Here is a 72,089-nt window from a genome sequence, read left to right on the forward strand (position 1 = left end):
GTTGAATAAGGTGACAATGAAAAATGTGTATCCTATTCCTAGGATTGATAACCTATTTGATCAGCTTCAGGGTGATAAGTACTTTTCTAAGATTGAACTTTGGTCGGGTTATTATCAGTTGAAGATTAGGCAAGTGGATAACCCTAAGACTACTTTTTGAACTCGGTATGGTCATTTTGAGTTATTCGTGATGTTCTTTGGTTTGACAAATGTGCCACAACAATGATAGATCTTATGAACTGGTATTCTATTTGTTTCTAGCCTAGTTTGCCATTGTGTTCATTGATTATATTCTAGTACACTTGAAGAGTGAGGCAGATCATGCAAATCATCTCTGTATGGTATTGCAAGCCCTTAAGGATCAATGGTTGGATGCTAAGTTTTCGAAGTGTGGGATCTGTTTGAATATTGTTAATTTTTTAGGTCATGTTGTTTCTAGTGATGGGATCATAGTGGATCCACAAAAAGTTGAGGTCGTTAAAAAGTGGCCTAGACCCAAAACTCCAACTAATATTCAGAGTTTCTTTTGTTTAGCCGATTATTATATGATTTTTCTGGAAAGCTTCTCTTATTTTGCTGCCCCATTGACTAAGTTGACTCAAGAAAAGGTGAAGTTCTTATGGACTGATGCTTGTGAGGGTAGTTTTAAAAAGTTGAATAATAAGTTGACTTTGGCATCAGTTTTGACTCTACTTGAGGTTACTAATGGCTTTGTCATTTACTATCATGCATCCCATGTGGAACTGGGCTATATATTGATGTATCTTGGTAGGGTTGTGTCCTATGCTTCTGGACAGTTAAAAGTTTATGAGAAGAAGTGCCTTATGCATGACTTAGAACTGTTTACTGTAGTATTTGCTTTGAAGATTTGGCATCACTATTTGTATGGATTTAATATTAACATTTATTCTCATCATAAGAGCTAGCACTATATGTTCACCTGGAAGGAGTTGAATCTTAGGTAAAGGAAATGTCCTGAGTTGCTCAAGGACTATGATATGAGTCTTCACTATCATCAAGGTAAAGTTAACGTGGTTACTAATGCTCTTAGCAGATTATAAGTAAATGTAATTTCTCAACGTTATCAGAATAATAGAACTGCATATTGTATGTAATGACTCACGTGGATAGAATAACAGAAAACTGAAAATCACCGATCATGAATAATAAAACATACTGTATAAAACTAGTGAGCCATCACATTTTATTTCTAAAATATGAGTTGTTATCTGTCATTCTTTCCTATAAGACTGTAGGAAAATACTTTTAAAACTATTACGAAGATCTTTACTGTTAGGTAAATTTACTCAAAAGCTGTTTATTTACTTTTACTAGCAGGGAAGTTCTCTTTATCGACATAAACCATGTTATCTATCATGGATTCCAACTTCTCGTTCCCCGAAGGGGAAAACCTTATGTTGGGGAGAGGTTTCATACACTTGCCAGGGAGTATAACCTGAGGTAAGTGATCACATATGTAGCTGTCATCCATATAGAAATGGGAATACTAAATCTGTAGCTACGTTAGCTCTTGTTCTAGGAAAGTAGGATGCTACCCATATTTCCTGCTCGATCCTAAACACTACTCTCATAATTATATGCTCATTCTGTAGGAAATCCACTTGTAAAAATCAAAATATTTCATACTGAAAGCTAACAGTGCATCTGTTCATTTAAAATTGAAATTATGTTGTAACATAGATTCCTATCTTAGCTAAAGATCAAAAGATCAAATCTTGTTCAAAATATGAAAATAGCTAATAGTGGGATACTTAAAAACATAGCCATTCTTGAAAAACATACAAACTAGGGCTTAGTAACCCATGATTTAAATTCATGCCAAAACATCATAATGTTCATGTTTGATATTGTAAATATCGATATTTCAACCTAAAATCTTGAAATTTCAATAATACAAATAAATATACTAAAGAAAACATGCATTTCAACACTAAAAACACCTAAAACATCATAACCCTCAAATGGTAATAAATGGGTATGAACCCAAAATTAAAATCCATGTAAAGTCATGTAAATTTGTAATTTAAAACTAGTTTTGGGCACAAGGATGAAATATTTTTCCTTGTTGAAAATCCCACATACCTTAGTTAATGAACTATATGAAGAATCTTGGTTTTGAGATTCTATTTGTGCTCTTGAAGGTTGATTCTTGTAATTCTTGAATTGGGAACATTGAGTTTTGAACTATTTTGGGAAAAGAATGGTGGAATTTTGGGGATTCTTGAAGTTGAAGGTTGAAGCCTAGGGTTTTAATTGAGAGGAATTTGATGAACAATGAGCTTATTTTTCTTAATAACACACTTAATCATCTGTTTTCGCAGTTTGGGGATGTGGGTAAAAGATTAAATTGCCCTTGGAATTTAAAATCCGTAACTAGGTTGCCAATTAAGGCCTCACTGCAATACGGTGAGTGGGTCATCGCGATACCCACCATAATGCGGTGGAATCGCTGTGACTCAATGAATTTTGACAATTATTGTTTTAGGGTTCACCACAACGTGGTGACCCTCTGGAAATTAACAAATGTCAAAATGGCCTTCATCACGATGTGATGGCATGCTCATCACGATACACACTGCAACGCGGTGCAATCGCGATGAACTACTATTTTTCCAATTCAAATGTGATCCAATCCTCATCCGAAAATTCAGAAACATACCCAAGACACGCTATTTACCCCCTTGAATATAATTCCATCAAAAATTCGTTGTCTCGGGGCCCAGAAGGTCAACTTAAAAATCTTCGAAGTTGAAAGGGAGTCAAAATGACTAAGTCCCTTAACTCTTAGATTTATTTTCAGGTTCTAAGTGCTTCAAGTACGTACTAACTAAGAGCGAGACTGAGTTGGAAATATTTGTGGTATTACAGTTAGATTGCTTATCTTTGTTATTGATTCATTGGTTTTATTGCATGATCATGGTCTCCCGATCTCTAATCCTTTACCTTATTTGGACATTACAACTACATAGTTGAGCGGGGATGTAATAATCTAATTAACTTCATTAAAGCTATCATCCTACATTTGAATCAAGTAAGGCATCTAAGTACATCCCTGTCCTAAACACTAAGTGTAATTCTTTATTTTATAAAAGAATAAAAATCCAAACTTTATTTATTACCATGTTCTATCTCTCTATTTCCTCTCCCAGGATCAAAACTTCAAAAATATACATATTTTATGGGTGATCAATCCATAAAATAATTAAAATAAGAATAAACAAACAACCAGATATGATAAGCAAAATTAATCAAATTTAATCGAAAATAATAATACCTATATTATTGGCTTTAACCCCGAAAAGAGGGTATTTAAGCGATAATATTCAAAATCACTATTTAATTAATTTAATACATGTTATGAAAAAATAAAATCTAAATAAAAAATTATAAATCTAATAAATCGTGTAGCAGCCTCTTCCGAATTGTCTCAAACTGTTCCAGGTGTTGTCCAATTAATTCAATATTGTCCAATTCTCTCCAGTTCTCTCCAGGTGTGTATACATATTATATTATATTCCTAATCCAAGTTGGTTAAGGAAATGTCACCAATTTTAAGAGATTCCCAAAAACTCCTCTCAAAAGGTGTGCCAATTGTGTTTCAACTAAATTTAGGACAAAGTCTTGTGTCGGAAGAAAATCTATTTGGCAGTGCTTATGCAACCATTTCTATATGAGTCTCACTTGGTCAAATGGGGGTCACGATGCGACCCAAATCGTGAAAGCTCTCTGAAATTTTCTTGTAAACAATTAGTTAAGTATTGGACGTTCCTCCATTCATTCATTACATAGTAGTGTATTTCCAATGAATTTCAAGTCTTTTTATCATCAATATATCACTTTATTAAGATCGCATAGCCTCCTAAAATATCACACACCACAAATTAGAGATGAAAACAATATAATATTCTCAACGATGAATCAAAACAAAATATAAGATAATGCAAATTCACAATGATTTTCACTTTTTTGTTCCTACTCTTGACTTAATAAAATTGAAATTTGTACATTACAAACAAGTAATTCCACTCATAATTACATATTTAATTTATTTGTAACAAATTAAACACATTATAATCCAATGAGACAAACTAGACACATAAGTGGCTCAAGCTAGTAAAACTAGTTTCCTAGGTTGAACTCTAAATGACTCAATTAAGTACAAACTTGTTTGAAAAACACGTTGAATAATGTAATCACATACTTGGACACTTAAATGTTTATTTATATAAATATTAACACATTAAGAACATGAATTTCTCTCAAAACAAGGAGATATAAGCTAGAATAATGATATCGAAGTGTATAAAACAACCTCAGATCAGACACCATTTTTTTATAACACCCGACTTACACATCAAATTATGTGCAATGTGAACATTGTCAATATATACCCTACAAGAGTTGGGGTCAAATTCCAAAGGAGTTCAAACAAGCTTTCAAAGCTTATGTGTGTTCAGAGTTAACATATATTAGCCCGTAATGCAATATATAAATAAGACATGAAAGTAACTTCGGGGGGTTAACTTGGAATTTTGTTGAACACAATCAAAAAACAACACTAATAATATATTGAACAATTGATGGGTATACTAAGTTGAGAGTAATATTGGGGTTATGTTCTCCTAGGTGATATTCATGCATGGGTAATCAATAGTTAGTACAAGGTTTAGCTAATGGTTTTTGGTAGGATAGATTTAGGATATTAGTGTTAACATTTAATAAATCACTAAACTTCACTCATGGATTCTTTAAAATACCTCATGATCATGACAAGTTTACCAATCTATTTACCTCAAACTAGCATCCTTATTTCTAAGATGATGCTTATGAATATAGCCACTTCAACTAAAACCCTTATTTCTAAGATAATGCTATGAAAATAAGTAAATTCAACTTCTTGTTCACAATTAGTCTTCACCCACACCCCTCTTTCAAGGATGATATTGGATCCAAGACAATTAGAGTTTGTACCCATAATTCTTAATTCAACTAAGGAGGATAGCAAAACCCATAACAATTAGCTAATTAATTGAACTAACAATCAACACTTACACATTAATTAATACCTAATGAAACAAAACCCCAAGATAGTATTTTAGCTACTCATGAACTTAAAGAGAAGAAGTGCACCGAAATTGGAATGCAATTTATTCATCATAAGAAAAATAAATATTAACCTATGCTTCAATTTTAATCTATAACAAAAATCTCTCTTGGAATACAACTAACAATTGTTTTTCTCACTCAAAATCTGGAAAATTAACTCAAAGTTGCTGAAAAATTTATGGACTTTGCCTTTTGTATTTTCGGAATGAGCAAAGTGAACTTCCAATTATGCCTCTCAAATTTCACAACAAGTTACGATTGCCATAACCTGGTCATGATCGTAACTCCTATGAGACCTCCACAATTACCACCAACTTACTTTTTGACCTATCAAGATTGCGAACCTCGAAGTGTGATAACAGAATCTGAAGGTCCTCTCCCGGGCCTGATCTTTAGCTTTTGCTCATATTTCTCATTTTCTTTCCCTTCCAGGTATGTCTGAACTCATTTTAATCAAATTTCTTACAAATTAAAAAAAACTAGAATCAATGCATTTCAATAAAGAATTAACCATATATACACAATCAATTGATCATAATGTGCAAGAATTGGGATATAAATAAGTGGCAAAATTAGCACTCATCAATTTTTTTACTTAAGTTCTTACCTGGTGGCTATTTGGAACCAGCGAAGACTTCTAAATAGAAAATTATCTCAAAAAAATCCAAATAAACTGCTCGATAATTAAATGTCAATCCCAACAAGTCATTAATGACTTGGGCAGCTATGAAAAAGCTCTAACAACCAAAATATGTGAAAAAATTGAGAAGGACCTGAAGGGTCATTTCATGAAGTGATGACTCAATTGGATCTTTACACCAAACATTTAATGGGGACTCTTCAAAAAAGGGTCAATGTCGTTGCTTGTAAGAGTGTTAAAGATTATTATAATGAGGAAGTAGAATCTCTTGATTAGGAAATTTGGTTTTTGTCTAACTAAATGTTGTGTTCCCCCTACCTATCAAAGTTAAGGTGGGAATTAGGGATGGAAGAAAAGGGATCATGAATAGAAGGACCATGAATGGAAAGATCGTGAACTTGAAAGGGAATAGCATAATAAATATCATGATAGATAGTGTGATTGGAGAGATAAGGATAGAGATCATGACCCGTACATTTCTCCACTTGATAGGGCAAGTATAAAGAGTCAAGATCCACTGATCTAAAAAAGTTCAAGAGGGAAAATGTCCATGCTCGTATATTAATTGATGTTGAAAAAAGTTATCAGATATTGAGAGAGTTGAAAGGTGATCTCTGACTACTCAGTGAAATGATAACCACTCATTCATCCTCTATCAAACAACTTGAAACTTAATTATGACAAATCTCTGCTCATTTCAATGTAAGGCTAAGAAAGGATTACCAAGTGACATAATTGCTAGTTCTAAAAATGATGCTCAGATCATGACTATTGTCACTAGGAGTGGTCGATCTCTTGCTAAATATGTTATTGATATTGATAAATATCCCAATGAAAAGGAAAGTGATGAACAAGCAAATAGAAAGAGAAGGTGGCTAAAAATGTCAAATAATGATGTTCCAAATCTTAATGAACCAATTGTTTAAAAGAAGGCGATAGTTAAAGAAATGGTTGAGGAATCCTGCAAGCGGTGGATGGTATTTCTCAAAAATTTCATGAAACAAATCAAAATTCCTCCCATTCCCACAATGGATAAAGAAGAAGGAAGGAGATACCATGTTCATGACATTTCTTGAAAAATTTAGCAATCTATCAATTAATATACCAATGTTGGAGGCTTTATAAGAGATGTTCGGGTATGATAAATTCATGAAGAACTTGGTCACTACAAAAGAGTTATGGATTTCAAAACTATTGAGGGGACCCATGATTGAAGTGCTATAAAGTCTAGCACATTTTTGATGAAAAAGGAAGACCAGAGTGTATTAGTTATTCCTTGCACTATTAGAGTGCACAAATTGAGAAAAACATTGTGTGATCTTGGGAAAAGTTTTAATGTGATTCCATTAGTCATATTTTGGAAGTTAGGTTTAGGTACACCCAAGACTACTATTATAAGGATTTTTAAGAATGAACATTCTATCAAAAGCCTATAGGTGTATTGTATGAGGTTCCTGTGAAGGTATACCACTTTATCTTGCCGATAATGTCATTCTTGATTTTGAAATTGGTCATGAGGTCCTATTCATTGTTGGTAGACCATTCTTGGCTTGTGGATGGGCCTTAGTTGATGTTGAATATGGTGAAATAAAGTTTCAGGTGAACAATTAAGAGGTGTACTTCAATGTTTTTAACTCTATAAAATATCCTATGGATTTGCAAGTTCTTTTAGTGATGGATATGATAAATGATGAGGTGACTAACTCCATGGTGGTGGACCTTGTGAATGACCCCTTGGTAAGTGTATTATGGATATTAGGAAGTGAGTTTGTTAAAGAATATGATGAGATGGTTGCTTTGTTGATGGGTCTTTGATTTTATCCTAAAAAATCGTGTAAATAAAATTTTGATTTGAAAAAATATTAATGTCCACATGCCAAACCTTTTAAAATTGAACCACCTCAGCTTAAACTTATGTTGTTACCTTTATATCTTCAGAATATTTTCTTAGGTGAGAAAAATAATTTGCCAATCCTTTTTTTATGAACTATTGCCTTGGAAAGTGGTGGGCTTGAAATCTACTGTAAAAAGTTTTTTCATGCTATTGCCATAGAAGATTTCATTGGATTTCCCAAGTGTTTTCTCTTATAAAATCAAATTGAAAGTTGATCATGTTCCTAGTGTGGAACCCAAAATAAGACTTAATCCACCAATGCAAAAGGTAGTCAACAAATATATTATCAAATGTCTTGATTTTGGTGTTATCTACCCAATTTAAAATAATATTTGGTCCAATGAATTGAAAAGAAGGGTGGGTGTAATGACCTTATTATCGATGTTTTGTGTGAAGTGTGTGATTTTATATGATTTGACCATCTTACCACTCCCCATGGATGCATTATGATACTTCTAGTGTTTGGGGATATTTGACATGGTTCCCAATGTATTTCGTCTCAACATATGTGGAATTGTGGTTTTTATAGCTTCAAAAATCTTATAGTTGACTTTTATTATGATTTGTACGTTGAATGGCAAAATAAACTATGTGAACAGGTTCAAATCGTCGATTTGAGGTTGGTAACATAGTATGTTAGGTTTATGACTTTTATATCTCATTTGGACCCTTGTTTTTAAATGATGTAAAATAGGGTTTAGGGGTCAACTCTTTGAAAATGACGTCTTTTAAAAAATCTGATATTGCCATTGATTCTAGAGAGCCAAATTTGATAGGTATCATATTTTGTTTACGTTCTAGGGATTTTAGATGAATTCTAAGGTGTCTATTGAGACATGGAATTTTCCAAGTTTACAACTGGTGCAGCTGCTAAAGTGCCATTTTGGTTGTATTAATGGCAGGCACTAAAGCGCCAATTGGTTGCTTTAGTGGCTAGCTTCCAAATAAGTAAGAAAACTTTAACGGCTATTGTCTTCTTTAGTGGAGGGTGCTAAAGCAGCTCTGCCCACTTTAGTAGTGACTGCTAAAGCTGCTACTTGCTCGTTTTAGCGACACCTGTAGCCTTTGAGTATAATTAATTCTTTCATCTTTTCTTTACCATTTTTGAGACTTAGAGGTTGGGGTTTTAAGTTTTTGAGAAATTCTATCATTCCTAAGCTTGGGTAAGCTCCAAATCCCTATTTTAATTACTTTTCTTTAATTGTTATCATATGAAATTCGTAAAAACTTTAATTCATAAATGGATTTTGGGAATTTTATCCTAAAAGGCCTAAAAATTATATTTCTTAAATTTTATCCCCTATATCAAGCCATTTTCACTTGGGTTCCTTCGAAGAGTTCCTTTAATCTATGAAATATATTTTTGAAAAATAATTATAGTTTTACCTCTTTTTTTTTTTCAAAAAACCATTTCAGGGATCCATTTTGACCCCAATCTAAAAGTAGTCAATATGGGTATTTTTGTGTTTCTTTTGATGTATGAATTCTATATTTATATGTTTTAGTTGATTTTGTATTGTTTGTAAGAGAATAGCTCTGGGTTAAAGGCTTTTGGGACATGTTTTTACAATTCGAGGTAGGTTATGGCTTAAATTTCTTTAGACTGGTTTGGGTAGTTAATAATAATGTAAAAACATATTATGGGGAAGGGATTGTAACATTGATATATAATAGGTGATTTATGTGCCTCTGTGGGCCCCATGTGGATTATATTTGGTAGTTTTGAGACATTGTTTACTATGTGTGATATGTGGGGTCTTGTAGTGTTGTTGGCCTGGTATTGAGATATATATATATATAGATAGATAGATAGATATATATTTGGTTGGAAAAGCCTAAATTTTGGAAAGTATGTGGTACCAATGACATTTTCTTGTATGTTGCACTTAATGGTTCCTAGATTATAGTGGATCATGTATGGCTGGTTGTTTTAAGTAGATTTTGTGCACACATGGCTGGCACATTATTAGGATTTTTAATATTCTCATTTTTTTTGGTTGTAAGAACTACATCCTTATATCATATTCATGCACTAAACATTGGTACCACCAAAGAAATACTGGAAATACTGGCTCTTTTCAAACAAACAATATGACATCTTCAACAACCCTATACCATTGATATGTCAAAAATAGGTTATGGATATAAGTGTTTCTATTGGTTTTATATGGCTTGAAAAACCCTCCATAAGTCATGTGTCTATAGGTAAGTCTGGTAGGTGTAGGTTGACAAAGCACGCATGGGTCCTACTTTGAATTAGAGATCAATAAGTATACATTGAGGTTGTGTGATGACCTCGTGCATCACTCATCATCATCATCATCATCTTCATTAAACTTCATGTATATTATGCTTATTTTATGATTGTAAATATATCTTTGACATGATATCTATTCATCCGTTCTATCTTTCTATGCTTGTATTTGATGTATGTGTATATTTGTTCTTTCTTTATCTACATAAATTTATTATATATGTGTATATTAGAATTACTAGTAGAGATGGTGTGGATTACTATTTGGGATAGTTTTTGGTTGCAGCTGACTTGCCCATTATTTGTGTTTATATGCTTTGTTTTTTACTTTACTCGGTCGACTTATGATACATAATAAGTACAAGTGGAATTTAATCACCCCTACTATGTACTTTTGGTGTAGATCTAGGTATAAGTGCACCACACAAATAGCTGATCCGAGCATCTGTAAGGAGTATTAAAGGTAGTGGATGTCCTATGCTTCCGAAGTTGGCCTACTACCTCTTCTTATTATTACATGTCTTATTTTGTATTTTAGAGAAAGAGTTTTGATCCTTTTTGGACTATTTTTCATATATTTCGACATTTGAGATGTATGTAATAGTTCTTACACTATGACCCCAGGTTTTGGGATTTGGTTGATATCCTTAATATATTTCCACTTTTATTATATCTATGTGGTCGACTATATTAGGGATCTTTCTTTGGTGTAAGTATAAATTTCTTATTTTATATCAGTTTGTATGATAGGCTTACTTTTTAAGGCTTTTCTTAATAAGTTCAATCATTATCCTTGGGTTTTCTTTCATGAAAAATTGATATCAAAGAAACTAGGTTTCATTGGTTTCAACTGTTTAAGAATAGGTTGTCTAATAGATTCTTGTGAAACAATATGCAGACATTCGTATCTATCTTTGAGAGGTTATATGATGTCTTTAGGAAATTTCCCTTATATTATTCCATATCATATGGATCTTTTATAACATTCATTGTAAGTTATATTTCACTTTTTTGTGTACATGGAGAGGACTCGATCTAGTGAGGCTAGAGATTTAAATCCATTATTTGAGGAGAGAACCCAGTCTAGAGGGTGAGATATGAGTCCTAGTCGGGATCGATGTAGAGGAAGAGCTTAGTGATCTTTATTATTAGAGACAACACTTAGGGACACTCCCCTAAACCTCCAAATAAGTATGTTGGAGATATTGTTCCTACTCTGATTCCATGAAGTCCTTGTACCCCAGTCTTGGAGGGTTTACTCATTTGTAAACTTACTTGGTTGGAGGGTGTTCCTTTCAGTGCACCTGGTTTTCCTCTATCTCCTAATATTATACCCCATTTATGCCCGAGTCTACTTATGGTGTTCCTCTAATTTTGAGGATGGATTCTCCTATTGTATTGACATCTTCTTATTGTTTGATTACATACTAACCCGGTTGGAGTATTGATTCTCTTCCAGATAGATTTGTGTCTTTTAGTTTTAGGGGTCGGATGAAATGGGTTTGATTGCTTGGAGCAAGGATCCATGACTGTTTTAAAGTATGAGGCATGGTTTTTAGCCATGTATAGATATTCTTATGCCAGTATTGCAAATGTGTTTCTCTTCATATTGCTACAACTCAGATGGTAATGTATAGAACATAATTTAAGAGTATTGTAGATCATGCTAATATGACTCAGTTCATTCTATAAGAATCTAACGAGGCGCCATGAAGTGCGCCATTTGGCTTTGTTTAGAGGTCACTTCCCTTGATGTAGAGATTATAGAGGGTTCTGTGGGTATCATGGTAGACTGGTTTAGGTAGCCTTATAGAGTTCAGGTAGTAGGTCTTCTGGTGTGGCGGTTGTAGGTAGTTATTCTAGTTCAGTGATATCTTCTTCTATTGGATTTGGCTGGGGGTTGCTTTGTATGTAGTGAGACTATCCATAGGTCCAGGGACTATTCTCGTTGTGTCTTTAGAGCTACTCTAATATAAAATATAAGAGGTAGAGGTTCTACTAGAGGTGTGAGAAGTAGAGGGAGTTATACTTATAGTGGTGGTCATAGGGCTATGCGCCCAGGTGTTGGATGTGGTTAGTGTTATGTTATACCTACTAAGCCAGAGGTAGAGGCCTCTAACATAATCATCACTGGTATCATCCCAGTTTAATTTAGATCTGCATCTATGTTATTTAATCTGAGTTAACTTTCTCCTATGTGTTTTCATATTTTTCTTTGTTGTTTTATTCGACTTGTGAGCCTCTTCATGTGACTATTTGTGTATCTATCCCTGTAGGAGACTTTTTAGTGGCAGATTAGGTGTACCGATCTTTTGTTATGACTTTTGCTAGGTGTGAGACTTGGATAGATATGATTGTATTAGATATGGTAGATTTTGATGTCATCTTAGGTATGGACCGGTTTCCTTCCTTATCATAATGTCCTAGATTATTATGCTAAGACCATGACTTTTTCTTCATTGGGTGTGCTAAGGTTATCTTGAAAAAGTGCACTTTATTCGGGGCCCAAAATATTTATATCATTTCTTTAGGCTCGTCACTTAGTTTAGTTGGAGTGTTTGTCTTATTTGTCATATTCACGATACAAGTGATGTTTCACTTCCATCATTGGATTCTATTTGTATAGTTTATGAATTTACGAATATGTTCTCTATAGATTTACCTGGTATGTCTCCGGATCGTGATATTGGTTTTTCCATTGATGTTAAGCTAGACACCATGCCATTTCTATTCATACTTGTAGGATGTCCCCAACCAAGTTGAAGAAACTAAAGGACTAGTTGCAAAAATTATTGGATAAGGGATTTATTTGACGTAGTGTATCACATTAGGCTGCACATATCAAGTTTGTGAAAACTAAGGATTTGCCAATGCCTATGTGTATTGATTATCGTTAGTTCAACAAAGTGATATTCAATAATAAGTATCATCTTCCTTGTATTGATGATTTGTTTGACTAGCTTTAGGGCACGTCGGTGTTTTCAAAGCTTTTTATAAGGTTCTAGTATCACTAGTTGAGGATTATAGCTTGGGATCATTATGAGTTATTGGTCATGTACTTTAGATTTACCAATGCCCTTGATGCATTCATAGAGTTGATGAACTAGGTATTTCAGTCTTATCTTAACTGCTTTTTCATTGAATTAATAAATGATATTTTAGTTTATTCAAAGAGTGAGGCTGATCAGGAGGAGCATTTGCAAACTGTACTTTAAGGATTAAGGGATAAGAAGTTGAATGCTATGTTCTCCAAGTGTGAGTTTTTCTCTTTTTTGGGTCATGGTATTTTCCTGGTATTTTGCTTCAGAGTTAACCCATTCTTGAGTGGAAATAGAAATGGATCACTATGGACTTGTGATTAGGTTACCTCGTACTTCTCATTGTTTTGATAGTATTTGGGTTATCACGGATCGATTGGCAAAATATTCTTATTTAATTATTTTTTAGGTTTTCTTCATTGCTAACAAGTTGGCCCTATCTATCTCCATGAGATAGGCTATCTTTATGGGGTACTAGTGTCTATAATATTTGATTGAGGTTTAGTGTTCACATCTTATTTTTGAAAGAATTTTCAGGAGAAGTTGGGTACTTAAGTTTATCTTAGCATGAAATTTCATTCCAGACCAACAGCCAATTGGAGCGAACTATTCAGAATTTGGAGGATATTCTCTAAACTTGTGTGATAGACTTTGGAGGCCACTGGGAGCAACATCTAGCCTTAGTTGAGTTTGCATTTAATAACAATTATCATTCCAGTATTGAGATGGTTCTTTTCAAGGCTTTGTATGGCAGGCATTGTCGCTCTCCTATTTTTTGGTTCGAGGTTTTTGAGATTAAACTTTGAGGTACGAACTTACGTCATGAGACTTTGGATAGAGTTTAGACAATTTAGGATAGACTTCGAGTGACTTAGATTAGGAAGAACTACTATGAGGATTGTAGGCTTCATTCCTTGAGGTTTAGTGTTGTGATAGCATCTTTCCACTTTTGACTTCTAGAGTTATTACGGTGGTTAATGTCAAGTGGAGGCAACAAAATTTAGATGAGCCTACGTGGGGTGTTGATTCAGATATGCATAGTGCTTATCCTTAACTTTTTATTGATTCAGGTATTTTCTATTTCCCTTAGTTAAAGGAAGAACTAGATTCTTGGTGGTAGAAATGTAATGACTTTATTTTCTGTCTTTGGTGTAAAGTGTATGATTTGACCGTCTTACGCCTCTTTGTGGTTGCATTGTGGTATTTTAGGGGTCTGATAATATTTGACATGATTCCCAATACATATCTGTGTGACATAAGTGGAATTGTGATTTTATTAGCATTAAAAGACTTATAGTTGACTTCAGCTAACATTTATTGATCTATGCATCGGATAGCAAAACAAACAGCGCCAACAAATCTGGAATGTCTATTTTAGGTGGGTAACAGGTTGGGTTTGAGTTTGTGACATTTATATATCATTTTGACCCTTTGTTCGTTAAGTTGTAAAATTTTTTTAAGAAATAAACTATGGGAAAATGATATTGTTTCAAAAATTTGATATCGTCAATCAGTTCGGAGCATCGAATTTCATAAGGTAGCATAGTTCATTTGTGTTGTTGGGAGTTTTGAGAATACTAAGGGGCCCGCAGATTCTCCAAGTCTCCAACTAGTGCACCTCAGCTAGTGTAGCCGCTAAAGAGCCATTTTGACTGCTTTAGCGGCAAGCTAACCCATGACCAGTACATGCTGCAATAACAGGATAATAATATGATAAATATGCAAAAAATTGGCAAAAAACTGGCCATAATATTCAATACTATAAATAATACTGAATATGGTATCACAGTATCAAAATTGAACATCAATACTAAAAATTGAACAACTGTCTGAAAATACTCTAGTCTGAAAAGCCACTAAACTGTCCGAACTGTCTAAGATGTGGAGTTGATAGGACAAGCCCCCCAAATAACTCGAATACTAAAAATGAACTGAAATGCTGATATAAATAATCACATCCTCGAACTATGAGGACTCACTACTTACTCTGTATGCTGAGAATCTGAACTGCTAAGGGTGCTCTGGAGACCGTGCGTTTGAACCTATGGTATAAGATATCGTAGTGCAAAAGAAAAACATGCATCAGTACTTTGAATGTATTGGTATGATCAGTAAGGTAGGATGAAATGCATGGGTTCATATGCATGAACAATACTAACTGAATATCATGAGTATGACTGAATGAGAGTACACAGATGAATATGTAAACTGTATTAAGATCGTAATAATACTAAATACTGAATCTAAATATTGATTAACTGATATCTGAGTATACTGATACTGAATTACTTGTAATTGAATGACTATATCTGACAGTCTTGATTCTATGGAACTATACTGAGCCCCATACTGAGCTGAGTGATAGTATCTGACAGTTCTAAATCTGTGGAACTGAACTGAGTTCTATACTGAGACTGAATCTGAAATTGAGACTGTGGGAAGTAATTATGTAACCGACATGCCCCTTCTCTAACTGATTTTGGGTCGAACCTGTAACCCAGTTTGAAGGGTGTTAATATCGTGCCACGGGTAAGGACAAGCTATGAGTTAGCCTTCTCTGATAGGAACCTCTTCCGTTAACCCTCGCTGGTAGGAAAGCTCAAATGAGATATATCAGCCCTAGTGTTGCAGGGAGATATCTTAACCTACGCTGGCTATGTAGTTCTGGAATGCAAGGATTTATTCTAAGGACCACACCCTCTAGTGGTAGGTGAGCAACCATCCTTGGATTTACTCGATGCTGAATCCTACTCCTAACTGAATGGACACTGAACTGATTTCCTAGTTCATACTAGGCTTGACTGAACTGTTACTGATTGTACTATTTAACTAAACTGAACTAATTGCATAGAACTAAGCTGGACTGATTCTGAGTTCACTGAGTTTTCCTAAGTTCTGTAGCTGACTAAATTCTACCAATCGTGACATGACTAATACTACTCTGTGACTAACCATGGCTCTAGACAAGTAACTAAATTGTCGGGTATTAAATACCCCCAGGACTCGATAGCATGAACTTAAAAGACATGGCATAATTCTTGAGACATGGTAACTAACTACTTAGTCATCATTCACTCATTTGGGCATTCAAGCAAACACTTGCATGACAAACTTGCATACTTTCTAACATGATATAATTTCACTATTCGAAGCACACAGACAATTCATCAAACACTTGTGGGGCATAATATATGCACATAATACTAAAACAATATGTAGACATCGTGATTCAACTTTAATTTCACAATTCCAAGAGCTTCAACATGAATTCACATGGTAAAGCACACATATAAATTAAATCTTCATGAATCTTGAAATAAATCATGAAATAGAAACCTAATTAAGTAATAATCATGAATACACTTTAATTCAAATAATGAATAGCATAAAATCACTCTACATGTGCTTTAAAAGAGTTTCTTGGACTCTGGAATAAGTGGCTTACGACTGAGATTGGAACTTGAGGGTCAACTTATGAGTACCCACTAATCTAAACTGGATTCATTACATAAAGAGAACTGGGAGGTTTAGGACATAAAATCTCAGGGTTATAGTGCATCTCCCCCTTGGGACATTATGTCCCTCGAAGAATACTGACTTGGCTAAGATACTGAGGAACCCTGGAGTGATGAACAAAGCACCTACGAACTAAATCTTGACTGAATATCTGGGGCCTAAAACTAAGACATGATACATGGAATGAGCTAAACACGCAACTAACTAGTTGGTCCATCTTAGAATAGTTACATTCATGAGACTTCAGATAGTGCGACTAGATGGAAATATGGAAAACCACACCACATGTATTTGTTCGTCTGACTTCTAAAATGAATTGTTGGCTTTACGAACTAAATCATATTAAAAACTTATTCTTAACTGGAGCTTTTCTCTAACACTCTTTTTATTGAGTTGTTAGAAACATTAGGCAGTAAGGAAATCTTGGCATTGTCTGAATAAGACACCATGCGTGGCTAGAATTCTATAATATAATGTGAGTCCTACGAATCATTATCTAAGATAGAGTCACTAAGACTTATGCAATGCAACTACAAATTTTCAAGCTTAGACATATCCCTTAAATACTCTCTCAAATATAATCTCCACCTTATTACGAAACTTCACTTGGGACTACTGAAAAATATTCGCATGGGCGTTGTGTAGGAATGCATAAGCATATTAAATTTTTTGATTAACTGAATGACTGATAATTGAACACTGGGTATACATGACTGAACTGTACTCAGTCTAAATAACTGCACTAAAACTATAGAATATCATGTATGTGAGGTAAGGACTGACTGGGTAATTTGAGATAACTGAGTATGAATTCGTGAAAACTGTATTATTTAAGAATGCAACACAAAGCATATAACAAGGTTCTGAAATATTCTGTAAACTGAGGTATTGAAATACTAATAACTGAGTAAATGATAACTTTATGCTAAGGTCGAGAAAACCTAAAACTAAATTGAGTTTTAGATCTAATCACTATAACTAAGATTGTAACTGAGACAAGGATTTAGATGGTAACTGGTACCAAACACACTGTAAGGAATGAGTGCACAAGTCATGAGCTGCATGACCTGAGTTTGGAGTTTCAGTGTTCATGGAACATGATTCGTACTACCAGTGAACTTGAAGTCCTCATACTAAGAATTAAAAACGCACATAATTCTATGGAAAGTACATGAATAAGCTATGTTCATGGAGCTGAGACATAAAGCATGCGTATGTATTGTGATGAATGAAGTACAAAACTTTTAACTGACATAAAGACGGGTTAGGAATCACTCCCACCCATTTCTTTTCTACACATACTAATATTACTACTGAAATTTAGAAGCCTGACTTCCTGAGATATCATAACTATACAGTTACTGTATACCCGTCGGGCTATGATAGACTGACTCACTAGGGTGGAGGCTGAGAAAGGTTTTGTTAATAGTTGGTCTGACTTTAAAGTTAATTTTTATGCAAAGAGTTACAAAAGATAGATAAGCTCTTGGATCTAATGAGATATAAACATATAAATGGGAGGTCCATAACGTACCAGTGACCACATCAGGGGAACTTTCTCAATATTTCCTGGGCTGAAGTGCATAAAGCTTGTTTGGGCACTGCCTATTGAAGACACTGAAAGTGGCTCCCTATTGATTCGGGTGACTGGACTGAGCTGAAAGATGACTGTGCTAACTTTGTAAACCAACCTTTGGATAGTCTCAGACTCTGTGACCAGACTCGCCACATCTAAAATACACATCACTTCTAGCTCTACACATACTCTTTTGATTCTTACCATATTTTTCACAGAGCGGATTAGTACAAACACCGCTTGCACTACTCTAGGTTTTGGAGCCTAGCGCCCCATCATGACTGTTATTCCTGAAGATTGGTATTGGCGTACTAGCTGAAGATGGAACTGGGGCTAAAAACTTCTGAGTAAATCGAGAACGGTTAACACCCTTTGACCTTGGTTGGGCAAAACTAAAGCTACCTGTTATGGCTCTCTTATTTTCTCTCTCCTTCTTCCTAAGTTTTTATTCCTCAATTTATTGAGCATGGACCATAAGAATAGATATGCCCATCTCCCTAATCAACATCACTATCCTGCACTCCTTAACTACTCTACCTGATACCTAGACACAAACTTGCTCATTCTGGATCTATTGTCTGCTACTACATGGGGAGCATACTTGGCTAACTGAGTAAACTTAAGGGAATACTCCTTCGCACTCATACTGTCTTGCCTGAGATTAATGAACTCTAACACCTTAGCTTCTTTTAACTCCAAGGGAAAGAATCTATCTAAGAAGGTCATAGCAAAGTCATCCCATTCTATGGGCTCTACATCTGTACCCTTATCTACCTTCCACTGCTTAAACCACGTATGGTGTATATCTTGTAGCTGATAGGCAGCTAACTCAACACTCTCACTGAAAGTCACTCCTATGATATCCATGACTTTTTGAACCTGATCGAGGAACTCTTGTGGATCCTCTTCAGGCTTAGAACCTCAGTATAAGGGAGGATTCATTCAAGTAAAGTCCAAAATCATGGCTGCAACAGTATTGGCCACTGTGTTAGATGGAATAGCAATTGGCCATTTATTCAAGTTGCGACTGAATTGGCTAGAGTAGTGAATACAACCTTGAATTCTGCATGAGAACATGCTCCTCCAGGGGATTTGTCTGTACGGGCTAATGTTCTGATTGGTCTCCTGCTCCTCTTCCCTTAGTCCTCTTTGTAGGCATATTCTATAAATATAAAAGAAAGGATTAGACTGAGAATTTAATAGGAGCTCATGCTCACTTGCACGACATGAATACTTAAAGAAGAAAAGTTTTTCCTAAAATATCTCATAGCCTCCTATCCATAAGTGTGGCGCACAACACACCCATGTATAAGACTATACTAGATACGACTTTCATACTTCCTAGGACTCTGTTGAACCTTATCTCTGATACTAAAGTTTGTAACGCTTCGAGTCTATACCCAAGATGCTACAGGTGCTTATAATCACGAAGGACAGCAAGCTAACTCATGACTGGTACCTGCTGCAATAATTGGATAATAATATGATAAATATATAGAAAAAATATGGAAAACAGGAAATAAGGTACAATACTGTAAATAATGCTGAATATGGTTTCACAATACTAAAACTGAACATCAATACTAAAAACTAAACAACTATCTGAAAATACTCTAGTATTAAAAACCTCTAAACTGTCTAATCTGTCTTAGCTATGGAGTTGATGGTACAAGCCCCCCCAACTAACTCCGACTACTGAAAATGAACTAAAATGCTAAAATAAGTAATCACATCCTCAAACTATGAGGACTCACCTCTAACTCTGTATGTTGAGAATCTGAACAACTATGAGTGCTTTGGAGCCCGTACGTTTGAACCTATGACATAAGACATCATAGTGCAAAACAAAAGCATACATTAGTACTTTGAATGTATTGGTATGCTCAATGAGGTAGGGTGAAATGCATGGGTTCATATGCATGAACAATACTAACTGAATAACATTAGTATGACTGAATGAGAATACATGCATGATTATGTAAACAGTACTGATATCTTAATAACACTGAATACTAAATCTAAATACTGATTAACTAATATTTAAGTATATTGATACTGAATTACTAGAAACTGAATAACTATATTTGACAGTCTTGATTCTATGGAATAATACTGAGTCCCATACTGAGCTGAGCGACTGTGTCTGACAGTCCTGAATTTGTAGAACTGAACTGAGTTTTATACTGAGACTGAATCTTTAACTGAGACTGTTGGAAGTGATCATCTAACTGGAATGCCCTTTCTCTAACTAATTTGGAGTCCAACCTTTAATCGTAGTTGGAATTATGTCAATACCGTGCCACGGCTAAGGACCAACTGTGAGTTAGCGCTCTCTGATAGGAAGCTCTTCCATCAACCCTCACTGGTAGGAAAACTCAAATAAGATATATCAACCCTAGTCTTACAGGGAGATATCTCAACCTACGCTAGCTATGCAAAGATTGCTTCTAAGGACCACACCCTCTACTAGCAGGTGAGCCCCCATCCTTGGGTTCATTCGATGTTGAATCCTACTCCCAAATGAATGGACACTGAACTGATTTTCTAGTTTATACTAGGCTTGACTAAACTATTACTGATCGTACTTTTAACTAAACTAAACTAATTTTATTGAACTGAGCCTGACTGATTCTGAGTTCACTGAGATTTCCTAAGATCTGTAGCTGACTGAATTCTACCAATCGTAGCATGACTAATACTACTCTATGACTGACTATGGCTCTAGAAAAGAAGATAAATTATCGGGTATTAAATACCCCCAGAAGTTTATTGCATGTACTTAAAAGACAGGGCATAGTTCTTGAAACATAGTAACTAACTACTTAGTCATCATTCACTCATTTGGGCATTCAAGCACACACTTGCATGACATGAACTTACATACATGCTAATAAGATATAATTTCACTATTCAACTCACACGGATAATTCATCAAACACTTATGGGGCATAATATATGCACATAATACTAAAACTATACGTAAGCATCATGATTCAACATAAATTTCACAATTCCAAGAGTTTCAACATGAATCAACATACTAAAGCACACATATCAATTAAATCTACATATATCTTGAAATAAATCATGAAATAGTAACCTAATTAAATAATATCATGAATACACTTTAATTCAAATTATGGAAATCATGAAATCACTCTACATGAGCTTTAAAAGAGTTTATTGGACTCCAAGGGTAGAAGAAACCCTTGGACAAACACTTCACATACCTTAGTTGGTGTATTTTGGAAAATTAACGGTGGAATCTTGAGCCTTAAATTTGAATTTAATTCACCTAGGGTTTTTGTTCTTGAGCAATTTGCGAAAAAATGATTATAAATCACTAAAAGAGGGCTAAATTTCATTTTATGAGGGCTGAAGGGCGTGGGAAAAAGACTTAATTAACTTTGAGGATGCAGCTTTTTTAATGGCTACAAACTGAATCATCGACGCACAAGCCGACACAATAGCCAATGTGCTATGTCGAGTCCATGTTGGTTCACTAGAATTGGACGATAGGAGATGAGGAACACATTTATCAATACGATAGTCGACCCGACGCATACTGTTCGGGGATTCAAAAGGTACTTCAAACAAAGTCCAAAAAATCCAAAACTTGTTCGGGGACACATAGACATTCCTTATCATAAATTAACTCAAATATCAATATTAAATGAATGTAAAGGTCGAAAAATAAGATTGCCAACTTTTGAAGGCTAAAATAACACTAAGTCTAAATACTTAGCTAGAATTTTTTAAGTCCGTTACCCCTTAACAAGCTTAAATAACTGAATTAGGATAAGAATTTTGCGGGGTCTTACAGTAAGTTCCAAATCCCTATTTTAATTTCTTTTCATCAATTTTTATCATCTAAACTTTATTAAAATATTGTTCCAAAAGTGGAATTTTGAGACTTTGGCCCAGAAGGCCTAAAAATTATATTTCATTGAATTAAACCCCAATTTCAACCCATTTTTACTAGGTGTTTTCTTCTATGAGTTCTTTGAATCATGGGAATATATTTTTGAATAAAAATTTTGGTTTTACCCTTCTTTTTGGAAAATGCTTTTTGGGGTTCTGTTTTGAACCCAATTTGAAAATAGTCAATATGGATGTTGTTACCTTTCTTTTGATGCATAGATTATGCGTTTGTATGTTTCACTTGATTTCAGTCCCTTCATGAGGGGCTAGCTCTAGGTTGTAGGTGTTTGAGATTAATTTTTAGTATTTGTGGTAGGTTATGGCTTAAATTTTTTCATACTAGGTTAGTTAGTTAATATATATATAAAATCATGCTATTGGGATACGATTCTATCATTGAAAAGGTATTAGGTGATTCACATGCCCATATGGTGGCCTATATGGATAATATTTGGTGGTTTTGTGACATTATTTTCATTGTGTGGCAATGTGGAGTCTTGTATGTTGTTTTGGGCTTGGAATTGATATATGTCTGTTTGATTTCACTCTTTTTGGTTGGAAAATCCTTGAATTTTGAAATAATGTGGTATTAATGAAATTTTCTTACATGTTTCACTTATTGGTTTCTAGATTATATTGGATCAAGGATGGTTGTTTTTTTAGTTGATTTATGGCTCACATGGTTGCCACACTGGTTGGATATTGGATTATCTCATTTTGGTTGGTTGTGAGCACTACCTCCTTATATCATATTCATACATGGAACATTGGTACCATCATTTAAATACTAGAAATATTTGAAATACTCACTTTTTAAGATAGAAAATGTAACATCTTCAAAAAACCTCTACCTATGATATCCTAGAGAGGAGTTATTGATGTTGGTATTGGTTGTTCGTTGTATATGAGATGAATACCCCCCTATAAGAACAACATCTATAGCTGTGTCTCGTAGATATGGGTTGATGAAACCTTCATGGGTCCTACTTTGAAGAAGAGCTCAGTAGGTGCATACAGAGGTTGTTCGCCTCATGCATCACTAATCATCATCATCTTCATTTCACTTCATATATATTATGCTTATGTTGTGATTGTATTTTTGTCTTTGACTTGATATCTATCCATCTGTTTGATATTTCTATACTTGTATTTGATGTACGTGGAAATTTGTTCTTCTTTTCTTTATATGTATTTCTGATATGTGTGTATATTAGAACAATTAAGGCGGACGGTGTAGGCTACCATTTGAGACATTTTCTGATTATAGGTGGCTTACCCATAGTTTTTATTTATATGATTTTTTTTAATTTACTAGATCGGCCTATGATACACACCGAGTACAAATGGACAACACTCATCTCTACTACACCCTTTCTGTGTAGATCAAGGTACAAATGAGCCACATGGATAGCTGATTCTGGAAAATTTTGGGAGTATCCAAGTTAGTAGATGTCCTATGCTTCCAGAGTTTGCCTACTACCTCTTTCTATCTATTACATGTCTTATTTTGTATTTCAGAGACAGAGTTTTGATCCTCTTTATACTGTTAGCATATCTTTCGACATTCAAGATCTTACATTGTGACACCAACTTTTGAGATTTGGTTGGTATCTTGATTATATTTTTATTTTTTACTAAATGTATCTGGCTCTACTCCATTCTAGGGGTCTTCCCTTGGTTTTGTTACTAATTTCTTATTTAATATCAGTTTGAGTAATAGGCTTAATTATCAAGGCTTGCCGTAGAAAGTGCCATCATGACCATTGGGTTTTGGGTCACAGCAGTTTTATGATGGTAGTCCTAAATGAAAACAATGATCTTCTTCCCATCCGCTCAATCACAGGTTAGAGGATATGTATGCATTATCATAAACTGGATTTTTGGATCAAGAATGATCAATTTCCTATGCATTTAATGGATGAAATATTTGATCAGTTAGTCGAAAGTGGATGGTCTTGTTTCCTTGATTGATATTTGAGTTGTAATGAAATTTGTATTTCACTAGAAGATCAAGATAGAACCACATTTACATGTCCCTATGGGACCTTTTCTTTAAAAGGCATGACCTATGGGCTATGCAATGAACCTGCTACCCTTCAACGGTGTGTGTTATCTATATTCTCCAAAATAGTACAAGAAAAAATGGAATTTTTCATGGATGATTTCACTCTGGTTGGTGACTCACTTGAATCTTTCCTTGATCATTTGAGTAAGGTCCTTGAGTGAGGTGTGGAGACCAATCTTGTATTGAATTGAGAGAAATGCCATTTTATGATCAAAGAAGGTATCGTGCTAGGACATAAGATTTTGCATAATGGCATCCCATTTGATCACGAAAAAGTTAACATGATTCCTATATAACCTCCACCCATCTATATTAGAAGTGTTAGAAGTTTCTTGGTCACGTCGAGTTCTATAGCCATTTCATTAAGGATTTCTCCATGATTGCATACTTTTTGTACAAACTCCTTTAAAAGGAGTTGAAGTTTGAATTTGACATTGTTGCTTAAAAGATGTACACTATCTCAAGGAGCTTTTTATGTCAGCTCATATCATAGTATCCCGGATTGGTCCATTCCTTTTGAAGTAATGCGTGATATGAGTGGTGTTTCTTTAGGTTAAATGTTGGACAAAAGAAAAAAAAACTATTCCATACAATCTACAATACAAGAAAATCATTGAATGATTCCTAACGCAATTACATGGTTATGGAACAAGATTTTTTCATGATGGTATATGCTTTGAAAAATTCCAGGACTAATTGTTGTGTATGAAAGTGGTCGTCCACACGGACCATGCAACCCATAGATATCTCTTGTTGAAGAAGATGATAGAACCTCAATTTATTAGGTAGATATTTCTCCTGCAATAATTTTATTTTGAAGTGAATGATCAAAAAGGTTGTGAAAATAAAGTAGTCAACCACCTCTCTTTCCTTGAATCCAATAATGAGAAGTTGGGTGAGATTAATTGATGTTCGTGGTGAAGCTGTAATTGATGTTCCAATTACTAATTTTATTTTCTAAGGGGAAATTAACTCTTTTATCCTTATCCCAATTCATAAAAACACGATACTAAATGTTTGTTAGGGCATTATTTGCCTACTTTTATCACATTTGTCTCAAGAACAAACCCTAAAATCCCCAAGATCATCAAATTCTTTTCCTTTCCCTCCAAGAAAACCAAGAAATCAACTTCCGCAATCAATGAATCTTCAAGAAGCTCAAAGATTTATATTCTACTCTCAAGCTTAAGGATTTCTACGTATGTGTGATGTTCATCCATGGTTTTTCTTCATTAATGGATCCCAAAAACCCTCTTTTAATGATTAGATTATGATATTTTTCATGTTTATCTTGAATTACCTTCATAAAGCACATATGAATTTTGATTATGTATTATGTTTACAAGTTTTTTGATGGAATATGACCTTTACATATTTAATTATGGTATTTTTATGTTAAATCCATAACTCATTGTTTAGTACTGTAATTGTGTTATTATCACAGGATTTATCCATTTCCATTTTTAAGTTCATGACTTCCATGTGTTTGATGAAAGGCCAAAGTGATGGATTTTTAAAAATAATTCCCCATTATGGTTTCAAAGCTTTCATGTGTCCTTATTGTTATTCCAATATAGTGCTAGGGGTTATGAATACCCAACATTTTGTTGTTTACATAGTTTTTGTATTTTCAGAACGGTTTCAGATAAACCATAAGCATTATCATTTAGTCAGTTATTAAGATCAGCTGTTTGGTTCAGTGAAGATTAGTTCAGTCCAGTAATTAGTGTCTTCTAGTTAAGGGTAAGATTTAGCACCCAGTGAACATAGGGATGGCGTCTCCCCCGTCAATTAGGCATGAGGCACTTGTCTCCCCCGTCATTTAGGCATGAGACGTTAGTAGCAGTCCCTAAGTTCCAGACCTGTACCACCACTGTGCACTTTGAGGAGTACTCCGACAGTTAGGCATGACAACCTAATCTATTTAGACATCAAATTAGTGTATCCACATAGAAAATGTAGGTACCCATGGTATGATACTGACACCCCTCTAACTAAAGTTACAGGTTGGACACCAACAATATATTAGGGGCATATCGGTTATAGCTAGCTCCTACAGTCACATTTCAGTATTCAGTACAGAATTTAGTTAAGGTTTTCTTGACAATATAATATAGTTTATTAGTCATTCGGTTACCAGATTTATTATTTCAGTTTACAGACCACTTCTGTATCTGGTTATATGTTTGTTCCTGCATTCTCAGATTTTAGAACTTTCACGTATGTTATGTATCAGTCATTATCTAATGTTATTTAGTCAGTCAGTATTTCATGCACATGAACCTATAGATTTCAAACTAACCTATTCTCATATACAGGTACATTTAATGTATTGACTGAATACTATCTCCGCGCCATGATATTTTTATCATAGGTTTGGATACACAGTTTCTTGATCGTGCTTTGATATGTTTAGTACTTCAGCAGCATCAGCAGTGGTGAGTCCTTATCTTTCGAGGACCAGTTTTTTTCATTTAGTATTTCAATATTTCTCTATTTTTATTGGTTTGGAGTTAGTTGGGCATTTGTCCTACTAACTCCCTAGTCAGTCAGATAGAGGCTTTTTAGACATTCAGACAGTTAGTTAGTTTATCTGTTGTTTTATCTGTCTTTTTAGGATATTTTTAGAGTCTTAGATTTAGAATTTATCAGTATTTTAGTATTTTGAAACCTTATAGCTTTACTTAGTTGTTTCTATATATGTTCATTGTCAGTTCACTTACTGTTCCCAGTAGGTACTAGCTCATGGGTTAGCTTGTCATCACTTATGACTGTAAGCATCATTGTCATAAATAGGGGGTAGACTCAGATCATAACAGAACATGGTATCAGATCCTAACATTTTATAGTGTCCTAGAGAGTCAAAAAAGGCATGTTGTGTATAGTCTTGTGCATAGGTGTGAAGCACACCACACTTATGGAGAAGAGGCTATAAGAAATTTTTTGAATAGTTTCCCTTATTTCAGTATTCATGTCTTCTGACTGAGCATAAGATCTAGTTAAACTCTTTATTCTATGACAGAAAATGCCTCCCAGAAAGAATAATGGATGAAGAAATGGAAATGAACCTCCGCCTATTCAGGAAGATCCCCTGAATGAGCATGTCTCTCATTTTGTATTGAGAATTGCATTCACTACCTTATCTCCCTTAGTAGAATGTCAAAATAATCAGCAGGCTACCACCCCAACCAATTATGTCACCAACACAGCTGCAACTAGGATTTGGGATATTAAACAAAAAACACCCTCCTTTGTTGTCTGGATCTAAGTTTGAGGAGGATCCATAGGAATTTCTTGGTATAGGGTAGAAAGTGACTAATATTATGGGTGTCACCTCAAGTTAGAGTGCAAATTTGGCTACTTAACAGCTGTAGGATGTAGCCCATATATGGTATAAGTAGTGAAAGGATGATAGGTATGCTGAGGTAGGGGTTGTAGTGTGGGAGGAGATTATGACAACCTTCTTAGATAGGTTCTTTCCCTTAGAGTTGAGGGAAGCTAAGGTGCTGGAGTTTATTAATTTGAAGTATGGTAATATAAATGTGAAGGAGTATTCGCTTAAATTTACTTAGTTGGCGAGGTATGCTCCTTCAGTGGTGGCTGATAATAGATCTAGAATGAGTAAGTTTGTCTCTGGTGTAGCTGATAGTGTGGTCAAAGAGTGTAGGAGTACTATGTTATTTAGAAGATAGATATATCTAGGCTTATGGTCCATGCTCAACAGATTGTGGAGTAGAAGCTTAAGGAGAAAGAGAAAGAAAATAAAAGGGCCAGAATTGGTAGCTTTAATTTTTTCTAAGCCTAGGTCAGAAGGGGGTAGTAGTTCTCAGTTCCATTAAAATTTTACATCCCTAGCTCTATCTTCTTCTTCTGCTCCAATGCTAAAGTTTTGGAATGATAATTAAGATAGAGTCCAGGCTCTAAGTACTAAGGTAGTGTGATAACGATCGTACTAATATGGTTTGCAAGAATTGTGGTAGGAATCATCAAGATGTGTGTAGAGCTGGTAGTGATGTGTGTTTTGGGTATGGCAGACCAGACCACAAGATAAGAGAGTGTCCTATAAGAATATGGAAGGGTAGGAATAATCGCCAATAGGGTCAGACTAACTCTTCAGAGGCACCAGCAGGTCATTTGACTCAGTAGGGCGCTACTTCCTGTTCCACCATTAAACAGCGTCATAATGGGCTTCATGCACTTTAGTCCCGACAGGATTAGGAAAGTTCTCTTGATGTTGTTACTGGTACATTACAGGGTTTTAACCTTCATCTTAATGCTTTGTTAGACCCAGGAGCTTCACTCTTCTTTGTAACCCCCTATATAGCTGTCAATTTCAGTGTCAGTACCAAATCTTTAGTAGAACCCTTTTAAGTATCTACCCCAGTAGGTGTCTCTATTCTAACCAGGCAGGTATGTATGAATTATCCAGTCACAATTTCTAAGAAATTCACCTTCATTGATCTTGTAGAGTAAGAGATAACTAATTTTGATGTCATTCTTAGCATGGATTTGCTCCACTCATGCTATGCCTCAGTCGATTGCAGATATAGAGTCATTCAGTTTTATTTTCCCAATGAACTAGTTATTCAATGAAAGGGTAGTACTTTAGTGCTTAGGGGTCAGATTATTTCATACCTTAAGGCAAGAAAAATGATTTATAAGGGTTGTTTTTACCATCTTGTTCAAGTAAAAGAATCTACTTTTTTGTAATACCCCGGAAAATTTTTCATCAAAATTTTGTGCGTAAACATATTGGGTCCTATCTTTTAGAATGATTTATAATTTTTTGTGTGGAATATCCTAGAGTTAGACCCTCCATTGAGAATAGCATCGAATAAGCTTTCCAACGATATTTGGATCATCCAAAACGGACACCCGAGCCATGAGTTACTAACATTCCAATCGAACGGTGAATAGTGATGAACAGTAAAACGTGCAGGAAAAAGTACTGAGGCCAGACGTATTTTTTCTCCAACTTTAAATGATGATAACTCTTTGTACATAATGATCTGGGTGAGCTACCATATATCAATGGAAAACTCTGCGAGTCCTCTTTCCAATAAAATTTGTTTCATCCAATTTGGATATTGGAGAAAAAAATATGGTCGATCTACTGCATTCTACCAAAATAGTTCCCCATGGATAGATTTGGGTTTTATTTATTTCTTAGGGGCATTTTCGTCTTTCACCACACTTTTAAACCTCTATAAATACCCAATTCAGCTGAGAACGTGTATTATTTTTCTCTCATTTCTCTTATATGTATATATATATATATCAAGTTCGGGTTAGGGTTTTGAATTGGGGGAAATTAATTGGAGGCTTTGATTCGAGAATTCTATCCGTCAATCTCTTCTGGCTACGGAGTCTAAGGTATGCAAATGTTTATCTATGGACTCCTTTTGTCCATAAAGTCCACGAATCCCTTTTTGAAAGTTCAAGTTATGTATATATATATATATATACATATATTATCTAGACCTTGATGATGTATATATATATATATATATATGTTTATTGATATTTTATGGTTAAGATATATATATGAGGATTATGTATGTTACTTGATATATATATATATGATGATTATGCATGTTGGTTGATATCTATATATATGTGTGGTGATGGTGTATGGTTGATACATGCATGTGATGATTATGTGTGTTGGATGCGATATATGGGGTGGCGGAAAACATGAGAACTGGACGAATTCACCAATGCCTAAAAGTACATGTAAGGTGTTTGTGGAATTTTCTAAGAGGCTATAAATTTACATTCTTAGGATATAATAAGTTCTAAAGACTAGACTACTTTCTATTTATACGTTCAACATGAACTCCATGTTATTGTCTAAAATTGAGGATGTTGTGTGGAAGGCTTATGATATGATTGTAAGTGCGGACGAGGGATCTAGTTGGTGGAATTAAGATGAATGATGGTGTTGTAGCACATGTAATTGTTCATACTGGCCTATGCCCTAAATGGTGCAAGCAAGGTAAATGATGGATCGTATGACCCCTTGTGATCGAAGTGATGAGTTCATACCATACTTGAATGCTACGTGTTTACTATGGAGCTTAAGGGAAATTATAAGGCCATTAGGCCACGCTAAGTGTGAAATGTCTAATTATTGGTCGAATTACATATATCAAGATCTTAAAGGAAAGAACCTTGAGAAGTAAACCATGATGTGTTGAATGTATGTTATTTATGTGTATCCTAATTGGATGAACTATATTATGTTGTATTCTTCATTAGCCATATGCATCCTTGTTGAATGATCAATGATGTAATGGCATGAGATCCCAATAGTTGTATATGAATATGAATGCATGGTGAATGATAGCCTGTGGGCATATGAGTATGCGTTGTTGTATACTACGTATTACTTATGTTATTAATGGTTGGGGATACGTATGCCTGAAATAGTCTGCTGGTCTAGAGCTGAGTCAGTTCCGCAATAATCTTAGTTATGCTACGATCGATGAATTTCCGATGATTTGAGAACTTAAAAGGAATTCCGTGAGAACTTAGTATGTGGGGTTTTGAACAACAATATTTTTTCAATCTTGTGCCCAAAGAATTGATTTTATCAATGGAATTTCATGATTTTGTAAAGTGGGTAAATACGCAAGATGTTTTAATGGCGAATTCTGAGGTTATGAAAATATAAATTGTTTAACCTTTGATGTACATGATATTATTTTTTTGTGGATTCTTGATATAAGATCCATGATTTGAGTAACATTACGACATATAAAATATTACTATTATTTAAATATCTTAAATGCTTTTCAAAAGTTATTGTCATGATTTGAATATTGAAATGAAAGAATGATCATTTGAGAATATTCATTTACATTCGCAGATTCGGGATAATTTATATTGATTTTAAGCTCGCAGAGACGAAATGCTTTTGTTATTGATACCATGTTGAAGTTGAGGAAAATTAAAATATATTGAGCTAAAGTGTGTTGAGTTAGGAATCTACAAATTGATATGATTTGATAAATTAGAAAGAGACTTAATTTGGTATTTATGATAGACCCTTGTGATGTTGTGGTGGATTTCCGAACGCATTTTGAACTAATCGGGGAGTATTACATAGCACCGAGAGAGAAATTTGGTATTTCCCCAATCCTATGTGCCATCGTAGGGTTGTTGACGATGATATTATTGGCCAGAGTGCCGAATTATGATTATGAAACATTTAAGGTTGTACTCCCTAGCAAAGAGTATGACGCTCCCGCCTATGGGGGTTTCAAACGTTGGTATTTCACTTAGCTCATGTGGGGTTGTCGGTTATAGGAAACTCCCCTATCTATAAGAGTATGTTTCTTAAACTATTGATTCGCTCCGAGTCTTGAGTTGATGAGTTTCATTGTCTATGATGAGTCATGAGAATTTATGATGAATATTGATGATTTTATGATGATTTATGGGATTTTACTTATGTTTTCCTATCTATAATATTATGAGAAGTATGGATAATGAAATTCAAGCCATGTGAGTCTTCATTTTTCGTACGCATTTTTTACGAAATCAAAGATATTATTCAAATTATTGCGTGCACCCCCTCATATTCAGTTGCTCATAAGGAGTCATGGTGAGTTATGTAACTACTTCCCATGGTTTTTTTGTCAGTATAAATCTTCAGAAGTCAGGGGTGTGAGTGTATTCAATTGATCAGTGTTGGTATTCTGCGATTCAGTAATGCAGTACCCCAGTACAGTAGTGAGTTCCGAGGATAGTAAAGAGGTATCCGAGCATTCATATATGTGTACTCGTTCGTTGTGAACTATGCATTCATATATGTGTACTCCTTCGTTATTCTCATGATTTTTCTATTGATTAAGTGTTCATGCATAAGCCCTTGCATTTAGCCTTCCCTGCTTGCATATTCAGTACATCTTAGTACTTACGCATTCGCGCTATGGTGTTCTTTTATTTTGGGGCACCATAGGTTCAGAGGAGTGAAACTTAGAGCATCTCAGAAGTCACTTGTATTGTAGCAGTGGGTGCAACTGTGAGTCCTCATAATCCGGGGATGTTGTTATTACAGTATTTGATTTTAGTAGACTGAGTTAGTTGGGGAATTATCCCTTCAACTCCACAGTTAAGGCAGTGTAGAGGATTTTCAAACAGATGTATTAGTGTGTGGTGTAAGGTATTGTATGTTTCAAGATGTTTGAACCTTATGGAAAGTGTTAGCGAATTTTTGCATGTATTTTATTATATTATGCAGCGAACAGGTACAGATATCAGAAAAAGAGTTAGCTTGTGCTCCTTCGGGATCATAAGCACCGTGAGGTGTTCTAGTTCTCCGGAATTAGGGCATTACAAAATTGGTATCAAAGCCTAAGGTTCAACAGTGTCCTAGGAATTCTTAAAATCAGTATCTAGTAGAGTCTTGTAAAAGAGTGTGTTGCGCACCACATTCATGTACGGGAGGCTATGGGATGTTTAGAAGAGTTTTTGTTCATTCATGATCCAGATCTTGCTATAGCAAGATTTTCCAAGAGAGTTATGTAGACTCTTATAATGATCTACTTATGTCAGATTTACCTTTCTCTTAAGGTAACAGAAGTAGTGAATCCAAAGTCTTTTAGATAGAACTTTCTCTGACGGTCCCCGCAGATAGTTTCGGGATAGTGTTCTCTAAAGTGAGCAGAGTATGCCTTATGGGGTTAGCTTTTTATATGGTGAATGAATAGGCTTGAAATTATATATGTAAGAATCTAAGTGTTGAAGTTGGGAATTATATGTGTTGATTGATAGAGATATAGCTGTGATTCTCATGGTGTGGAGAAGTATAAGTTTAAGAGATGTGATATTTGAAGGCTAGAATGAGAATAGTATGTTTATTAATGATTTATGGATATTCATGTTATGTTTTAGAAGCTAAGATTGAATCTTTGAAGAATGTAAGTTTGTGGACTCCAAACTAAGTATTAAGATATGAATGTGGTATTAGTAGCCTATGAAGAAATCGAATCAGATAATGTGTTTAGTGAGATAGGTAGGTATTGAGCCAGAACTAACAGAACTTGCCGACCCAAAATGACCACCACATGCATACTGACCAAAAATTGAACCGTTTGAAAATCGACCACTGCCCTTACTAGTGTGATCTCTAGCACTAGATTGACCACTGTCAGTAATCTAAAGAGCTTCGAGCATAGGTCAACAAGGTTGATCCTGAGGCTAGTTGGATGGACGTAGAGGATACCCCACATGAGAACTGCCACCTCTGAATCAGGAACTACTAAGTTCCCACTAAATCTTCCCTGTAACCTAGGACCCCCATCATGACCCTAATAACTCTCACAATGCATCTCCTCCATCATCCTAGCTTGATCCAAAACTTCATAAAAGGACCTACCCACAACTACCAGAGTCTTAGTAGCAATACCAATGGGAAGTCTAAACCCTCTTACAATGCAATAAAATTTCTCATACTCAAAGTTTAAAATGAAAGTCCCATGCATGGACAACTCATGAAAATGGGACTCATACTCCAAAACTATCATGGAGCCATACTCAAATCTAGAAAATAGAACCCTTAAATGATCTCTATGGATGCGAGGCTTATACTTCTCCAAGAATATCTCAGAAAAGTAAGTCCTAGACAAAGGATAAGACCCAGATGGCCTAGAATACATATAAACTTTCCACTAATGATGAGCAAACTAATATAACTATAATATAGGTTAATCCAAACCATAAGTCTCAATAAGGCCCTAACCACGAAGCCTATCCTAGCAAGAAATGAGCAACTCATATGAATCCTCTCTAGAAACACCAAAAAATCTCCACGGACCTAATTTTAATAATTTTCCCAATATTTTTTTCTTTTTAAAAGATATAGTAGTCTAAGAAATTAACCATTGGACAACTATCAATGTAGAAGAAACCTCAACCATAGGAGTCAAATCTATAGTAAGCACGTATGCCTTATCACCACTTTAGTCTGTAGACTGTGTACCATAAAGCATCACACCAGTATCAGTACTCAACAACTAAACCAATCCATCTTTACTGACCGATGAAGAAATAAACCCTGTGTACCTTGGACTGGCGCATAGTACACCACTAGTTATAGTGAAAGAATCTCTGGCTTAGGTACGGGAATAGATTATAGGAAAACAACCTATACTAGACCTTAGAAGGGTATATATCACAATGTTTTTCACAACCTCTAGGTCATCAGAGAATAGAAAATGGATCCTTAGGCTCGATCTTGAGACCCTTATCTCATGTAACGGTATCACATGTCCCAACCATCTTTAAAAGAGCATAGTTAAGAGAATACACTACAATCCAACTCAGAATCTTAGCACAAAATGAGTGAAAGAATTGATGAACTCATAAGAGTGTTCCATAACCACTCGATAAGAAGAAATAAACACCAATGTTTTGATCTACAAGACTCTACTAAACACTTGCTTTTGTACCAATACTACCGGTGAAACCTAGGCTCTGATACCAATTTTTCATGACCCAATTTATGCATCATGATTACATTAATGAGCTATAGAAATTTACCACTTTCGATGATTAACATTACTAAAATATGCAAGTTTCTTAGGTTGTTTTGTGAGATATGATGTATTTTTGAGATGTTTTGCAGGAAATTAGGTTTTGGAAGATAAGATCTTGAAAAGGATAAATAATAGGGTTCTTGGATACTGACTCAATCATTTATGGGCGTTTTTAGCACTTACTGGATGTACATGACCAAAGCATGTGATGAAAGTTAAAGATTTGAAGCTCCATTGGAAGTATTGGACGTCCTAGCACGTACCTATGTCTACATATGGACCAAATATAGCACATGTGGTCTATATGAGACTAAAGTAAGTATTGTATGTGCAGATCCAATGGATGAAAAAGCTAAAAATAAACTTTTAACACTTACATATATAAACATGTGGATCGCATGTGGTACATGTGGACTGCATGTGTGTAAGGTAAGTGCCAAAAGTCAAAAATAATGAGAGAAGAAGTTGTAGGAATATTTGGGCTCACTTGTAGATGTCTATATGCACCCAACCTTAGGCTTCATATGGCACATGCTCCTAAGGCCAGGCCATATATAGACATAGACAAGTGGCCACCTACAATTTATTTGTCATCTTACGTTCGAGCTTCTAATTTAGGGTTCCTCATGTCTTATAAATACCCCTTATGTGTTTTTTAGTAGAAGTTACACACACCTGATACTTACAAATATATTTTGATTTAAGATTCAATTTTGGTCTTGGAACTCCCTTGTATTGATGTTGATGGATTAATTTGGTTTAATTGTTAGATTTTTAGTTGTGATTACTATGATTTTCTTTTCTTTCAATTATGAATATTTTTTATTCTGTCTTAAATATGATTGGCTAAAAACCATAATATAGTGTTGTGGAAACCCTGGCGAATTGATGAAGTAGGGGTAGTGCTATTTTTATTCTGAATCGATACCCATGCATGCATTGTATTGTCTTTACTTTAATAGATATCTTAGTGGTGGAAAATGTTAGGATCACACCTACATTATTGATACTTAGTCCAAAATAGGAGTTTGACTGGGAAAAGATAACTACAACATCAACATAAAGTTTAACTATCGATCCACGCTAGTAGGTACTATCTAAGTAAGATGGTTAGCTGTCATCAAATAACTAGAAACTCACAAGGTAATAGTTAACTAAGATCAAGATAAGGATTAGTAAGGAAACATCAAGAGACTGTATTGGTAAAGGGTGAAATCCATAAGGTCGTCTAAAATACTGTTGATGACATAAAACTTACAAGATTCTACACGCAAGGTATCCGTTTGGTTCAATATAGCACGATAAGCCTATGGAGTTGAGAAGCCAGGTGGAAGACAATTCTAGTATTCACCTATGACTGATTAAAACCAAAGTTTATATTAGCTACTTTTTTGATATTGAAACTCACATCCTATTATTTACTGTTCTAGTTTTTCCCACTGATAACAATATCCGAGAGACTTTTTTTAATGTAATCACTTGGGACTCGAACTCAACCTTTTTTGGATACTATATTCTGTAGAGATCACATAAGCTTTAGAGTAAAGGTGTAGCTTGGGAATTAAGAAATTTTGGCATCGTTGTTGGGGAATATGCTATTAATTTTTGAATTAGGGTTGTTGCAATTTATGGGTATTCTTTTTTTCTTAGTTGGGTATATGCCAGTATATAAATAGCACACTTAGTAGATGTAATGCCAGACTCCCATTGAATTTGAATCCATAGAGAATCCTACAAACACCTAGCAAAATGACTAAACTGAAAAAGATGATATTCCTGAAGGGGTTCGTGGGAATGTACCTGCCCCTCCTCCCAAGGGAGTTTAGGATATTGTTTATCAAAAAAATGGGGTGCTTTTAGCTCAAGCCTCTAATTAGAAGAGGGTAACATAAGAAGCTTAACAGATATCTTGGGAGGTAGAGCTAGCTAAGCAGAGACAAGAAGTAGGCCATCGAGCAACACCTAGTGGAAATCCGAACAAAGTTAGAGGAGGTCATCCCCAAGTGATACCAACATATCAGTATGTGCGAACATACATAGATGCTAAAGAGGATCTACAGTATGTCAAGTAGATAGATACTGGATCCATTAACCCTCTTATTTTACCCACAAGAATTAAATTTACATAATAAGCATAACAATCCTTCTCCTAAATTTGAAAAGTGTATTTGAGGGTTTTTCTATAGATAAAGAAAATATACACCTTGAAAATTTCATTGTTATCTATGGTTCGTATACAAATCAAGGGTTAAATCAGGAGGCACCTAGACTAAGGTTATTCCCATTCTCAAATACTAGAGAAGCAACTTTATGGCTAGGGGAACAACCAAGGGGATGTATCACAACATGGAATGAGTTACATAGGTTATTCTTGAACTATTTCTTTCCTCCATCTAGGATGTTTCATCTTAAGGATAAGAATTAAAATTTCAGGCAGTTGCAATAAAAAAATATATACAAAGATTAGTTTAGGTTCAAGAATAAGCTAAGCATGGTGCCCAACCATCGGATTTCATGAATAATCCTATTAGAGAAATTGTACAAAGCCTTGACCATCAATTCAAGATCCAAGAAAGGCATTATCTCTAGAAGAGATTTTATGATACTACACTTGGAGGTTGCTTCAAAGATGCTAGATCAAATCTCACTTTCTAACCGAAGGTGGAAAAGTCAAGAGCCTGAGAGGGGATCTGGTACTTATGTTATTGGTGCCTCCTGCAACCAGAATGTAGTTGATGATACAATAATGCAAGAGATTGCTCTGCTATGGACTGATCTTAGTTTACTGGCAAAGTAGTTTACAGCAGCAAGTTCGGAGAAAGTGAATGAAGTAGTAGTCAAACCAATTCACTCTATAGGAAGTGAGGTAAGAATCATTCGGGTGAGTATAGAGATAGAAGTGATATGTGTTTTTGGTGTGGCAAGCTAGGCCAAAGCTAGGTGTATGGAAGGGTAGGAATGATCGTCATTAGGGTCAGACAAACTTTTCAACAACACCTGTAGATCACCCGACTTAGAAATATGCCACTTCTAGTGTTACCAGTGGGAAACACTAAAATAGATTATATGCCCTCCAGACTCGTAAGTATCAGGAAAATTCTCCTAATATGGTTACGAATACATTGCAAATTTGTCATCTATATTTTATTTCTTGTTGTACCCCATAGCTTCACTTTCTTTTGTGACTCCTCATATAGATATTATCTTCGGTGTCAGTCCCAAAATGTTAGTAGATACATTCTCAATGTCTACCTTAATGTGTATGTCAATTATATCCAGATGGGTATATAAAAATTTCTCTGTGATAGTGTCTTAGAAAGTTACTTTAGTTGATCTTGTAAAGTTAGACATGACTAATTTTGATGTCATTCTCAACATGAATTGGCTCCACTCATGTTATTCCTCAATTGACAGTAGAAAAATGATTGGTCAATTCCAGTTTCTTAATAAACCAATTATCGAATAGAGGGGTAGTACTTCAGTGCTTAAGGGTTAGTTTATTTTATATCTTAAGGAAAAAAATTATATGTGAGGGGTATGTTTACAATCTCATCCAAGTCAAGCGCTCAAATTCTAAAACATTAAGTCTTGATGCAGTTCTTGTAGTAAATGAATCCTAGATTTGTTTCCTGAAGATCATCCTAGAGTTTCTCTCGAAAGGGAAATCAATATCAAAAAGATCTTCTTCTAGACATCAAACCGATCTTTATTCCATCTTAGAGGGTTTCATCAGCCTAGAATTTCTCCATGGGGTTCTCTAGTCCTTTTCGTGCCTAAAAAAGATAGTTCTCTCTAATGTGCATCGCCTATCGTCAGTTGAATAAAGTCACAATCAAGAATAAGCATCCTTTTCTCTAAATTGATGAGTTGTTCCACTAACTTCAAGGTGCAAGTTATTTTTCGAATATTGACCTAAGATCTTGCTATCATCATCTTAGAGTCAGAGATTATGACATTTCAAAGACAATCTTTAGGACTCGATATGATCACTTTGAATTCTTGGTTATCTCTTTTGGACTAAATAATGCCCCAGAAATTTTCATAGATTTGATGAATAGGGTGTTTAAATAGTACTTGGGTATATTCTACGTAATTTTCATTGATGACATCCATGTCTATTCCCGTAGTAAGAATGATCATGTAGATATCTAAGTGTTATTTTGTAGAACCTTAGAAACCATTAGTTATTTTTGAAGTTCAGTAAGTACAAATTATTGTTGATATTAGTAGCTTTATTTAGTCATATAGTTTCTAGTGATTGCATTCGAGTTGACCCTCAAAATACTGAAGCAGTGAGAAACTAGCCTAGAACCATCTCTCCTTCAGATATAAGGAGTTTCTTAGGCTTAACTAGCTGTTAAAGATACATTATTGAAGTGTTTTCTTCTATTTCTTCTCCCATGTCTTATTTAACCAAGAGGAAAGTTAAATTTCAATGCTTAGAGTCCTACGAGAAGTGTTTTCAAGATTTGAAGACTAGACTCACGTTTACCCCAGTGTTCATTCTGCTAGATGGCTCGTATGGATTTGTTGTGTACTTTAATGCTTTTAGAGTTAGGCTTAGCTATGTATTAATAAAGATATGTAAGGTCATATCCCATTCCTTTAGATAGCATAAACCTCGTAAGAATAATTACCCAACCCATGATCTTGAGTTGGCAACTATAGTTTTTTGCTTAAAGATTTTGAGGCATTATCTTTATGGGGCTTATGTTGATGTGTTCATGGATCACAAGAGTTTCCAATATGTGTTAACATAGAAAGATCAGAATCTTCTTTAGAGAAGGTGGCTTAAATTGTTTAAAGATTATGATATGATGGCATTATATCATCTAGGCAAGGCCAATGTAGTAGCAGATTCCCTTAACATATTATCTATGGGTAGAGTTTCTTACTTTAAGTAAGATAAGATGGATTTAGTCCATGAGGTTCATCAACTTGGTAAATGATATATTCGGTTGGTTGATTCAGCTGAAGGTAGCATATGGGTTCAGAATGGTTCAAAATATTCATTGGTGTCTAAGTGAAAGAAGAGCAAGATAGGGATCCTAGTTTAGTCAACTTAAAGAAGGTGGTTAGAGATTAGAAGGCAGACATTTTCTCCAAAGGGGAGATATTTTACTTCATTGTCAGGGCAGATTATATATTTCATGTGTTGGTAGTTTGAGATAGCAAATTTTAGCAGAAGCGCATGTTTGCTATTCTATTCACCAAGAGCCACTAAGATGTACCATAATTTGTGAGAAATCTCTTCATGGAGTGGTATGAAGAAAAATATTGCAGTGTTTGTGGCAAAGTATTAAAACAATCAGTGGGTTAAGGTTGAGCACCAAAGTAGTCGTGGTACAGTATAGGTGTTAAGCATCTCCACTTAGAAGTGAGGAGAGGATGAACATTGATTTTATGATAGAGTTTCCTCCCATGCATTATTACCATGATTCGATATGGATCATCATAGATTGGATGACCAAAATAGACCATTTCTTGATAGTTCATTCTTTGTATTCTACTAAGGATTATACAAGACTCTATCTTAAAGAGTTGGTTAAGTTGCATGGGATTCAATTCTCTATAATTTTGGATAGGGATAGTTAGTTTACCTCTCTTTTTTAGAATGCATTTCAGAAGGGTCTTGGTACCCAAATTTATCTTAGTACATTTTTTTATCCTCATAAAGATGGTCAAGAAGAGAGGATCATTCAAACATTAGAGGATATGATGAGAGCCTGTGTTATTGACTTTAAGGTTAGTTAGGATAACCACACACCTTTTATTGAGATTGCCTATAACAATAGTTGTTACTCCAGTATACAGATGGCTCCGTTTGATGCTCTCTATGGGAGGAGATATAGATCTCATATTAGTTGGTTTTATGTAGGTGACACAACTTTTATAGGGACAGATTCAGTGCTTGATTTGATGGAGAAATTTTAGTTAATTCTAGAGAGGCTAAAAATAGCTTAGAGTCTTCAAAGATCTTATGTCAAATTAAAGATGAGATCTTGAGTTTGATGTTGGAAAACTTGTGTATTTAAAAATATCACCCCCAGAAAAGGGTGAAGAGATTTTAGAAGAAGGTAAAGCTCAATCCCTTCTATGTTGGCCTATATAGGATTGTAAGCCACTTTGGGAATGTAGCTTATGAGCTAGAGTTGCCTATAGACTTAGCGTCAGTGCATCCATCGACTCATGTCTCCTTACTAAAGAAGGGTAGTGGTGATTCAGCTTCAGTTGTGCCTTTAGATTCAGTGTTCTTATGAAGAGATTCCAGTTGAGATCATTGATCATTAGATTCGTAGGTCAAGGAACAAAGTTGTCCCCTTGGTGTAAGTTTTATGGTGAAATTAGTTTATTGAGAAAGCTACGTATGAAGCAAAAGCAAATATGAGAGCCAAGTACCCTCATCTTTTCTACATGAATTAAGATTCCACTTGAGGTAACAATTTTTTGTAAATCGACTCCTTCCGGATTTTTGTTTCACCCATGTAACCATTATCATGTAATTTCACACATTCAAAAAATTAGTTTAGTCCATGTATTATTTCTCAGAATTGGATGTTTAATCATGTTTTAATTAATGAATATTTTGTATACGACCTCAATTTTCTTAGTATCTTAGCTTAACCAATCTTATTCAAGGACAAAAGTTCCCAGGGGGTAGATATTGTAATAACCCATCTTTAAAAACCACTTGTTTATCATGTGAATCATTCCTTGAGTCATACGCGTAACATACAATTTGTACATTAAACCCATAACTAAGACAACGCAAGACTGGTGACGTTCTATTTAGGGTATGACTCAACCTCTTAAAGTCATTAAGAAGCATATAATTCGTATAAAGTGAGTCGTACCTAAGTTGATGTGAGGTGAGGTGTGATTCTGTCCAAGTTACGAGTAGAGGATACTAGTCATATGAAGATTGTATGAGTCATAAGGTCCATACATATGTTGACTAGTGTATACTTTCTTAGATTTAGTCCAACTTACCAGTCAATATGCCCAGTCGTACCCTCACCATACGAGTCCTATGGTCGACTCGTATGGACTGGCAACAAATTCTATAATGTTCAGTTAAAGGGCCATTTAGTCTTTTTCCCTTCGTATAACTTCAACCCATGTCCTATAACCCTCATAGAGGATTATTTTAACCCAAATCTCTCACTTAAAATGTTAATCTACTCTCCTATGCTCAAGAATAATAACTATGGTTTCTTCTTCAAATTCATCTTTCAAACCACAAGTTCAAGTCTAATTCAACATGTCAAGCAATTTAATGTATGTGGGGTATTTAATAGTAGGTTCCTTCAACCCGTTTAGCCCAAAAACCCTATATTAGTTTTAAAGATTGAATTCTATCCTCTTTGATGTAATTATCCCTGAAAATTATAAAGTTAATCTATGAAGTTCTTTGTAAATCAAATTCTAGCCATGCCAGCCTGTGTTCCCATGTTATTTAAGTTATTTTATGTTTCGATTTCCAATCTTCCATGCGTTAACCCCTTGATTTTATGATAAGTCATTCATTTATGAGTTAAGCTATGTAAATATGTTGTCTTCCCATATTTAACACATTTCAATTTTCAAATTCATGTATTTCAGTCATTATTGAAATTTACTATCTTTGGGTCTCTAAATTATGACTTTTTTTCATGGATTAAATGTTGTCATATTTTATTAATCATTCAGTGCAAGCGAGTTATGAACACCCGATACCTATGTGACCTTATATAATTTATGTTTTCATGTAATAAGTTAGTCACACTATGGTTTGATTACCCTATTCGAAACATTATGTTCATGCTGAGCACTTGCAAGTAGAATACAATGTCGCGTTAAACAACTAATAACGCCAGTGTTATTAAGTTGGATGTAACACTTGAACACAAGGATAATGACTCCCCCAAAGTAACACTTGAAAGCATGAATAATGACTCCTCTGTCAGTAGAGTTATAGGTTGTTAGTTGAAATCCCTATATTCCAGACCTACAACCCTGCCGTAGATTATGAGGGGTCCCCATCAGTAGAGGCATGACACCACCATCCTTCAAGATATCAACCTTTTAGATCCACATTGTTAGTTATGTGTTGGTACCCCTAAAAAGGTATTATCACCCTTCCAACTAGGGTTACAAGTTGGACCCCAATAGCTTAGATTTGGGTATGTCAGTTTTAGTTACCTCCTACAATCTAAGTGTAGTTTTGAAAATAGATTAGTTCAGGTTTGCATGAGCAATTGTACAAAATTTTGATGTTTATTTTTATAGATTTCAGTTATTCAGATAATAGATTATTTCGGTGTATGTTTATCCTTACCCATGCATTCTCAGTTTTACATGTTCAACTGTCTTATACATTTCTGTTAGTCTTTATTTCACGTACCATCACATTAAAAGTATTGATCGCATACTCTTCTTTTGCATTATGTTATATTATTACATCGGTTTAAATTCTCTATTTCTCAACCGTGCTTAGTTAGTCCAGCATTATCCAGCGACAATATTGGTGAATCCTCTTCTATCATCGACATGATATATTAGATTATTATTTTTGTGTCTATTCATGTTCAGTAAATTAGGGTTAGTTGGGGGTCTGTCCCATCAACTCCTCATGGTTTCTAGAGGCTTTCAAATAGTTAGACAGTCTGTTAGTTTTCAGTTTTGTCTCAGTCTTTCCAGACAGATAGATGTTCCTTTAGTTTCATTCTATTCGGCTATTTTAGATATGTTGAATTATATTTTAGTGTTTGTGATTATAGCATCTTATCAGTTTATCTTCTACACATATATTTCTAGTATTTTAGTATATAGTGCTCACAACAGGTACTAGATCATGGGTTAGCTTGTGGTCACTTATAGCCTTAAGCACCATTATTGCAGCTTGAGGGTATCCTCGAGTTGTGACAACTGTGGACCCCTCAATACCTGCTGCAGAAATGCCAATATATGATGAAGCTGTTGTTGACAAGACACATGTTATTAAGTAGAAAAGGTAATAGGTGGTGATCATAAAGTTGGTAATGACAAGTGTATGGTTCGGGCTATTGATCAGGAAATGAGAAAGATTCCAAGACCACCCCCACCTTTCCCTCAAAGATGGAAGAAGAAGAGAGAGAAGGTAATTGTTGAGATCTTGAAAGAGGTGATCTTAAATATACCTTTTCTTGAAATGTTGGACCTGGATATGCAAGGTTTATATAGAAATTGTTTACAAAGAAAGGAGATACGATTCAGGATGTTGATGTCTTGCAACACTATATTGCAGTAACTACTACGTCTCTGTCCCAGAAAAAGGTTGACCCTGTAGCATTCTCTATACCATGCACTATTGGGTCATATCAATTTGCCAGAGCTTTATGTGACTTAGGAGCCAACATAAAATTTATGTTGCTGGATGTGTTCAAGCATTTGGGCTGGAACTCTCCTGAATCGATTGCAAAGCAACTATTGATAGCTGACTGCACAGTGAAGAAACTTGTGGGCATTCCATTTGATTTGATTGAGGGAGTTGATAACTTCATATTTTTGGATGACTTTGTCATTTGAGACAGTGACATTTACACTAAGATGCCCATCATATTGAGTATACCATTCATGACCACAAGGAGAGCGATGGTTGACATGGAAAAGGGAGAGGTAAAGTTCAAAGTCAATGGTGAGGAGGCCATATTCAACATCCAAAAATCAATGAAGCAACTAACCGACATAAAGGTGGTGTCAGTTATTGACTGTTTTGATAACCCAGGAGGGTACTCTTATGATTATATTGATAAATTTTGAGTAAGCAAGGCCCCCATTTCGTGCCGCGACATTAAATCAAGTGTTGCACGGGAGGAAAAATCCATGGGGTTTTTGGTAAATTCTGAGTAACCAACATTGCCACATCATACTATTCATCTTTTGTTTGTTTTTATATTTTAGGTTTATATCTTATAGATATACTCAAAATACATTAGGATTGATACATACATAAAATTCCAGGTAAGGTAACAGTGTGACCAAACCATCAAGGTGACAAGTCCCACACAAACCATTTAAGGTAAGCAATAATAAAAAACCAAGAATTTTAAATTTTAAGGATAAGAATGAAAAGTTCTGTACTGTCGCATATAATCATTTTTTAAAAATTGTTATCTCAAATGACAGAATCATAAGTAAATGTGAAAACATCAAAATTCCAAGTCCAAAATGAAGGAAAGTGGGTCAAAAATTTAAGCCCACATGAGCCTTTCACATGCGGGCCGTATGTGGCACATGCGTCCCATGGCTGGCCGCATGTGGTTACTGCAAGGGCGGCACGTGTGGTTCAAAATTTTGATTAAAATTTTGGACCCACGAATGCTTATTTAAGACCTAATTTAGTCCCCTTCACTATTTAAACACATTTTGCCTCATTCTAACTCATTCAAATCCTTAAAACATCAATTTTATCTTTAAATCCAAACTTCCCTCCCAAATTATAAAATAATCCCACACCTAAAGAAAGGCTAAATTGAAACATATTTGAGGTGCCAAGTTGTCCTAACACACTTAAAACAAGTAAAAATTTAGGTTTTGCTTGATTTCTTCATTGTTCACTTTCGGATTATCATAAAAAGGATAACTTTCTCAACGCCTAATTGTTATATATTGATTTATATATTGAATAAACAAGTTGATATGTGTACTTCAATGGAAGATATATATTATTTGTCATGCTTATATGTGGGATCCTTGAAGTAGCCTAAAATCTTAATGCAAGGCTTTATTTTGAATTAAATTCTAAGGTTAGGCGCTAAATAGAAGTTGAGCTTGAGCAAATAGAGTAGTAGAAAAGGTTCGGCATGTTAATTTGCATTGAAAAACATGATTCTTAATATATGAGTGCACATTTGGCTTATTGGGGCTTCAAATAAGTTATAGTGGTGTGAAAATTGAGGAAAAATTATAACTTTTTGAATTTTGAGTTTTTCATCAAACTTTGCAATACCTCATTTTTGTTGAAACTAACAACAAGTTTTTTAATCACACATGCCACCAAAATATGCTAAGAAAAAGGCCAATACATCGAGGAGACGTGATGAGACCCCAAGGCCCAGTGGTTTAGAAGAGGAGTATCCGATTGCATGACTTAGAGAAGCTGCAGGCAGCATGGCATGCAAAGTAAATAGAGGCTAAGTATGCTAGGCAAGTGAGACTATTATATTAGGCACATTGGGATGGATGCTTCTTGAGCACTCACAATAGGGCAGATGAACAATATTTACTTGACATAGATCTCAGGCTGAGGTAGTTCAGATTATCTAGACTAACTATGTAGTGGCAACCAAACCGAGGATAAAGTCAGCATAGAGATAAGCTCTACATTATCCTCTACTGAGTGGTGATGAGTATGAGTATGATCCAGATTCTAAGCTAGTTCCATAGGGTGTAGCTCAGGACCCCTATACTGAGGAGGGGTCTTAGGATATATCCAAGATTGCAAATCAGGTAGAGTCATTAGTGGTTCCTCAGTCTGAGAAGGGTATAGAAGTGCATGTACATTAGTTAGACATACCCCAATTTTAGATATTACAGAGCAGACTCCCCATGAGATGCCCGTTCTAGATGAGGAGTCACCAACATAGCAGGGACAGAGTTCTGCACCCATACATGCCTCAGAGGCATTTCTTAACAGAAAAAATATAAGGTCGTGCGTGGAGGGATTCAAATCATATTTAATATTAAATGTCGTATATCAGAGTCTGACAGGCCCAAGAGGTTTTTTAGGAGCGCAACATTGATCATCTGGACTGAGTAGAGCACCAGTTGTGGTCTTTCTTTTGTCATTATCAGTTAGAGTGCATGACAAAACTACTCTATTCTTACATCTAAGCTATGGTACAAGAGTTTTATGAGGTCATATCATGCCATAGTAGTTCTTCTAATGCATAGACTACCAGGCCTAATGAGATACATAGAGTAGCAACAGCTTGATCAGACCCTTCTGAGAGGGGTCAGGGTTGATCTTTTACCAAATACTATTTATTAGGTCATTTTTGGTCTAGACTATATCACTCTTGTATCAACAATAGAGTGTGAGTAAAGAGTGAGTGTCGCACATAATAGACATATTATAAGGGAGGCTTAGCATAAATGAGAGGGTTGAGAAGTCTAGGTAGTTAGCTAGCTATATTGAGCTTTTAGGTGATGAGACACAATGGATTAATGGATAGGTGTGATAAAGAAGGGTTCATTGACTTTTAATTCCTTGTTTTGGTGGTTTCTCATCCGATATCAACTGTTTCCTACTGCTTCAGATAGTGTATTAAGTTGGGAGGGAGCCACCCTGATTTCTAGTATAATGGCAGGGTATGCTTTTAAATTTGAAGCCATCTTCTGTCATGAGATTCCTGATATATTTTTTAAGGAGGCGACTACTTTTCTATTTGCTTGCCTGATGTAGAAATTATGTGACGATGTCGATGAACCAAATATATTGGGAGTCGATGAGGAAGTACTTGTGATAGCCATCTTACAGACAAAGAGTTTGATGAATCTGACATGCCCACTCCTTTGCAGGAGATCTAGCAAGCTTGTTGTATTACCTTAGACCCAGATTAAGAGAACATCAATTTCTATAGAGCCTTGTCATTTACATAGTAAAAAATATTGGATTTAGTATTGATCTTGAGATAGGGGATCAGAGAGAGTCCCCAAATTTTATTACTCAGGGCAAGGGGAAACCAACTATTTCTTCATCAACCTTGGCTTCGACCTTAGAGCCAATTGTCATATCTTCAGATGCTACTCGCCCATCCACTACAGCTCCTTCTACAAGTATGATTATGGTATCTACAAAATTTCTTATAGGGCTTAGTAGATCATCAGAGGGACAGTAATGCTTGGTTATGGGTTATTGAGTCCATGATGTCTACTCTATATGGGCAGATTTGATAAGTGGTCTGGTTTAAATTTGATACTGAAGAGGCTAGATAGAAGTCCACACAAAGTAATGCCATATCTGAGCTATGTGTTGATTTATAGGTACATCTTGATGATTTTGATAGATATGTTACAACTATATTTACAAAGTTAGAGACACCAGATCTAGCCAATATGAGGGAGGTGATGGATATATTATTAGTAGAGGTACAGTCTCTCATAGAGAGCCATATGGTATCCACTCCTTCTGTCATACCCCCAGTTGTCAAACTATCACCTCGACATATGCCCAAAATGTTTTATTTCTTCATAGAGGACGACAAAGAGGTCCCATTAGTTAGGGCCAAGAAAGGGCATATACGAGTCCTACAGGACCCAAATATGCCATATGACTAGGTCCTAAAAAGGGAAAACATGCATCAATAGAGTTCACAATTATTGAGAGGTAGAAGTATGCTGAGATAGTAGTGAGTGCATCTTCTTGTAGTGTACCACCACAACCAGCACCACCGCCAGCTGATAATGCATTAGGGATGGTGCATAGTTTTTAGTTGGGGTTAGAGTATACCATAGTTGTAGTGGGTTATCGTTGTGGTGTTTTTTTTCCTATCGGCTATTGTATGGTTGTAATCCCGACATGTTTAGGTTAAAATTTGTGTTGCACTGTGTGTTGTTTTGTATTGTGATGTGTTTTTATCTAATTAGGAGATTTTTAAGTATAGGCCAGTTGTCATGTTTTTTATTGATTTTTGTGAATATACCTTTCCAAAATTCTTGAACTACGTGAATGTATATATATGTTAACATTGTGGATTTTGTTAGATAATCACTTGATAACAGTTACATGAATTGAATATGTAGTAGCTTGTAATATTGACTCTATGCCAAGTTTTGTAACATTCTACTTAGTTCCCTTTATTCGTTAAATTCATAACTTACCTGGTTAGTCTTTCCTAGGATGTAGGATAGTCTGTTAGGAAAGGATTATAGGTCATTTTTTATTTTAGTCCACTTTTACCCAATATGGCCTTCCCAATGTGAAATAGTATCCCTTGATCCCTATTTTTAGCCTTATAGCCTTTTTTCTTATTTCACATTTCACTTTCCGATTTGTGTTGCAATAACCTATTCTGGTTTGGTCTTTCTTAGGCATTGTGCATCTCAACTTAGGCAAATTACCTAAGTTAGTAGGGGATATCATATGGGTGTGATGTAAAGTGGGTGGTAGAATGTCAAATTAGAGAACAAGTTAGTAGAGCTAGGTATGGTGCAAAGGAAAAGAATTTTAAAAAGAAAGAGTAAAAGACCACACCCAACTTGAATGTGCAGTGAAGAATAAAAAGGAAGAAATAAGGGTGGAATAAAAAGAAAGATGGTTAATGAATAGACCCCAAAGTTAGTGTAGTTCCAAGGAGTCTTAGTCATTTAATATGTCCATATGTACCATACCACTACCCCAATCCTACATTACAAGCCGAGAAAGGTCCTATAGTGATCTTAACATGACTCTCTAAAAACTAAGGTAAACAAAATAAGGCCAAGTTTATGATATTTTATGCACATTACTTGAAACTTTTCTACGTATGAGTCTCTTGTGTGCCCTGCATTGAAATGCATTATTTCATATGAATGAGTGAGACTTCTTATTGTAAGAGAACAAGAGTAATAGTGCTTGTTGTTTACTTATTTTTTGTAGTGTAAATTGTCAATATTATAACGACCTAAAATCACCTCCCGAGGCGTCACATGGTGCCTAGGACTATAAGTAGCCCCAAGCTAACCCAAAGAGCCGGTTCCTACTAATAAGCCTTAATTCAAGGAAAAAATTTGAATTCAAACACTAGCACATCTATGTTCATAGAAGGGAATAAAGGAAATAAGGGGTACTCAGTCCAAAGGTTCATAATAAAGAAATCCCAACAACACTACAATCTGCCAAATAGTCTTATAAAGCCCCTACAAATCCATAATCTAGCAATTCGATGGGACAATCCTCTAACTGACTTGGGACGAACTACAGGTAACAACATAGTCTTTCAGTCCCTGGAATATCTGAAAATAGGTCCTTGAAACAAGAGGAGTCACCTCTGTATGAAAGGTATGCAAGGTACTCGGAGATCACGGGCGAGGCTGGGAATGAGCACCTGAACCTACATTATGAGAAAATGTAGCACATAGACATATATGTGGATCAGTACTTCGGAATGTACTGAGTATGAGGGGGTGAATGTATGTATATAAAACAGCATCAATTTTCTTCATTCAAATCATGTATCCAATATGAGATAACTCACATGGCTTGAGTAAGTATGAAATATAAAGTTTATAAATAATATAAGATGAGGTATATTACACAAATCTCATAAGTCATCATTCTTCAACCTCAAAACCGGAAATCTTCTCTTATTCTCAATACCCAAGGCAAAAAGGGCTTTAGACAGTACCATCAACTCATGCATATGGGATGGTGAGTAAAAAAAATTTTAATGGTTAAGATTTTATATCTCTTCAAACTTGAATACTAGAAATACGACCTCATGAGACTTTAAAACATACATAGAGGCATATCATGCAAGTTAAGAAAATATCTCATTTCAAGCTTTAGGAGAAATCATCCATTTCAAGGCAAAATGCTCTAGTTTAATGAAAATAATTCATAGGAGGGAAAAAATACCTTAGTTTGCAAAGGAGTAGCTGATTTCAAGTTTAAAAGGGCAAGGGAGGTTCTTGGAACTGACATAAGCTATGCGAGTTACATGGAGTCCAATGTTTTATCCTCCTAAGAAAGAGACCCTACGTTGGGGAGGAGCGTCTTACTCTTGCCATGGAGTATAACCTAGGTCTAGTGATCACTAAACGAAACTTGGCATCGGGCCCAAACATAATCATCATAAACTCGGCCTTAGGCTCAACCTATGGTGGCACGTAGTTTTAGGGTAAGAAATCATAGTAACTTACCCGCTCGGTGTTAAATACTACTCCTTTTAGATTATCTGCACTCATCTCATAAAAATCCATTTTTAGAATAATCTCATGGTTCACCACGAACCCAATAATCAAATAGATAATCTCATATAGTGAAGTAAATTTCAAAGCTCAAGGACCCTTAGGTCAATTCATTTCTCAATCATCTTGAAATACTGAAATCATGGGTTCTTATAGCACAAGAGTTCATAAATTCACAAGTATCAAATAGGACTTACTAACACATAGTTCAATATCAAGTTAAAGCTCATCAAAAGCATAATATATAGAATATAGTTCATAAATCATATGGAAATCTGAGAATTTCAGTAAGTTATCTCAAAGTCTTAATTTAGTCATGCTTCAATATCTCAAGCATTGCAAATATTAACTTCTCATGGATTAAAATCACGGGGTTTATACCCAGCTGTAGTTTCTCAAGTAAACATGCAAAAGTCGTGCCGTTTGACTCTTATTTCATGGGGAATATCAAGATAATGCATTCAATAGTAATAGGTGAAAACCCCCAATTCAAATTCATGTATAACCTCATAGATTTTAGGAAAATCATGATGTAAATAAGCCTTTTGGGCACAAGGGTAAAAGGATTACCCTTGTTCAAAACCCAACATACTTTAGATTAGGAGATTAAATGAACATGTTTCCTATAACCTTCCTCTTCTTACTATTGGGAGAGGGTTCTTGAAATCATTGAACTTGGGAGATTCAGTTTTGAACTCACTAGCACGATCTTTGGTGAGTTCTTAGATTTCTTGGGGAAGAATTCTTGCTTTTATATAATTTGGAGAAAAAAACCCTATCCCTTAAGTGTTAGAGATGTGAAAATGAGGCAAGCTGGTTCATCTAGAATATATATAAGGTTTTAAAGGAGCAGAAAGGACCGAAATACCCTTTTTGAAAAATGAGTTAAAAATTATTGATCGGGGTTTGCGATGGTCGAAATAATGGTACGTCGGATGTTTGACGGTCCGCCCGATCGTTCTTCTCTCTAGGGCCTAAAATAGAACACAATGACTTAATTCAATGGTTAGAATGATGGTCCATCAAAATTTTAATGGTCCACTAAATCGTCCGTCGCACTAGGGTCAGGATGACGCCATACTGCCTCCGTTTGACGGTCACCGCGATGGTCCGTCAAATTTTTAGTGGTTCATAATTTTGGTCATCACATAATGGTTAGAAAAAGGAGTCTCTGCCTTGTTTTGATAGGAAGATCGATGGTCCATCGAAGACTTGATGGTCCGTTGGATCGACCGTCAAACCTGGGCGATTCTGACAATTCTTAAAAAAATGACCATAACTTCTCACCCCGATACCGAATTTTGACAAAATTGGTATCGTTTGAAAGATAACTCAATTTCACATACCATAGGAAGTCATTTTTATGAAAATTACACAAGTTTAAAAACTAATCAACTTGGGAGTCCTTTCTAAATCTATTAGGTCCGGAATTACACTTCATTCAACATGTATCAAAGGTTCAAACTACGAGGGAACTTTATGGGGTATTACAAATATATGCATGGTTATTTGTTGATAATTTAATGTCATACCTTGATCCTATTGTGTCATATTGTTTTGCCTTATGTTTAAACACAGCTTGTTTTTAAAAATTTGAGATACGAAGGAGGTGTTGTGATTTGAGCTTAAAGTGTTGATTGACAGCGTTGAATAACTTAGATTCTCCTAGTTAAGAATTGTGTTTTGTTTTATTGTGTTTTTCTTCCTTAGGAAGTACAAACATTCTATGTTAAGGGTGTTGATATGCTATAGATATATAGTGAAAAATATGAAAAATTGAGTTTTTGGCTACTAACTCGATCATTTGTGGGCATTTTAAGCACTTACCAAATGTACATGATCAAAGTATGTGTTGGAAGTTAAAGATTTTAAGCTTGGTTAAAAGTATTAGAAGGCCTAGCACATACCAATGTCTACATGTGGACCTTATATAGCACATGTGGTCTTTCTATGACTAAGGTGAGTACCAGAAGTGAAGATCCAGAGGGAGAATAATCTAAAACGAAATTCTAGGACCTACCTATGTCAACATGCGGACCGTATGTGGTATATGTGGACATTATGTTTGTAAGATAAGTATCAGAATTCTAAAATCCAGAGAGCAAAAGCTGCAAGAATTTTTTTTGGCACTTGTAGGTGTATACATGCTCCCATCCTCAGGTTGCATGTGTCACATGTGCCCAAGGCCAGGTCGAATGTGCATATAGACAAGTGGCCACCGACCTTTTTTTTGTCCTTTTTCATTTGAGCTTTGATTTAGGGTTTCCTCATATACTATAAATATGCCATATATGGTTTTCAATATAAATTATACACTCTTGATAATTACCAACATATTTTGATTATGATATTTGATTTTGGTCTTGGAATTCTCTATTATTGATTTTAGTTGTTTAATTTAGTTAAAGTTTTGGGTTTTCAGTTATGGTTATTGTGATTTCATCTTATGATTTAAATCATGAATTTTGTTTATTATGTCATAATAATGAGAGGCTAAAAACCCTTAGATAGGGTTGTGAAAACCTTGGCCGATTAACGAGGTAGGGGTTGTTCTAAACCAATACCCATGCATGCATTGTATTATCTTCAATTTAAGAGTTATCTTAGCGGTTGAAAACATTAGGATCCAACCTTGATTATTGATAATTAATTCAAAGTAGGAGTGGTGACAAGGAAAAGATAACTACAATAGTAATTTAAAGTTTAAATATCTAATCATGCTACTAAGTATTATCAAAATAAGATGGTTAGTTATCATCTAATAACTAGAAAATCTAAAGGTAATAGTTAATGGGGATTGAGATAAGGGTTAGTTAAGCAACTTCCTGAGACTCAAAAGGTAAATGGTGAAATCCATCAGCTCATCCAAAAGACTGTTGATTGTACATAACCTATCAGATTCTACAGGCAAGGTATCGGGTTAGTTCAATACAGTACAATAAGACTACGGAGTTGAGAATCCATGGGGAACAAAATCCTAGCATTCATCTACGACTGATTATAATCGAAGTTGATATTAGCTACTAGTTCGATAGTGCTACTCAAATTCCTTATTTAATTTTCAAGTTTTTCCATTGACTACAACATATAAGAGCTATAATTCCACATATTCCCTTGGGATTTGACCCCAAACTTTGTTGGATTACGAGATTTGACAACAACAATATAACTTTCAAAGTGAAGGTATAGCCTTCGCGTTACTAGGAACCTACCAATTCCCATCAGTAGGTAATATAATAGCATAAACTGGAGCTAATACAATGGGTTAATCTAGAAATAAAGGGCCAACATATGTGAAAATTCAAGAATATCAATTGTTAACATAAGGGTTCTGTATAAAATAAACAGTAAAATAAGATTACAATCTCCAAACCTTGTAGAGTTGGTAAAAGATCATCTAATAGCATTAATACAACTACAAGTCTAGAATAGCAATGCATCTATCTCTAATACTAAATACTGCATACAAGAGATATAGGGGAATTTGGTAACTAGAACTCCAAGAGTTCACCCTATCTCCAAAAATCAATCACCATATAAACTACGAACAACGGTGGCAGCTAATACTCGAATCTACTGTAAAAAGGAACTAAAGTATAGTATGAATGTAAAAAAGTAGGAACTCAGTAGGCATCATCATCCAACTAAGCTAAGTCATGATATAAGATTGACAAACTATAAGATAATCATAACTAAGTTAAGGTACAAAATCAAATCTGAATTATTTCAATCATTACTGCATATAATATATGATAATATTGGAATAACAATATTAAATAAGGCATCAATGCTTACCAATATCACCATAAATAAGAAATAAGCAATTCTGAATGATAGCATATCACAAATATCAACACAATCATTTACAAGTACAAAGTTTGCTCCAATATGCGAATTGCTGCAAAAAGTAAATAACTCATCACGGCTTCCCATACCACCGGAGAGAGCACCTAAGAGAAACAAAAAGGAATTAAGTCTACAATATTTCAAAACTTCCTCATTATGACATAGCTTTCCATAATTTTCATCAATTGGCCAATTGCCATCATTCATATTTATCATCAATAATCGTAGTTGAATAACACATATAACATTATATTCATAACTATAACCATATCAGCATTAAAGCATCTACATCAGTAATGCATCCGATTCACCCATTATTAGCTAGCCTACACTTATCTTCATAATAAAATGGCCATCACCATTAATATCAAATAATTCCACTAATACTATTTATCACTAATTTTTAATTATCCATTAGTCACTATTAACCACTTAAGCAAAATCCATGACTAAGCATCTTTCAAACTTAAATCAACAACTATACAACTTTATACCATAATAAATTGAATACTTTAACTGACATATCTAATGTCACATAATACCCAACTACATAAGAGTGTAATTAAACATATAGTTTGCATACATAGGGATAACTGAGATCGAACTGGTAGATGTACATATAGGCACATCAATAATCATACTCCTATCTTACCGGGTATTTTTATATCACCATAGAATCCTTCGGCCTTGCAGAGTATCATCATATCATCATAGTATCCTCCGACCTTCTCAAGTATCATTATCTCATCATAGTATCCTCTGGCCATGATGGGCATCATCATATAATTATAGTATCATTCGGCCTTGTCGGGTATAATCATATCATCATAGTATCCTCCAGCCTTGATGGGTATCATAATATCATCATTGTATCCTTCGACATTGTTAGGTATTAATAAAACATCACAATATCCTCCAACCTTGATGGGAATCAACATAATTATGGTGCCCTCCATCATTGTCGGGTATCAATATATCATTACTATATGTAAACTAATATAATTAATAAAGGAAATCCCTAAGAGGGATAATGAAAAGAGCAAGCCCAACGAGGGCTAAAGTAAATAAACATACAGGAGAAATAAGGAAAAGCATACCTCGATAATCCATTATTCATAAAAAATGTCACCTTATTAATAGACATATGTTTATATAACATGAATGTTATAATCTATCATCGGGTTTTTCCCAGGAACATGTGTCTTCAACACTAACATCTTCCTCTATCCCATACAAAAATGATGGGATATAGATAGGTATAATAAGTTGTAAAAGCATTGGCGTAAGTAATCATATAAAGAAGTATCATGAGTCAAAGCATAATCTATAGAATATCTTTCAATATAGTGCAAAAGTATGCGTTCTATCCCTATTAAAATCAATGTCTCTAATATCAAAAATAAGGAAGATTTCTAATATGATTTATTAGCGTAATTATTATCATGATCATTCCATGGGTAATAGAAGAGTTAAAGGCCCAAAACAATCCTAATCAATGTCTTAATCAATGATATAGACATGGCTTAATCAACATTTTAATCAAGGATTCTTCATTACATAATCAATAACTTACCTGTGCAGACCATGAGCATAACCATAGGCGATATCATAAACAATGACCCATTTGTAGCATATTCATTATCCTATCTTTTTCCTAGACATAATTTATCAATAGTATGAGCAATAGCTAAATGATGATATAATCTATAGTATATTCATAGTATGGTCAATAACATCATTAATGGAATAGGCTATATTATAGTCAAGAGCTCATTCAATAGAATAATCACTAGCCGAAACAGTAGTCAACCACAATAACATAATTAATAGCTCGACATTAGCTTTAGCCAATAAAACATACAATGGCATTGTCACTTGGGCATTACTCTCAACTTTATTCCTTATAACAAATAAGTACTAAGAGTCATCAATATTGCATTCAAAGGGCACACTTGAGTCAATTACTAAGTGTATGGATCTAAGATAACTAATAAGATGTCTTGCATTAAGATGGGTCATTTATCCCACTACTAAATCCCTAAAATGCATTCTAAGTCAATTTCTACCCAGACTAGTCTAAGAAATCTAAATCAACTCTTCGATCTATAGAAAGCCACCATACTACCTAAGGTATGTATTCTACTTGAGCACTTTTACCAAGTCCAATGGAAATAGGGCAACCTTATCTATTATAAGAACTAAGGCAATCTTACTCCAAGTATGAGCAGCTAGAGCTTTTCTCCTAATATTCAGTATTCTAAGGTATTATCATGCTCAACGTGAGTAGTGCAGTCTATTCAACCTAAGATAAAGGGGAAAACAAGTCAAGCTTTTCCACTCTATGATTCACATAGCCTAAATGGTCTAACTATCCCAAGTCTTGTATCTCATCAATCCAACTCTTTAAACCCATCCTAATCTAATAAGATAACACAATTATACTATGAAGTAACTCAAGATAATAAGGAATAAACCTAGCCTATCTCAAATATAATGAAAGTTCACGAACCTCTAAACCTTCACTTTTCCCCTCAAAGAAGTTTCTTAAAGGTTTCAAGCTATCAAAAATACAATCTATACATAATTACCAAAATATCGATACCTATATCGCACCATTGCTCTTCAAGTCAAAATACGACATAAAAACCCCATGTTGGTCCCAGTTCTGGAAAAATATATTTTTTAGGTCAACCCAAAGTTCCTACACCATCAAGGAATCATAACTCTCATGAAATAAGTTAAAACTTATTTTATTTGGATTAAACTCAAGACCTCAGTTTTTGTTTAAGAATTCAAGAAATTCAATTGTAAAATGGAAGTACTCTTACCATATATATGATGTTAATCATAAAAATATGTGCTAATAAAGCTTCTGTGTTGCACCCATGTCTTAATTTAAAGTTGAAACACCTTTTTAGGTTTCCTTGGTCTCCTAGATAAGTGGACATGTCCAAAGATATCACTAAGAAGGCCTTTAAATAACTAATTCAGACACTCAGGTATGGAAATCGCCATTCGAACATGGAGATAGTGTAAGGGTAATTATGGCCCCTCTTATAGAGATCGCCATCGAGCGATCACGATGAAATTGTATGCGATCGTGCACTTCTCAACACCAGTAACTTAGGAAATTTCCAAGTTTTTTCAAGTATGCCATGGGATTCATTCATAATCCAATATAAGAAAATGTACTATGTAACCATATCAATTTTGACCTTCCAGACACATTGCCAAAGTTGTATTTTTAATTCGAGATTATTTTTATGAAATATGGGCCCACACATAAATTCTTGATTATCTAACTTTCTAACCAATAGGATGAAATAAGTTTGGGTGCATTGGGACCCTGTAATATCCTGGGTTTTGACCCTTACAAAATTTCTTAGAAATCTAGTTTTTGGACCTAATAAGACTCATAGGTATAAGTCATATGCTAGGGTATGAATTGTATGGTCCTATCATATGATAACCAATGTTAGTTGGTGGGATGGTGTTGATTACTAGAATGGTCATGACTCCGGGGTTTGAGTCTTAAAGCTTTGTATGAGTCATATCAGTGAATTATATGGTGTCCAGTGGTTGATCCTCCTTGAAATTTATTCTGCCAGGGATACAGATCATGGGCATAGATTGTATATTGAGATTACAACTTGGTTGGATGTGTCATATACTGGTCAGTGTTTGATCCAAAGGTTATGTTTTGGGTACAACTCATGCAAATCAATCATAAGGAAGTGTACGACTCATAAGAGGGTTAGTCGTATCCCTATGATGGGTTTTTAAAGGATTTATGTGGGGATATTCTTGACATTTCCCTACTTACCCTAATTAAGACCCACGACTTTAAAAAACATAGGAGGTCATTTACACTATTATTCTATTTATTTACATTTAGAAACTATTTCTAAACATCTAATAATTCTCTTAAGAAATTTTATGGCAAGGAAGATAGGGTTACAACTAAGGGATTGCATTGGTCATTTCTTTCCATCAATTCTCAACTAGAAGGCATGATTGTCTTCCCTCATTATAATTTTAACTAATGGCATGGTTTATATGATTTATTTAATGGTTTTACTATTTCATGATTTTTATTTTTCAACTATTATTGGGGGTTTTTATATTAAATGCTTTGTTATGGGTTCCTATGGCTTTAACTATTCTTTTATATGTATTAATGGTGGTTTTGGACAATTGTATTGCATGGTAATGGTTTAATGGTTTTTAGAAGTGGTTTTGGTTATATATTTCCCCTAAGGTGTTTGATAAAATACTTATAAAGATATTTCATTTCATTGACTTCTTGTAATGGAACTCTTGTATGTTTTAAACTTGGTAAAAGATTTATGCATGGTATAAATAGTTTGAAAGGGTTAAATGGTTATGATTGTAGAGAGCATGGAATTCTCCCTATTAGATTTAATATGGTATATGAAAAGGGCACCTATGGTCCCCTTAACCTTAGTGATTTGGCTATGGATATTACTTACAAGTAACGGGATGGTGTGCCGATACCTCTAATATTATCATTGGTTAATAAATTGTAAATGAATTGTTTGGACTGTGTTTTAATTTGGAATTAATGGCAAGGTGTGTAGCTAAGATGTGAAAAAAGCGGTCCCAGGGGGACCGAAATTGGAAACTTATATTTGCCGATATGAGAGGTCCTTGATGAATACGTATGAGTGTCATATTTTATATTAGAGGGATGTACTATTCATCCCATGAGATATTTCCCAATCATACAGCTACATACACTAGGACCCTTTCAGCAGGGTGAGCTAAACCTATATCGCCCATGGGTGGTTAGGATAGAAAACCTACACAACACAAGAAAAGGTTTTAAGTGCATGCTAAACTCGGACCCTTTTCCTGGAACTTATATATGTATGGTTGTAAGAATTATGGATAGTTTATCTTTGTGTTATGAATGGCACTATTTATCCTTATCCTAAGATTCATGATAGGGGTCATTTCCTAGCCCCATATAATAGCCGGTTATACCTATGTTATGTAAGAACCAATCATTCTACTCCTATTTAGCATGCGGATTTCGTATTAGTATTTGGACTGGAGTGTCGAGCTTTTATCTTTCGGAAGGTATCATTTCATTTCATGGTTTATCTTTACATTTTCTTTTATTTAGGATATTGTCTTAGGCTATGGTTGGGGGAATATCCTAATCATATTTGTTTACTCTTTTTGATAGAGTCTTTGTGGTACTTATGGGGTTTGGTATGGGCAGGATCACAATTAGTGTCAGCCTTGGCATTGGAATTAGCCAGTGGGCTGACAATATTGGACAATTTTATTGGTTATTCCATACTATTACATTTTAGGATTGATTTTCACACTTTAATTTGGTATTCCCTTTGGTTTATGGTCTATGGTTTTGTTGGTACGATAGGACAGTTGGAATCGGTTGGGTCGTTCATGCTTGTGACCTAGGACAGTTGGAATCAGTTGGGTCATTCATGCTTGTGACCCTATCTCATAGTGTTAATGAGAATAATAATGCTATCTTGTTATATGTTCAAAATTCAGCTCATCTAAGGCTGGACATAGGTGGTTGGGTTAGGTAAGAAGGGGCGGTTCCCGATCCATGTTGGACTTGGGATGCCCTTTGATGTATGAGTAGATTCTAAAATATTTGAGGCTTTTAACTAAGAATAATTTCAAAGTCTTAAGCAACTTTTTTCATTTTTTATTGTTTTCTCTGTGATATTTCTGTAAAATTAAAGATGCAAGAGAACCAGCAATAATAGAAGTAAAAGAGTTGAATTTGGAGCAAAATAAGAAGGGAAGTATAGTTGACGACTTGTCGAATAAGTTGCCAACTCCCAGATAATTTATCAGACTTAGTGTCAGCTTTAGACAGAGAATGAGATTCAGCTAGAAGTAGTGACGACAACTTTTGTTAGGCCGTCAAAGTTGTGATAAGCCGTCAGGCTCATCGTCAGGCTTGGGCAGTGCTTGAGAAATTAAGGTGAAGATGTGACGACGACTGTGATAAGTCATCGGGTGTTTGATAAGCCATCAAGAATGTCATCATACATAAGTAGAAGGCAAAAATTTAAATTATTTCTGACTACATGTTTTGATAAGCTATCAAAACTCTGATAAGCCATCAGACATGTCGCAACCTAAATGAAAAATTCTGAATTATTAATTTCGGATTTTTCTTAAGTTATGGATATAAATAGAAGCTTCTAAGGTTTAATTAGAGAGGCTGATCATATCGGGGGGTAGAAAACTTATTCCAAGGGAGTTCACCTCTCTTTGGGGGCTCTAAACATAGAATTCAATTTTCAACTCTTTCATTTGGTTGTGGGAATTTTCTCTTCAACTTGGAAGAGAATCAACTACATACTTTATCTTTTGTAAGTTTAATCACTTTGAATGATGAATATAATTGTTTCTATCTCTTTATTTCTCATGTGTAAGTAAAACCCACAACTAGGGTTATGGGATCTATGATTATTCCTCTATGGATTTAATATTTTGTTAGGGTTCGAGTGATTGTGGGAACATCTTTATAATTATTTTGTATTAATTATTTTTTGTTGGTTGCAAACAATTGGCCTTGCGTACTATAGATTTTCTTGAGATAAGAAATCAACCCTAGTAAGAAGTGAAATATCAGTGAGGATTTGGGAAGGTTAAGTTCTCATCTAATGATTAATGTTGTAACAAGATTGATCAACTCGAGATAAAATCAGTATGAATAGAATGCTTTCCTAAGTTTTAGAGAATTAGGGAGTTCAACATCTAGGTAGGTTGAGAAACATTTAGATAGACTGTTGAAACGGATAATTTGGTGTTTTCCATAAGTCATGATATTCCAATACTACAACTATTATTCAATAGAGGATTACGAATCATAGAGATCACAAATCTAGTTTCTCTATATCATTGATTTGAAATACTGCAGTTTAAGATTTGAGTTCTAAGGTGAATTAAAGTGTTAATAACTTTTGTTCAATCATTAGAAACGCCATTTTTCTTTTTATGCCAGTTTTTTGAATTTAACTTTTAGCTTTAGTTTCAAACTAGTTTAATCACCCCTCACATTTTTTCCTGTGAATTCGACCTCGACTCCAAAGTGGGGTAAATATATTGATAGCGACCGCCTTACACTAAATTGACGTGTAAGTTGAGCGTTATCAAAAATAGCGTCGTTGCCGGGGAATAATGTGGCGTATTGAGTTGGTTTGGAAATTTAGCCTACTTTCTTGAATTCAAACTTGTAAATATTTGTTTGTATTTTTCTTTTATTTCTTGTGTTTGGTAGATTTTTCTTTTTGTTTACTTATTACTATGGCATCATGAAATGAACATTAGCTTGGTGGTTGGAAATCTTATTTTGTTGATCCACGTCCATATCGTGATGGACCTCACTTTTTTCAAGATTGTAGATATGCTCCCCGGAGAGAGATGTGTGCATTATCTCCATCCTACCAGGAGTATGATTGTTCTTTATGTGGTGGTAAAGATGGGCATTGGAGTGATTGGCCAAATTTCCCTTCTCCTAATTGCACTAATCCAAATTCGAGTTCTTCTAATGAGTTTGATAGGTCTTATGGTCAAGAAAAGGAAGAACGAAGAACTGGAAAGAGTGGCATTGAAGCTATGCTTCAACGACTATTGGATCTCTAGAAAGAAATGTATGATATCGTATGTGATATGTGTAAAGACATAAAGCCAATTATTCATAAGGAGATGGATATAGAGGGCAATCATTCAAAGAATTCTTCTATATTATGTTTAGATGATATCTTCTCTGTGGAATCATTTAAAATAATGGAAAAGTGTGAAGATGAAGAGCAAGAACTCTATATTGATGTTGAGCAAACCTCAATGATTTCCCAACAAACTAAACCAACCATGAGAGATAATGTCAAGATTGAGGACATGGTGCTAGAGGCAAAAGAAGAAACAAAAAAAATCTCTAATAAAGACTCTAGCCCAATTGGAAGTCAAGATGTCGAGAAGGTGAATAAAAGTAAGTGTGTAGTAGAGTGTAAATTTTGAAAAAGGATTGAATGGGCCTCATTCAAAGCACTTTTCTACATTATGTTTAGATGATATCTTATCTGTGGAATCATTTAAAATAGTAGAATAGCGTGAAAATGAGGAACAAGAATCCTATATTCATGATTTTATATTAGACAAGCAACATAAAAGCACGCCTCACTTTAAGGCCGAGTGGTTTACTACACTCAATCTATTACTCGACTTCTTAATTTTTGAACCACCCTCGTATGATTGAGTCAAGAAGATGGACTCTAAGTTGGGGGTGAAATTCATATCCTCAAGGTGGAGAAAAAAGCTGAGTTGGGTCATGCTGCAACACTAAATTAGGTATTTCTTAGGAGGCAACCCAAGGTATTTTGTTGTTTGTATTCGTATTCTGCGATAAACATCAGATCATCACAACCATGGTGCCACAGGTATGTTTCTAACTCTCTTGTTTTGGTTTGACGCATTAGGGATATTGCATGATTTTAAGTTGAGGGTGGGGCTACTTGTGGGTGTTGATGTCCTCTTGGGGTTTTTGTTTCCGTTCCTCTTTTCCCTGGAGTCTTGTTCCTAGTAGATCCGGCATGTATAGGCGTATTGTGATTTGTTGTATAATGTTATAGCTGACTAGGATAAATACAAGTAGCTTAGGCAGTTAACATGTTTATGTTGATTTTTGAACACCTCTCCAATGGTCTATTTTATTATAACTATGTGATATGCATTTATGTGTGACCATTGTGCATCTTGTTATGGAATTAGTACTAGTGACATGATAACCATTGCTAAAAAATTTCATGAACCGAATAGGTAGTAGCTTGTGATGTACCTTTATGCTGTGTGTGTGAGAGATACTACCTAGTTCCCATTGTGTGTTAAATCCAGAACTTGCCCGATTGGTCTTGCCTTAGTTGTAGGATAGCGATTACGAAAGGATCATAGGTCGCTTATTTATATTATTCCACTTTTAGCCTAAATGACCTTCTATACGTAAATAGTATCCCTTGATCCTGATTTTGAGCCTGAATTCCTATTCTTTTTATTATACCTATCACCTTCCCATTTGTATCACAATGAACCTATTTTATCCCTGGTCCTCCTTAGATATTGTGCACTTTGACTTAGGAAAATAGCCTAAGTTGGCGGTGGCTATCATAGGGGTACGTGATGTAAAGTGAGTATGAATAAGGGTAATAAAAAAATATATGAAAGACTGGGTATGTAGAAAAACAATGAGAAAAGAAAATTTGTAAAAAAGAGAAAATAAATGAATAAAAACTGCACCAAGCTTGAATGTGCTTTAATCAAGAAAGGGAGAAATAAAGTAAAGGTTGATAGATGAGACCCCAAAAATATTGTAGAGCCAAGGAGGATTAGTCACTTTAAATATCCTTGCGTATCATACCAGCCCCAAGCCTACATTACAAGCTGAAGAAAAGTCCTATAGTGAACCTAGCTTAACTGTTTGAAAGCCTCGGTGATGAAAATAAGTGCAAGCTTATGGTATTTCACATACATTGATTGGAGCTTCTTTCGGAGAGTGATTACCTCTTGACCGTCCAATAATTGACATACTTTATTAAATATATGAGAGAATAGGGACTTCTTTGTTGTAAGGGCACATTGGTTGCATTGTTAGATACTTACATTTTTGGGTAGTGTAACTTGTATATATGCATGGTTATTATTGTTGATTTGATGTCATATCATAATTTGCTTGTGTCACATTGTAGATCTTTATTAATATACACAGTTGGTCTTAAAGTTATTGAAAATGGAGAGGGTAATGTGTTTTGAACTAAAATTGATGATCAACTGTCATAAGTATCTTGCGTGTCTCTTTGTTAAGCATCGTAGTGTGGTGTCATGTAGTTTCTTGAGGACAAGAAATTGTTTTAAGTTGAGGGTGTTGATGATTGAAGAGATGCTAACACATTTAAGGCTTTTAACTGAGAATAATTGTAAAGTCATAAGCATCTTTTGTCATTTAAAGATACATCATAAAACCCTAGAAACGGGGCTTGCACAATAGATTATGTAGATCCACTTTCGATTGAATGGCTTCCTTTTCCGGTGGGTTAATCCAACCGGAGAACACATCTGAGTAGATAAAATACAACCTTTGAAATATGTAGAAGTTCTTAAGCCAAAGCTTTTAGGTCAGGAATATGCAAAAGTGTCACCAAAGCCAATTATAATGCAGCATGGAGAACCATCCATAACATAGAAAGCTTCTAAAGTGAAAAGTTTAATAATTCAGGAAAACTTACAACATGCAATCATTGGTAAGTTCTTTTATGGAAGACCTAATTTTAATGATCTTAGAAAATTGATACCTTAACAATGTGCAATCAAGGGTGAGCGTACAATTGGTGTTTTAGATATAAGGCATATATTGATTCGGTTGAATCAATTGGAAGATTATGTGCAATTACTATCTTCTTCGCTATTATATCAAAGAAAAAGATTGGTATTGGAAAATGAGAACCCTTAAATGGGATCCATGGTTTGAACCGGATGTAGAAATAACCATTGGTGTAGCACGGATCTCTTTTTCGGATCTACCCCCAAACATCTTTGCCAAGGAAGCTATATTTTCCATTGCTTCAGCTGTGCGAAAACCTCTTGTGGTGGATATGGCTACAAGGAATCATATAAGGACAAGTTGTGCAAGGGTCAAGTTTGAGGTTGACTTAGTTGCTAAAGTACCACACAAAATCAAGATTAATGAAGAAGATGATATTACAGGGAGCATCAAGTCAAAGTGGATTAAAATACAGTATGATCATAAACCAAAGTACTGTAAAGAATATGGTCTACAAGGACATGATGAAGAAACTTATTGGGATATTCATCCAGAACTTTTCGATAAGAAGCAAGCAAAAAATGGTAATCAATAGAGCAATGGAGATGGTGTGCAACAAATTTAGAATGATGGAATGAGTATACATCTTGAGAGGGAAACCAATCCTTGGAAACTAAGGAAGAACAGATATAGAAAGGATAAATTTGGTCACATTTTAGGAGAACTGAATGAGTCAGAAGAGGCTATACAAACATCAAATGCTTTTTATGCATTGAAGCCATAAGGCAAAGTGCCAGAATAAGTAGAGGATACCACTATAAAGGAAATAGATTCTGCAAAGAAGAAGGAAAACACCAAAGATTAGGTTAATAAAACTTTTGGGAAAGCGGATGATGCAACAATAAATGAGAAAGTAGTAGATTATCAGGATTAACAACAATAACAAATAGAAAACAAAAGGATGGATCAGATCGAGATACAAATACCAGGTGCTGAGTCTGAATCTATGTAAGATAAATAAGGAGGGGGTCCATTTGAATAAAGAGAAATGGTGATTGTGCAGCAACATAACTGTCAAGAGCTTATTCTAGAGAATATTATGCCAATCTCTATGGAAGTCAGTAACATGATGGAATCAGTCAATACCAACGATATGATTTAGATAAGGAGGATTTAGTTGATAATTTGGAAAATGTAATACAGGAAGGGGACTTATCTCCAAGTCAAGCTAAGTAACTGAGAAAGAAGCATAGTAGAAAGAATAAGAAAAACAAGGAATCTAGTAACAGTACAATGCAAACAAGGAGTCAAACAGCAGATTTAGTTTCTAAATGAATGTCTTAATCTGGAACATAAGGGCTATTAACACTTAAAAGGATTTTACTAGATTAATAACAATGCATAAAAGGTTTCACTTTGATTTCATTGGTCTAATGGAACCTTTTTATGAGAGGAAGAGTATTGAGGAGTTTAAAAGAAGACTGGGAATGGAATATGCTGCAGTAAATGTGTCAGGAAAGATATGGGATTTCTTTTTGATAAACTTGGAGGTGAACATAATTAGTTATGAGGAGTAGCAACTTACACTATGGTTACAAAATCAGTAGGAAGGAGTGGTAATGCTTGTCACTTTACTCTATACAAAATGTAATCAATTGGAAAGAACTTTATTGTGGAATTCACTGGAAAATATGAGTGATAATATCAATGAGCCATTGATTATAGGAGGTGATTTTAATGTGATTAGACATGCTGATGAGAAACTTGGTGTCTTACCAATTACTTTTGAGGAAACAGCAGACTTTAACAACTACATAAGTAACTATAATTTACAAAAAGTTCAATTTAAGTGAAGCAAGTTCAGATGAGGGAATGAAAGAGTTAAAGATGAATGAAATTTTAAAAAATTGGATACAGTATTGGTGAATGATAAAATTCAAGATATCTTTCCAATATTGAATATAGAAAACTTACCTAAAAGTGGTTCTGATCATGCTCCCATGCTACTTTACTAAAATACTTTTCAGGAGCAGATAATAAAACCATTTACGTTTCTAAATTTCTGGCTTAAGGATAAATATTGCAAGGAAGTTATTCAGCAGATCGGAAAGAGGTAGCTAATGGTAATCCATTCATGGTCTTTCATCAAAAACTCAAGAGAACCAAAGTTGCATTGACTATATGGAGTAAGCAACCTTTTGGCAATATTTTCCAAGAGATAGCTACTCTGGAGGAAGTTATCAAGATTAAGGAGAAACAGTTTGAAGATAATCCATCAGGAGAGAATAGAGCTTATTTATTCAAGATTCAGGTAGAATTAACTATGCAATTGAAAAAATAGAATACTGGAAGCAAGAAGCTTGTTTTCAGTGGTTCAAAGAGGGTGAGAACAATACTAAATTCTTTCATGCCATTGTGAAGGGTAGAAGATCAAGATTAAACATCAACAGAATATAGAATGAGGAAGGGGAATTGCTAGATAACAAAGAAGAAATTGCTAAAGCTGCAGTAATGTTTTGAAAGAATCAGTTTCATAAATAGAAAGATTGTCATAATTTTGATATGTTGGATTCTTTAAATACTGTTGCTACAGAAGAGATGAATAATGATATTATAAAGGTTCCAACAAAAATTTACTGCGATAGGGTTAAATATAATAGTGTTGGAGGTTCTAATGGTACAACTAGTGCTTTTTGTGAGGAAGCATGGGAAATAATAGCAATGATCTTCATAGAATAGTGATAGCCTTTTTAGTGGGTATGAATTGCCAAGGTTCATTACACATACTAATGTAGTGCTGCTGCCAAAGAAGTTTAATGTTACCACCTTTTCTGATTTAAGACCTATATCACTTAGTAATTTTGTGAATAAGATCTTTTAAAGAATTATTCATGAACGACTTAAGTGTATTTTGCCTGAAATAGTATTAGAGAAGCAAGTTGGATTTGTTCATGGAAGAAGTATAGCTAAAAATATTTTGATTGTGCAAGAAATAGTTGCTAAGATCAGGGAAAGAGGGACACCACAAAATATGATTATGAAACTGGACATGATGAAAGCTTATAATAGAGTGGAATGGCTTTTTTTGACAAAGGTACTCAGGAGGATAGGTTTTGTGAACAGTTGATTGATATTGTGTTCAGACTATTGGAAAATAATTTGTATTCACTATTAATTTATAGACATCCTAAAGGTTTCTTTAAATCTTCTAGGGTATTGAATCAAGGGGGTCCCTTATTTCCCACTTTGTTTATTATAGCAGCAAAGGTATTGTCAAGAAGCCTGAAGGAATTATTAAAACAGAAGAATTTCAAATTGTTTGGAATGCCTAGGGGAAATGATTTGTTAGCCGATTCAAACACACTTGAAGCTTTTAACTCTGAATAATTATGAAGTCTTAAGAAAATTTCATTGTTTTTGATTACTTTTAGTGTGTTAATATAGACATATGTGATCGGGGAGAAAACCAAAGGAAAGAAGAATAAATTGGATGACATCTGATACAAATAAGCTGAAGGTAGCTGACGCTAATTCTGAAGCATTGTCATACATAGGACAGGCCATCAAAGTTTTTGTCAAGCTTAGATAGAACCTGAAGAGTTGAGAGGAAATATGATGGTAATATAGAAGGGTTGTCAAATATGGGACATGGCATCAAAATCACCACCAACTAGAGACAGAGAATGCTGATTTCCAGTGAAGATTTGATGACAGTTTTCATATGCCATCCGGATTTTGACAAGCTGTTAGGATTGCCTTTTGAAGAGGCAGAAGATAAAAATTCACTGGAACCTTTGACGACATCTCGTACAGGTCGTCAGGAATTTGACACGCCGTGAAAAACATCATCATCTAAACCAAAGAGAAAAATGAAACTTTCATTTTATTTCCTTATTTAGGATTTACTATTTAAAGACTTGTTTTGTGGTTTTATAGAAGGGGATTCATTGTTAGCTATCAGACATTAACCTAGGGAAGAGAGGAACGTCACATTGCTCTCTTACATCAATTATTTGTCTTGTTTTTATCAACTATTTTTGGGTTTCTACCTGGTGATTAAATCAAAGAAACTACTTGTTGTTTTCCATCTAATAGTAAGTTATCCTTATCATTATGAATTCAACTTGGGAGTTCGTTCATCAAATCATGAGCGGCTAATTCTATTAGCCGGGCTTGCGGGATCTATTGATTAGGGTTTGATATGATACTAGGTGATTAAAGAATACAAAGAGTAGTAGAACATCTTGAAATTTTGTTGTTTGAAATGAAATCTAGTGTTTGCAAACATTAGATTATACCTTTAGTTTTATTTTTTTCTAACGGAGAAATAGACTAGGGGACATGAATTATCAACAAAGACTTGGAAGCTACCAACATTCTATTTAATGATTAATGTCGTAACTAGATTAATCTACCTGAGATAACATCCTATTGGAAATAGATAAGTTATCTAAGTTTGAGAGAATTAGATAATAAATTGTCTGGTGAGGTTGAGAAATAAGTTAGATAGTATAATCGTTAGGGATATTCTGCTGTTATACTCATTCTGAGAATCTCTAGTATTACCTAGTATCTGTCAATTCTTAAAACCCTTGGTGAACATTGCTTTAGTTTCCCATTTATATTGATTACAAATGCTGAAGTATTGAAAGTGATATTTAAAATACTGTGAACTTAAAGCCACAACTTTCAAAAACAGTAAACTACCAGTAAAGTCTTTCGTAAACAAATCAAAGTTCAAATCCTATTCCCTGTGTGATTCGACCCAAACCTAGTTGGGTTTTTTATTAACAATGATCACTTACACCCATTCAAGTGTGTAATTTGAGCGTTATCAAAAATGGCACCATTGCCGGAGAATGCGGTTGTAGACTAAAAGTCTGTGCGTAAAAAATTACCGATAGTTAAGTTTCCTTAATTTACGTTTATTTATTGTTTTTGTTTATTGCAGGTACTGTGTTGTTTATGCCAAATACAAAAAGTTTTAGAGAACCACTATTACCAATCAATCTAGAACCTCAACTGATAGGTAGAATGGCTGAACAATAGAAAGCAGAAAGACTAGCTACTATGGCCATGGATCAGGTGAACGTGCAAAATTTGGGTCAACAATCACGTCACCAGAACCATGATGATGAAGACTTTGGTGATGAAAAACAGTTGAATCCTCAAAAACCAAAGTGAGCTAAGCAAGTTGCTGCACCAGTGCAGCGAGACATCAACAAAAATTGTCCAGGTCGAGGGAGATATGGGCAATAGCCTATGTAATATAAGGCTGATGAAGATGATGAAAGAATGGACGGAGATGGTGCAATAGGTACTATCATTCCTCCACCGTTGGCACCAAGAGAAAAATTCAGCATAACAAGTACGATGATCCAACACTTGAATCTGAAGGGGTTATTTGGAGGCTTACTCAGAGATGATCCAAACATGAACTTGGTGAACTTCATCACTATCTGCAAATCTTTTGACAATCCTAGAGGAAGCCAAAATGCGATCAGGTTGAGATTATTTTCTTTGTCTCTATTTGGAGAGGCAACAATGTGGTTGAATAAGTTAGAGCCCAATTCTATAATCAACTAGAGACAGCTGAAAGATGCGTTCCTAGAACGGTTTTTTCCACCCTCAAGAAGAGTACAATTGAGGGATAAAACTAGTAACTTTAGACAGCTTCCGGCTGAAGCACTGCATGAGACATGGGAAAGATTTAAGAAGAAGCTTGCACAATGTCTGAACCACAATCTGATAGACTTGCACTTGATGGAGACTTTATATAGAGGCTTCAACTCTGTGACAAGTCCTATTGTTGACAATGCTACAGGTGGTTCATTTATTGACCTCTCTTTTCTAGATGCTGCTGACATGCTGAATAGAATGACTAAGTAGAGTCGAGCTTGGAACACTAGGAACTTTGTGATGACTAGCCTGACTATTTCTAGTAGTATTACGACGAAGCAATGTAGAAGGGATAGGAGCAAGATAAAGACATGGCTCATTTAAAGACGCAGATGGACTTGCTGGCCAAGAACTTTCTATTCGGCAAGACTGAAATGGTAAAAGTTATGGAATCTCAAGGTACTACTTCTACAGGTGTAGATGTGAAGGCAAACTATATGAGTAATCAGGGGGGTTTCTGAGGCAATAGTCAAAGGAACCAAAGTCGGACTTTCTATGACAAGCCTGATTGTAAAGATTGGGAGCAGGGACATTGGCGAAACAATAATGACATGAGTGGTTTGTATGTTCCTCCTGGAAGTCGGGATACTACAATTACTAGTTTTGGCAACTTGACCATGGAGGACATGATGGAAAAGCTATTGAAGGGAGTTGAAGTAACCAACTTGGGGGTAACTAATATGAAAAGCAAATATTCTACCCTCAGTTAGTTGGTTAGCTCACACTCTGCTTCTATTAAGCAATTTGAACAACAGATAAGCCAACTTTTGGCTACATTGAACCAGAGAAAAGCTGGAATTTTACCTAGTGATACGGTTTAGAACCCGCGGACTAATGGCTTTTTTTTAGCGATTACCACCTGGAGTGGTAAGATTTTACCTGGCCCTTTTATGGGAAAAGCTGTGGAAAATGAGGTATATATTGATGAACCAGAAGGAAGAAATCTAGTAGAGTCCAAGAAACGGGATGGGTTAGTTGATATTTTGGAAAAAAAAGTCGAAGAGAAAGGGGAAGTGGTATTAGAAGAAATGCCAAGACCACCACCTCCGCTTCCTCAAAGATTGAAGAAGAAAGCAGATAACGAAAAATTTAGCAAGTTCATGGCAATAATGAAACAACTGCCAGTGAATGTGCCATTGATGGAGGTACTTGAGCAAATGCCAAACTATGCTAAATTTATTAAGGAATTGTTGACAAAGAAACAGAAGGTAAGCTGTGAGCCGGTGCACAAAATCCACCACTATAGTGTTGTTTCTTCATAATCCTTAGTGCAGAAAAAGCCTGATCATGGAAAATTTACCACAATGATGCATCTTGTGATGGCAGACAGATCGATGAAACTACCAGTTGGTATATTGCATGATGTGCCGGTAAAGGCAGATGGCTTTAATCTACCGACATATTTTATGATATTGGATTGTGAGGTTGATTTTGAGGTACCCGTCATCTTGGGTATACCACTACTAGCCACGGGATGAGTATTGGTTAATATGGATCTCAATGAGCTAAAGTTCAGGTTTGGAAAAAGATAGGCCAGATTGAAAATGCATCCTCCTATGAAGCAGTTGGAAGAAATAAATATCTCTTTAGTTGTCGATGTATTCTAGGAATATGGTAATAAGGTAGTGATGCGGTATCTTGACGAAGATTGAGTGGCCAAGATAACCTTGTCGTGCCACGACATTAAATCATGCGCTGTTTAGGAGGCAACCCAATGTTTTAATTTTACTGCACTAGGTTTTTAATTTTTGTAGCTAAG

This window comes from Capsicum annuum, chromosome 7 (genome assembly GCF_002878395.1).
Source record: "Capsicum annuum cultivar UCD-10X-F1 chromosome 7, UCD10Xv1.1, whole genome shotgun sequence".
NCBI classification, from domain to species: domain Eukaryota; kingdom Viridiplantae; phylum Streptophyta; class Magnoliopsida; order Solanales; family Solanaceae; genus Capsicum; species Capsicum annuum.